The sequence below is a fragment of the Sycon ciliatum genome, chromosome 1 (genome assembly GCF_964019385.1).
Source record: "Sycon ciliatum chromosome 1, ocSycCili1.1, whole genome shotgun sequence".
In the NCBI taxonomy this organism is placed as follows: Eukaryota; Metazoa; Porifera; class Calcarea; order Leucosolenida; family Sycettidae; genus Sycon; species Sycon ciliatum.
Window position 1 is genome coordinate 72,994,456 of NC_088643.1, and position 69,616 is coordinate 73,064,071.

Sequence of the window (69,616 nt, forward strand, 5' to 3'; positions counted from 1 at the left end):
CAAATCCGCAGAGCATGCCAATGTTAAATAGGCCAACATATGAATACCGAAGGCGGTTACATGGACAGAAGGCGACATTGGTCGAGAAAAGATGGGCCTATTCTCTTCCTCAAGTAAGACGCTCTGCAACCACGGAGGCACGTGATTGACCACCTCAGCAAAACAAATGCAATTTTGCAGCGTAGCTGTGCCATCACAACAGCATACTGGAGGTCACTATGCTTGTTTACCACCAGCTGAACAATGTTCTTCAATGCACGAGAGCACTCCGTGCCACATACGCCGTTTGTCGAGAATACGAGCGGAGTGAATGACCCCCTCTCGACATCGACAACACGCTGAAGATAGGCCCGCTTCTTCTGATGTTCATTCCGGGAAATCTGTGCAAGGACTTCCTGTCGCGACAGCAAAGACGCCGAGGGGTGAGTAACCCTCACATCAAAGAATGCATCTTGCTGTGGCGACCAAAAGCCCCTTGCACGGATATCCAATCGAGCCTCTGCAGCGCGATTAGCGGTAGCGCCGTGAAGTTGTTCACCATCCAACGGCAAAAGCGGTGGCTCTGTCTGAACATCCGGGATGGCAGAAGTCATCACCTCCACCAGCACATCACGAAGCTCATTGTGTCGCAGACTTGGGTAGCCCCCTGTAGGGCATGTCAATGCATGGTCGACAGACATGTCTCTACCACACACACAAGTTGGTGGGAGGCCATCAATACCCCAGCCATAGCGCAGGGCGAGACCATCCCGGAAACATGCTTTATTTAGCGCAAAGCCGTTCACAGCCAGAGGCTCAGCCGTTAGCCAACTGGACACGCCAGCATCAGCAGCAATCTCCAACAGCACTCGCTGACATGGGCTGAGCTCTGGACGCAAAGCAACCTGAGCCTCCTTAGCCGCAGTAGCCATTCTCCGACGTTCGGCATTTCGCAACGCTATTACCTCCGCCTGCAAATCAGCCGGAGCAATGTCAGCATCAGGGCGACGAAGCAAATCAATCACCGGCCGTGCCGAGGCCATACTGGAGGTCCACTGATGCACTGCATGGGGCCCAATGGCAGGAATTGAGAGACCACCGGACTTAACAGGCAAGCCGATGAGACTCCGCTCAATGGCGGACATGTTCTTCCGACCAGTGATTGCTGGTATCAAACTGTTGTCAATCACATTATCTAGCCTGCCGAAAGCATCCGGCTCCGGCAAGCCATGTGAGGACATATGATAGCGCCAACGCGACCTCAATCCACGGGAGAAAACAGAATATGCAGCATGTGGCTGGGTTTCCGCCAGAGTGGAGAGAGTACCGACCTCCCTGCACCATACGGAAACATGACGACACAGACTCTCCTGTACAAATTCCTCCTCACCAATGGCCCCACCAAGATAACGAACACCATTGGTCAGCACACGTATACCCGTTGGGTCGAACAGCTCTCGGGCTTCTGACTCCAGGGCGGGTTTCACCAGCAGAACTGTCTTGGCTGCATTAGGGTAATATCCATACTTCGGGCCAATCTCCTCGATTGATTTCCAAAACGAATGCACGGCCGCCAATCTGCCACCAGACTCGCCATCATCCGCGTACCAGCATTGGTTCACATCAGGGTGCTGTTCACGGAGTTTACAAATTTAGTAGTACAGTCAACTTCGCTTATAACGACACTCCGCCGGGTATCAGAAAAGTGTCCTTATTCGCGAAGTGTCGTTATACCCGAAGTCTCATTATAATGTACACAGGTAGTATGGACTTTGCTCTGGGCATGGAAATTCTGTCGTTATTCGCGAATTGTCGTTATATCCGCAGTCGTTATTAGCGAAGTTGACTGTAGTAGTAGTAGTAGTAGTAGTAGTAGTAGTAGTAGTAGTAGTAGTAGTAGTAGTAGTAGTAGTAGTAGTAGTAGTAGTAGTAGTAGTAGTAGTAGTAGTAGTAGTAGTAGTAGTAGTAGTAGTAGTAGTAGTAGTAGTAGTAGTAGTAGTAGTAGTAGTAGTAGTAGTAGTAGTAGTAGTAGTAGTAGTAGTAGTAGTAGTAGTAGTAGTAGTAGTAGTAGTAGTAGTAGTAGTAGTAGTAGTAGTAGTAGTAGTAGTAGTAGTAGTAGTAGTAGTAGTAGTAGTAGTAGTAGTAGTAGTAGTAGTAGTAGTAGTAGTAGTAGTAGTAGTAGTAGTAGTAGTAGTAGTAGTAGTAGTAGTAGTAGTAGTAGTAGTAGTAGTAGTAGTAGTAGTAGTAGTAGTAGTAGTAGTAGTAGTAGTAGTAGTAGTAGTAGTAGTAGTAGTAGTAGTAGTAGTAGTAGTAGTAGTAGTAGTAGTAGTAGTAGTAGTAGTAGTAGTAGTAGTAGTAGTAGTAGTAGTAGTAGTAGTAGTAGTAGTAGTAGTAGTAGTAGTAGTAGTAGTAGTAGTAGTAGTAGTAGTAGTAGTAGTAGTAGTAGTAGTAGTAGTAGTAGTAGTAGTAGTAGTAGTAGTAGTAGTAGTAGTAGTAGTAGTAGTAGTAGTAGTAGTAGTAGTAGTAGTAGTAGTAGTAGTAGTAGTAGTAGTAGTAGTAGTAGTAGTAGTAGTAGTAGTAGTAGTAGTAGTAGTAGTAGTAGTAGTAGTAGTAGTAGTAGTAGTAGTAGTAGTAGTAGTAGTAGTAGTAGTAGTAGTAGTAGTAGTAGTAGTAGTAGTAGTAGTAGTAGTAGTAGTAGTAGTAGTAGTAGTAGTAGTAGTAGTAGTAGTAGTAGTAGTAGTAGTAGTAGTAGTAGTAGTAGTAGTAGTAGTAGTAGTAGTAGTAGTAGTAGTAGTAGTAGTAGTAGTAGTAGTAGTAGTAGTAGTAGTAGTAGTAGTAGTAGTAGTAGTAGTAGTAGTAGTAGTAGTAGTAGTAGTAGTAGTAGTAGTAGTAGTAGTAGTAGTAGTAGTAGTAGTAGTAGTAGTAGTAGTAGTAGTAGTAGTAGTAGTAGTAGTAGTAGTAGTAGTAGTAGTAGTAGTAGTAGTAGTAGTAGTAGTAGTAGTAGTAGTAGTAGTAGTAGTAGTAGTAGTAGTAGTAGTAGTAGTAGTAGTAGTAGTAGTAGTAGTAGTAGTAGTAGTAGTAGTAGTAGTAGTAGTAGTAGTAGTAGTAGTAGTAGTAGTAGTAGTAGTAGTAGTAGTAGTAGTAGTAGTAGTAGTAGTAGTAGTAGTAGTAGTAGTAGTAGTAGTAGTAGTAGTAGTAGTAGTAGTAGTAGTAGTAGTAGTAGTAGTAGTAGTAGTAGTAGTAGTAGTAGTAGTAGTAGTAGTAGTAGTAGTAGTAGTAGTAGTAGTAGTAGTAGTAGTAGTAGTAGTAGTAGTAGTAGTAGTAGTAGTAGTAGTAGTAGTAGTAGTAGTAGTAGTAGTAGTAGTAGTAGTAGTAGTAGTAGTAGTAGTAGTAGTAGTAGTAGTAGTAGTAGTAGTAGTAGTAGTAGTAGTAGTAGTAGTAGTAGTAGTAGTAGTAGTAGTAGTAGTAGTAGTAGTAGTAGTAGTAGTAGTAGTAGTAGTAGTAGTAGTAGTAGTAGTAGTAGTAGTAGTAGTAGTAGTAGTAGTAGTAGTAGTAGTAGTAGTAGTAGTAGTAGTAGTAGTAGTAGTAGTAGTAGTAGTAGTAGTAGTAGTAGTAGTAGTAGTAGTAGTAGTAGTAGTAGTAGTAGTAGTAGTAGTAGTAGTAGTAGTAGTAGTAGTAGTAGTAGTAGTAGTAGTAGTAGTAGTAGTAGTAGTAGTAGTAGTAGTAGTAGTAGTAGTAGTAGTAGTAGTAGTAGTAGTAGTAGTAGTAGTAGTAGTAGTAGTAGTAGTAGTAGTAGTAGTAGTAGTAGTAGTAGTAGTAGTAGTAGTAGTAGTAGTAGTAGTAGTAGTAGTAGTAGTAGTAGTAGTAGTAGTAGTAGTAGTAGTAGTAGTAGTAGTAGTAGTAGTAGTAGTAGTAGTAGTAGTAGTAGTAGTAGTAGTAGTAGTAGTAGTAGTAGTAGTAGTAGTAGTAGTAGTAGTAGTAGTAGTAGTAGTAGTAGTAGTAGTAGTAGTAGTAGTAGTAGTAGTAGTAGTAGTAGTAGTAGTAGTAGTAGTAGTAGTAGTAGTAGTAGTAGTAGTAGTAGTAGTAGTAGTAGTAGTAGTAGTAGTAGTAGTAGTAGTAGTAGTAGTAGTAGTAGTAGTAGTAGTAGTAGTAGTAGTAGTAGTAGTAGTAGTAGTAGTAGTAGTAGTAGTAGTAGTAGTAGTAGTAGTAGTAGTAGTAGTAGTAGTAGTAGTAGTAGTAGTAGTAGTAGTAGTAGTAGTAGTAGTAGTAGTAGTAGTAGTAGTAGTAGTAGTAGTAGTAGTAGTAGTAGTAGTAGTAGTAGTAGTAGTAGTAGTAGTAGTAGTAGTAGTAGTAGTAGTAGTAGTAGTAGTAGTAGTAGTAGTAGTAGTAGTAGTAGTAGTAGTAGTAGTAGTAGTAGTAGTAGTAGTAGTAGTAGTAGTAGTAGTAGTAGTAGTAGTAGTAGTAGTAGTAGTAGTAGTAGTAGTAGTAGTAGTAGTAGTAGTAGTAGTAGTAGTAGTAGTAGTAGTAGTAGTAGTAGTAGTAGTAGTAGTAGTAGTAGTAGTAGTAGTAGTAGTAGTAGTAGTAGTAGTAGTAGTAGTAGTAGTAGTAGTAGTAGTAGTAGTAGTAGTAGTAGTAGTAGTAGTAGTAGTAGTAGTAGTAGTAGTAGTAGTAGTAGTAGTAGTAGTAGTAGTAGTAGTAGTAGTAGTAGTAGTAGTAGTAGTAGTAGTAGTAGTAGTAGTAGTAGTAGTAGTAGTAGTAGTAGTAGTAGTAGTAGTAGTAGTAGTAGTAGTAGTAGTAGTAGTAGTAGTAGTAGTAGTAGTAGTAGTAGTAGTAGTAGTAGTAGTAGTAGTAGTAGTAGTAGTAGTAGTAGTAGTAGTAGTAGTAGTAGTAGTAGTAGTAGTAGTAGTAGTAGTAGTAGTAGTAGTAGTAGTAGTAGTAGTAGTAGTAGTAGTAGTAGTAGTAGTAGTAGTAGTAGTAGTAGTAGTAGTAGTAGTAGTAGTAGTAGTAGTAGTAGTAGTAGTAGTAGTAGTAGTAGTCACATCCTTTATTGCTGAACCCACAAATAATTGTGATACAAATTGTAAACCATCCGAGGAAGAAGAGAAAGCCATTAAAAATAAAAAATAAAACAAAAAAGGTTATTGTACCATGCCAAACGGCTATTATTAAGTCATGTACCAATTGTAATACATGACGTAGTATAGTAGTCAAGCACCTACAAAATACTTTGCAGGATAATATTTAAATTGCCTAGCATGCCTACAAATCCGCAGAGCATGCCAATTTTAAATAGGCCAACATATGAATGAATACCGAAGGCGGTTACATGGACAGAAGGCGACATTGGTCGAGAAAAGATGGGCCTATTCTCTTCCTCAAGTAAGACGCTCTGCAACCACGGAGGCACGTGATTGACCACCTCAGCAAAACAAATGCAATTTTGCAGCGTAGCTGTGCCATCACAACAGCGTACTGGAGGTCACTATGCTTGTTAACCACCAGCTGAACAATGTTCTTCAATGCACGAGAGCACTCCGTGCCACATACGCCGTTTGTCGAGAATACGAGCGGAGTGAATGACCCCCTCTCGACATCGACAACACGCTGAAGATAGGCCCGCTTCTTCTGATGTTCATTCCGGGAAATCTGTGCAAGGACTTCCTGTCGCGACAGCAAAGACGCCGAGGGGTGAGTAACCCTCACATCAAAGAATGCATCTTGCTGTGGCGACCAAAAGCCCCTTGCACGGATATCCAATCGAGCCTCTGCAGCACGATTAGCGGTAGCGCCGTGAAGTTGTTCACCATCCAACGGCAAAAGCGGTGGCTCTGTCTGAACATCCGGGATGGCAGAAGTCATCACCTCCACCAGCACATCACGAAGCTCATTGTGTCGCAGACTTGGGTAGCCTCCTGTAGGGCATGTCAATGCATGGTCGACAGACATGTCTCTACCACACACACAAGTTGGTGGGAGGCCATCAATACCCCAGCCATAGCGCAGGGCGAGACCATCCCGGAAACATGCTTTATTTAGCGCAAAGCCGTTCACAGCCAGAGGCTCAGCCGTTAGCCAACTGGACACGCCAGCATCAGCAGCAATCTCCAACAGCACTCGCTGACATGGGCTGAGCTCAGGACGCAAAGCAACCTGAGCCTCCTTAGCCGCAGTAGCCATTCTCCGACGTTCGGCATTTCGCAACGCTATTACCTCCGCCTGCAAATCAGCCGGAGCAATGTCAGCATCAGGGCGACGAAGCAAATCAATCACCGGCCGTGCCGAGGCCATACTGGAGGTCCACTGATGCACTGCATGAGGCCCAATGGCAGGAATTGAGAGACCACCGGACTTAACAGGCAAGCCGATGAGACTCCGCTCAATGGCGGACATGTTCTTCCGACCAGTGATTGCTGGTATCAAACTGTTGTCAATCACATTATCTAGCCTGCCGAAAGCATCCGGCTCCGGCAAGCCATGTGAGCACATAATAATTATGATAGCGCCAGCGCGACCTCAATCCACGGGAGAAAACAGAATATGCAGCATGTGGCTGGGTTTCCGCCAGAGTGGAGAGAGTACCGACCTCCCTGCACCATACGGAAACATGACGACACAGACTCTCCTGTACAAATTCCTCCTCACCAATGGCCCCGCCAAGATAACGAACACCATTGGTCAGCACATGTATACCCGTTGGGTCGAACATCTCTCGGGCTTCTGACTCCAGGGCGGGTTTCACCAGCAGAACTGTCTTGGCTGCATTAGGGTAATATCCATACTTCGGGCCAATCTCCTCGATTGATTTCCAAAACGAATGCACGGCCGCCAATCTGCCACCAGACTCGCCATCATCCGCGTACCAGCATTGGTTCACATCAGGGTGCTGTTCACGGAGTTTACAAATCATAGGAGCCACCGCAAGAGCAAACATGGCCATGGCCAGAGGGTCTCCCTGACAAGTTCCCTCGCGCGAGTACAATACTACGCCACCAGGAAGAAATAGTGGAATATCCGCACCATATGTATTACGACAAATTTTTTCCATCGGTGGACACACACGTGCGATATTATGCAAGGCGGCCTTCCTGTTGATTGCGTTAAAGGCATTAGATGCATCGATGAGTAAGATTGCATCAGTGTCATCGGCGAGATATTGTTCCTGGACGGCACGCACAGCCGCCTCACAAGCCGCCGGCACACCAACACACAGCTGATGAGGGATCACGGCTGTCGCGATATCAGACGATATACACTGCAACACAGCCTTAGCGATGATCCGGCGAGCGACTTCCCCCACCGCAATCGGGCGCACACCTGGTCTCTTGTCCAATGCCACGAGCCGTGCCGCAACAAAAGCCGACAGAGAAGCAGGGTCTATATCCGTCGTGCATATCCTCTTGGCAGCAGCAGCAAGAGCGGCAGCCAAATTTGAAGAAGCACCTTTAAAGGCCGAGAGCATACGCTGCCAGGCCTGCACGTCCAGGCCAGACGGACCACCGGATCCCTTCATACTGCCAGCCACCCTCTTAATGCCTGCTGCTGAAATACCTTCAAATATTATGTCATTGACCGGTGCTGCATCATTCTCCAACAAAACGGTTTCAGGTGGCTCCACAGGAGTCGGGTGCTTATCGCGAAGTACATCCAGAACCGTCGCACCAGTGGAAGGTACTGCGATTTCATTTGGCTTGAGAGGTCTACCACCACCACCCTGGGATAAACCCGCCATGGCACGATGTAAGTTGCCACGGTGAACGAGATTCGCAAACACTGTATCCGACATAACAGTAGTAGTAGTAGTAGTAGTAGTAGTAGTAGTAGTAGTAGTAGTAGTAGTAGTAGTAGTAGTAGTAGTAGTAGTAGTAGTAGTAGTAGTAGTAGTAGTAGTAGTAGTAGTAGTAGTAGTAGTAGTAGTAGTAGTAGTAGTAGTAGTAGTAGTAGTAGTAGTAGTAGTAGTAGTAGTAGTAGTAGTAGTAGTAGTAGTAGTAGTAGTAGTAGTAGTAGTAGTAGTAGTAGTAGTAGTAGTAGTAGTAGTAGTAGTAGTAGTAGTAGTAGTAGTAGTAGTAGTAGTAGTAGTAGTAGTAGTAGTAGTAGTAGTAGTAGTAGTAGTAGTAGTAGTAGTAGTAGTAGTAGTAGTAGTAGTAGTAGTAGTAGTAGTAGTAGTAGTAGTAGTAGTAGTAGTAGTAGTAGTAGTAGTAGTAGTAGTAGTAGTAGTAGTAGTAGTAGTAGTAGTAGTAGTAGTAGTAGTAGTAGTAGTAGTAGTAGTAGTAGTAGTAGTAGTAGTAGTAGTAGTAGTAGTAGTAGTAGTAGTAGTAGTAGTAGTAGTAGTAGTAGTAGTAGTAGTAGTAGTAGTAGTAGTAGTAGTAGTAGTAGTAGTAGTAGTAGTAGTAGTAGTAGTAGTAGTAGTAGTAGTAGTAGTAGTAGTAGTAGTAGTAGTAGTAGTAGTAGTAGTAGTAGTAGTAGTAGTAGTAGTAGTAGTAGTAGTAGTAGTAGTAGTAGTAGTAGTAGTAGTAGTAGTAGTAGTAGTAGTAGTAGTAGTAGTAGTAGTAGTAGTAGTAGTAGTAGTAGTAGTAGTAGTAGTAGTAGTAGTAGTAGTAGTAGTAGTAGTAGTAGTAGTAGTAGTAGTAGTAGTAGTAGTAGTAGTAGTAGTAGTAGTAGTAGTAGTAGTAGTAGTAGTAGTAGTAGTAGTAGTAGTAGTAGTAGTAGTAGTAGTAGTAGTAGTAGTAGTAGTAGTAGTAGTAGTAGTAGTAGTAGTAGTAGTAGTAGTAGTAGTAGTAGTAGTAGTAGTAGTAGTAGTAGTAGTAGTAGTAGTAGTAGTAGTAGTAGTAGTAGTAGTAGTAGTAGTAGTAGTAGTAGTAGTAGTAGTAGTAGTAGTAGTAGTAGTAGTAGTAGTAGTAGTAGTATTGCATTGCTGCTCCATCTACATGGCTGTATTTGTGTTTCACATCTCCATTTCAAGTTTCCTAATAAAGATTGTGTCAAGTAGTAGTAGTAGTAGTAGTAGTAGTAGTAGTAGTAGTAGTAGTAGTAGTAGTAGTAGTAGTAGTAGTAGTAGTAGTAGTAGTAGTAGTAGTAGTAGTAGTAGTAGTAGTAGTAGTAGTAGTAGTAGTAGTAGTAGTAGTAGTAGTAGTAGTAGTAGTAGTAGTAGTAGTAGTAGTAGTAGTAGTAGTAGTAGTAGTAGTAGTAGTAGTAGTAGTAGTAGTAGTAGTAGTAGTAGTAGTAGTAGTAGTAGTAGTAGTAGTAGTAGTAGTAGTAGTAGTAGTAGTAGTAGTAGTAGTAGTAGTAGTAGTAGTAGTAGTAGTAGTAGTAGTAGTAGTAGTAGTAGTAGTAGTAGTAGTAGTAGTAGTAGTAGTAGTAGTAGTAGTAGTAGTAGTAGTAGTAGTAGTAGTAGTAGTAGTAGTAGTAGTAGTAGTAGTAGTAGTAGTAGTAGTAGTAGTAGTAGTAGTAGTAGTAGTAGTAGTAGTAGTAGTAGTAGTAGTAGTAGTAGTAGTAGTAGTAGTAGTAGTAGTAGTAGTAGTAGTAGTAGTAGTAGTAGTAGTAGTAGTAGTAGTAGTAGTAGTAGTAGTAGTAGTAGTAGTAGTAGTAGTAGTAGTAGTAGTAGTAGTAGTAGTAGTAGTAGTAGTAGTAGTAGTAGTAGTAGTAGTAGTAGTAGTAGTAGTAGTAGTAGTAGTAGTAGTAGTAGTAGTAGTAGTAGTAGTAGTAGTAGTAGTAGTAGTAGTAGTAGTAGTAGTAGTAGTAGTAGTAGTAGTAGTAGTAGTAGTAGTAGTAGTAGTAGTAGTAGTAGTAGTAGTAGTAGTAGTAGTAGTAGTAGTAGTAGTAGTAGTAGTAGTAGTAGTAGTAGTAGTAGTAGTAGTAGTAGTAGTAGTAGTAGTAGTAGTAGTAGTAGTAGTAGTAGTAGTAGTAGTAGTAGTAGTAGTAGTAGTAGTAGTAGTAGTAGTAGTAGTAGTAGTAGTAGTAGTAGTAGTAGTAGTAGTAGTAGTAGTAGTAGTAGTAGTAGTAGTAGTAGTAGTAGTAGTAGTAGTAGTAGTAGTAGTAGTAGTAGTAGTAGTAGTAGTAGTAGTAGTAGTAGTAGTAGTAGTAGTAGTAGTAGTAGTAGTAGTAGTAGTAGTAGTAGTAGTAGTAGTAGTAGTAGTAGTAGTAGTAGTAGTAGTAGTAGTAGTAGTAGTAGTAGTAGTAGTAGTAGTAGTAGTAGTAGTAGTAGTAGTAGTAGTAGTAGTAGTAGTAGTAGTAGTAGTAGTAGTAGTAGTAGTAGTAGTAGTAGTAGTAGTAGTAGTAGTAGTAGTAGTAGTAGTAGTAGTAGTAGTAGTAGTAGTAGTAGTAGTAGTAGTAGTAGTAGTAGTAGTAGTAGTAGTAGTAGTAGTAGTAGTAGTAGTAGTAGTAGTAGTAGTAGTAGTAGTAGTAGTAGTAGTAGTAGTAGTAGTAGTAGTAGTAGTAGTAGTAGTAGTAGTAGTAGTAGTAGTAGTAGTAGTAGTAGTAGTAGTAGTAGTAGTAGTAGTAGTAGTAGTAGTAGTAGTAGTAGTAGTAGTAGTAGTAGTAGTAGTAGTAGTAGTAGTAGTAGTAGTAGTAGTAGTAGTAGTAGTAGTAGTAGTAGTAGTAGTAGTAGTAGTAGTAGTAGTAGTAGTAGTAGTAGTAGTAGTAGTAGTAGTAGTAGTAGTAGTAGTAGTAGTAGTAGTAGTAGTAGTAGTAGTAGTAGTAGTAGTAGTAGTAGTAGTAGTAGTAGTAGTAGTAGTAGTAGTAGTAGTAGTAGTAGTAGTAGTAGTAGTAGTAGTAGTAGTAGTAGTAGTAGTAGTAGTAGTAGTAGTAGTAGTAGTAGTAGTAGTAGTAGTAGTAGTAGTAGTAGTAGTAGTAGTAGTAGTAGTAGTAGTAGTAGTAGTAGTAGTAGTAGTAGTAGTAGTAGTAGTAGTAGTAGTAGTAGTAGTAGTAGTAGTAGTAGTAGTAGTAGTAGTAGTAGTAGTAGTAGTAGTAGTAGTAGTAGTAGTAGTAGTAGTAGTAGTAGTAGTAGTAGTAGTAGTAGTAGTAGTAGTAGTAGTAGTAGTAGTAGTAGTAGTAGTAGTAGTAGTAGTAGTAGTAGTAGTAGTAGTAGTAGTAGTAGTAGTAGTAGTAGTAGTAGTAGTAGTAGTAGTAGTAGTAGTAGTAGTAGTAGTAGTAGTAGTAGTAGTAGTAGTAGTAGTAGTAGTAGTAGTAGTAGTAGTAGTAGTAGTAGTAGTAGTAGTAGTAGTAGTAGTAGTAGTAGTAGTAGTAGTAGTAGTAGTAGTAGTAGTAGTAGTAGTAGTAGTAGTAGTAGTAGTAGTAGTAGTAGTAGTAGTAGTAGTAGTAGTAGTAGTAGTAGTAGTAGTAGTAGTAGTAGTAGTAGTAGTAGTAGTAGTAGTAGTAGTAGTAGTAGTAGTAGTAGTAGTAGTAGTAGTAGTAGTAGTAGTAGTAGTAGTAGTAGTAGTAGTAGTAGTAGTAGTAGTAGTAGTAGTAGTAGTAGTAGTAGTAGTAGTAGTAGTAGTAGTAGTAGTAGTAGTAGTAGTAGTAGTAGTAGTAGTAGTAGTAGTAGTAGTAGTAGTAGTAGTAGTAGTAGTAGTAGTAGTAGTAGTAGTAGTAGTAGTAGTAGTAGTAGTAGTAGTAGTAGTAGTAGTAGTAGTAGTAGTAGTAGTAGTAGTAGTAGTAGTAGTAGTAGTAGTAGTAGTAGTAGTAGTAGTAGTAGTAGTAGTAGTAGTAGTAGTAGTAGTAGTAGTAGTAGTAGTAGTAGTAGTAGTAGTAGTAGTAGTAGTAGTAGTAGTAGTAGTAGTAGTAGTAGTAGTAGTAGTAGTAGTAGTAGTAGTAGTAGTAGTAGTAGTAGTAGTAGTAGTAGTAGTAGTAGTAGTAGTAGTAGTAGTAGTAGTAGTAGTAGTAGTAGTAGTAGTAGTAGTAGTAGTAGTAGTAGTAGTAGTAGTAGTAGTAGTAGTAGTAGTAGTAGTAGTAGTAGTAGTAGTAGTAGTAGTAGTAGTAGTAGTAGTAGTAGTAGTAGTAGTAGTAGTAGTAGTAGTAGTAGTAGTAGTAGTAGTAGTAGTAGTAGTAGTAGTAGTAGTAGTAGTAGTAGTAGTAGTAGTAGTAGTAGTAGTAGTAGTAGTAGTAGTAGTAGTAGTAGTAGTAGTAGTAGTAGTAGTAGTAGTAGTAGTAGTAGTAGTAGTAGTAGTAGTAGTAGTAGTAGTAGTAGTAGTAGTAGTAGTAGTAGTAGTAGTAGTAGTAGTAGTAGTAGTAGTAGTAGTAGTAGTAGTAGTAGTAGTAGTAGTAGTAGTAGTAGTAGTAGTAGTAGTAGTAGTAGTAGTAGTAGTAGTAGTAGTAGTAGTAGTAGTAGTAGTAGTAGTAGTAGTAGTAGTAGTAGTAGTAGTAGTAGTAGTAGTAGTAGTAGTAGTAGTAGTAGTAGTAGTAGTAGTAGTAGTAGTAGTAGTAGTAGTAGTAGTAGTAGTAGTAGTAGTAGTAGTAGTAGTAGTAGTAGTAGTAGTAGTAGTAGTAGTAGTAGTAGTAGTAGTAGTAGTAGTAGTAGTAGTAGTAGTAGTAGTAGTAGTAGTAGTAGTAGTAGTAGTAGTAGTAGTAGTAGTAGTAGTAGTAGTAGTAGTAGTAGTAGTAGTAGTAGTAGTAGTAGTAGTAGTAGTAGTAGTAGTAGTAGTAGTAGTAGTAGTAGTAGTAGTAGTAGTAGTAGTAGTAGTAGTAGTAGTAGTAGTAGTAGTAGTAGTAGTAGTAGTAGTAGTAGTAGTAGTAGTAGTAGTAGTAGTAGTAGTAGTAGTAGTAGTAGTAGTAGTAGTAGTAGTAGTAGTAGTAGTAGTAGTAGTAGTAGTAGTAGTAGTAGTAGTAGTAGTAGTAGTAGTAGTAGTAGTAGTAGTAGTAGTAGTAGTAGTAGTAGTAGTAGTAGTAGTAGTAGTAGTAGTAGTAGTAGTAGTAGTAGTAGTAGTAGTAGTAGTAGTAGTAGTAGTAGTAGTAGTAGTAGTAGTAGTAGTAGTAGTAGTAGTAGTAGTAGTAGTAGTAGTAGTAGTAGTAGTAGTAGTAGTAGTAGTAGTAGTAGTAGTAGTAGTAGTAGTAGTAGTAGTAGTAGTAGTAGTAGTAGTAGTAGTAGTAGTAGTAGTAGTAGTAGTAGTAGTAGTAGTAGTAGTAGTAGTAGTAGTAGTAGTAGTAGTAGTAGTAGTAGTAGTAGTAGTAGTAGTAGTAGTAGTAGTAGTAGTAGTAGTAGTAGTAGTAGTAGTAGTAGTAGTAGTAGTAGTAGTAGTAGTAGTAGTAGTAGTAGTAGTAGTAGTAGTAGTAGTAGTAGTAGTAGTAGTAGTAGTAGTAGTAGTAGTAGTAGTAGTAGTAGTAGTAGTAGTAGTAGTAGTAGTAGTAGTAGTAGTAGTAGTAGTAGTAGTAGTAGTAGTAGTAGTAGTAGTAGTAGTAGTAGTAGTAGTAGTAGTAGTAGTAGTAGTAGTAGTAGTAGTAGTAGTAGTAGTAGTAGTAGTAGTAGTAGTAGTAGTAGTAGTAGTAGTAGTAGTAGTAGTAGTAGTAGTAGTAGTAGTAGTAGTAGTAGTAGTAGTAGTAGTAGTAGTAGTAGTAGTAGTAGTAGTAGTAGTAGTAGTAGTAGTAGTAGTAGTAGTAGTAGTAGTAGTAGTAGTAGTAGTAGTAGTAGTAGTAGTAGTAGTAGTAGTAGTAGTAGTAGTAGTAGTAGTAGTAGTAGTAGTAGTAGTAGTAGTAGTAGTAGTAGTAGTAGTAGTAGTAGTAGTAGTAGTAGTAGTAGTAGTAGTAGTAGTAGTAGTAGTAGTAGTAGTAGTAGTAGTAGTAGTAGTAGTAGTAGTAGTAGTAGTAGTAGTAGTAGTAGTAGTAGTAGTAGTAGTAGTAGTAGTAGTAGTAGTAGTAGTAGTAGTAGTAGTAGTAGTAGTAGTAGTAGTAGTAGTAGTAGTAGTAGTAGTAGTAGTAGTAGTAGTAGTAGTAGTAGTAGTAGTAGTAGTAGTAGTAGTAGTAGTAGTAGTAGTAGTAGTAGTAGTAGTAGTAGTAGTAGTAGTAGTAGTAGTAGTAGTAGTAGTAGTAGTAGTAGTAGTAGTAGTAGTAGTAGTAGTAGTAGTAGTAGTAGTAGTAGTAGTAGTAGTAGTAGTAGTAGTAGTAGTAGTAGTAGTAGTAGTAGTAGTAGTAGTAGTAGTAGTAGTAGTAGTAGTAGTAGTAGTAGTAGTAGTAGTAGTAGTAGTAGTAGTAGTAGTAGTAGTAGTAGTAGTAGTAGTAGTAGTAGTAGTAGTAGTAGTAGTAGTAGTAGTAGTCACATCCTTTATTGCTGAACCCACAAATAATTGTGATACAAATTGTAAACCATCCGAGGAAGAAGAGAAAGCCATTAAAAATAAAAAATAAAACAAAAAAGGTTATTGTACCATGCCAAACGGCTATTATTAAGTCATGTACCAATTGTAATACATGACGTAGTATAGTAGTCAAGCACCTACAAAATACTTTGCAGGATAATATTTAAATTGCCTAGCATGCCTACAAATCCGCAGAGCATGCCAATTTTAAATAGGCCAACATATGAATGAATACCGAAGGCGGTTACATGGACAGAAGGCGACATTGGTCGAGAAAAGATGGGCCTATTCTCTTCCTCAAGTAAGACGCTCTGCAACCACGGAGGCACGTGATTGACCACCTCAGCAAAACAAATGCAATTTTGCAGCGTAGCTGTGCCATCACAACAGCGTACTGGAGGTCACTATGCTTGTTAACCACCAGCTGAACAATGTTCTTCAATGCACGAGAGCACTCCGTGCCACATACGCCGTTTGTCGAGAATACGAGCGGAGTGAATGACCCCCTCTCGACATCGACAACACGCTGAAGATAGGCCCGCTTCTTCTGATGTTCATTCCGGGAAATCTGTGCAAGGACTTCCTGTCGCGACAGCAAAGACGCCGAGGGGTGAGTAACCCTCACATCAAAGAATGCATCTTGCTGTGGCGACCAAAAGCCCCTTGCACGGATATCCAATCGAGCCTCTGCAGCACGATTAGCGGTAGCGCCGTGAAGTTGTTCACCATCCAACGGCAAAAGCGGTGGCTCTGTCTGAACATCCGGGATGGCAGAAGTCATCACCTCCACCAGCACATCACGAAGCTCATTGTGTCGCAGACTTGGGTAGCCTCCTGTAGGGCATGTCAATGCATGGTCGACAGACATGTCTCTACCACACACACAAGTTGGTGGGAGGCCATCAATACCCCAGCCATAGCGCAGGGCGAGACCATCCCGGAAACATGCTTTATTTAGCGCAAAGCCGTTCACAGCCAGAGGCTCAGCCGTTAGCCAACTGGACACGCCAGCATCAGCAGCAATCTCCAACAGCACTCGCTGACATGGGCTGAGCTCAGGACGCAAAGCAACCTGAGCCTCCTTAGCCGCAGTAGCCATTCTCCGACGTTCGGCATTTCGCAACGCTATTACCTCCGCCTGCAAATCAGCCGGAGCAATGTCAGCATCAGGGCGACGAAGCAAATCAATCACCGGCCGTGCCGAGGCCATACTGGAGGTCCACTGATGCACTGCATGAGGCCCAATGGCAGGAATTGAGAGACCACCGGACTTAACAGGCAAGCCGATGAGACTCCGCTCAATGGCGGACATGTTCTTCCGACCAGTGATTGCTGGTATCAAACTGTTGTCAATCACATTATCTAGCCTGCCGAAAGCATCCGGCTCCGGCAAGCCATGTGAGCACATATGATAGCGCCAGCGCGACCTCAATCCACGGGAGAAAACAGAATATGCAGCATGTGGCTGGGTTTCCGCCAGAGTGGAGAGAGTACCGACCTCCCTGCACCATACGGAAACATGACGACACAGACTCTCCTGTACAAATTCCTCCTCACCAATGGCCCCGCCAAGATAACGAACACCATTGGTCAGCACATGTATACCCGTTGGGTCGAACATCTCTCGGGCTTCTGACTCCAGGGCGGGTTTCACCAGCAGAACTGTCTTGGCTGCATTAGGGTAATATCCATACTTCGGGCCAATCTCCTCGATTGATTTCCAAAACGAATGCACGGCCGCCAATCTGCCACCAGACTCGCCATCATCCGCGTACCAGCATTGGTTCACATCAGGGTGCTGTTCACGGAGTTTACAAATCATAGGAGCCACCGCAAGAGCAAACATGGCCATGGCCAGAGGGTCTCCCTGACAAGTTCCCTCGCGCGAGTACAATACTACGCCACCAGGAAGAAATAGTGGAATATCCGCACCATATGTATTACGACAAATTTTTTCCATCGGTGGACACACACGTGCGATATTATGCAAGGCGGCCTTCCTGTTGATTGCGTTAAAGGCATTAGATGCATCGATGAGTAAGATTGCATCAGTGTCATCGGCGAGATATTGTTCCTGGACGGCACGCACAGCCGCCTCACAAGCCGCCGGCACACCAACACACAGCTGATGAGGGATCACGGCTGTCGCGATATCAGACGATATACACTGCAACACAGCCTTAGCGATGATCCGGCGAGCGACTTCCCCCACCGCAATCGGGCGCACACCTGGTCTCTTGTCCAATGCCACGAGCCGTGCCGCAACAAAAGCCGACAGAGAAGCAGGGTCTATATCCGTCGTGCATATCCTCTTGGCAGCAGCAGCAAGAGCGGCAGCCAAATTTGAAGAAGCACCTTTAAAGGCCGAGAGCATACGCTGCCAGGCCTGCACGTCCAGGCCAGACGGACCACCGGATCCCTTCATACTGCCAGCCACCCTCTTAATGCCTGCTGCTGAAATACCTTCAAATATTATGTCATTGACCGGTGCTGCATCATTCTCCAACAAAACGGTTTCAGGTGGCTCCACAGGAGTCGGGTGCTTATCGCGAAGTACATCCAGAACCGTCGCACCAGTGGAAGGTACTGCGATTTCATTTGGCTTGAGAGGTCTACCACCACCACCCTGGGATAAACCCGCCATGGCACGATGTAAGTTGCCACGGTGAACGAGATTCGCAAACACTGTATCCGACATAACAGTAGTAGTAGTAGTAGTAGTAGTAGTAGTAGTAGTAGTAGTAGTAGTAGTAGTAGTAGTAGTAGTAGTAGTAGTAGTAGTAGTAGTAGTAGTAGTAGTAGTAGTAGTAGTAGTAGTAGTAGTAGTAGTAGTAGTAGTAGTAGTAGTAGTAGTAGTAGTAGTAGTAGTAGTAGTAGTAGTAGTAGTAGTAGTAGTAGTAGTAGTAGTAGTAGTAGTAGTAGTAGTAGTAGTAGTAGTAGTAGTAGTAGTAGTAGTAGTAGTAGTAGTAGTAGTAGTAGTAGTAGTAGTAGTAGTAGTAGTAGTAGTAGTAGTAGTAGTAGTAGTAGTAGTAGTAGTAGTAGTAGTAGTAGTAGTAGTAGTAGTAGTAGTAGTAGTAGTAGTAGTAGTAGTAGTAGTAGTAGTAGTAGTAGTAGTAGTAGTAGTAGTAGTAGTAGTAGTAGTAGTAGTAGTAGTAGTAGTAGTAGTAGTAGTAGTAGTAGTAGTAGTAGTAGTAGTAGTAGTAGTAGTAGTAGTAGTAGTAGTAGTAGTAGTAGTAGTAGTAGTAGTAGTAGTAGTAGTAGTAGTAGTAGTAGTAGTAGTAGTAGTAGTAGTAGTAGTAGTAGTAGTAGTAGTAGTAGTAGTAGTAGTAGTAGTAGTAGTAGTAGTAGTAGTAGTAGTAGTAGTAGTAGTAGTAGTAGTAGTAGTAGTAGTAGTAGTAGTAGTAGTAGTAGTAGTAGTAGTAGTAGTAGTAGTAGTAGTAGTAGTAGTAGTAGTAGTAGTAGTAGTAGTAGTAGTAGTAGTAGTAGTAGTAGTAGTAGTAGTAGTAGTAGTAGTAGTAGTAGTAGTAGTAGTAGTAGTAGTAGTAGTAGTAGTAGTAGTAGTAGTAGTAGTAGTAGTAGTAGTAGTAGTAGTAGTAGTAGTAGTAGTAGTAGTAGTAGTAGTAGTAGTAGTAGTAGTAGTAGTAGTAGTAGTAGTAGTAGTAGTAGTAGTAGTAGTAGTAGTAGTAGTAGTAGTAGTAGTAGTAGTAGTAGTAGTAGTAGTAGTAGTAGTAGTAGTCATCATCTCGTATAATGTCAAAATGTGATCTAAAGTTTGTCTTCCGGTGTCCTGAAGTTTTTTCTTCTGTATGAATCTCGGTTTCAATTCTGGCGGTGTTCAAGCAGTTCTGGTTTGGATGTTTTTCTTTCCTTTTCCTTCCCCTTTTTCATGTATAAACATTGCTGTTGCCATTAATATTTGTTATCTTTCTATTTTGTTACAATTTTGCTGTTCGCCTTTTGAATTCATTGCCCTCCTTGCATTCACATCTTCATTGCTTTGTGCTTTCAATAAAAACACATTTCAGTAGTAGTAGTAGTAGTAGTAGTAGTAGTAGTAGTAGTAGTAGTAGTAGTAGTAGTAGTAGTAGTAGTAGTAGTAGTAGTAGTAGTAGTAGTAGTAGTAGTAGTAGTAGTAGTAGTAGTAGTAGTAGTAGTAGTAGTAGTAGTAGTAGTAGTAGTAGTAGTAGTAGTAGTAGTAGTAGTAGTAGTAGTAGTAGTAGTAGTAGTAGTAGTAGTAGTAGTAGTAGTAGTAGTAGTAGTAGTAGTAGTAGTAGTAGTAGTAGTAGTAGTAGTAGTAGTAGTAGTAGTAGTAGTAGTAGTAGTAGTAGTAGTAGTAGTAGTAGTAGTAGTAGTAGTAGTAGTAGTAGTAGTAGTAGTAGTAGTAGTAGTAGTAGTAGTAGTAGTAGTAGTAGTAGTAGTAGTAGTAGTAGTAGTAGTAGTAGTAGTAGTAGTAGTAGTAGTAGTAGTAGTAGTAGTAGTAGTAGTAGTAGTAGTAGTAGTAGTAGTAGTAGTAGTAGTAGTAGTAGTAGTAGTAGTAGTAGTAGTAGTAGTAGTAGTAGTAGTAGTAGTAGTAGTAGTAGTAGTAGTAGTAGTAGTAGTAGTAGTAGTAGTAGTAGTAGTAGTAGTAGTAGTAGTAGTAGTAGTAGTAGTAGTAGTAGTAGTAGTAGTAGTAGTAGTAGTAGTAGTAGTAGTAGTAGTAGTAGTAGTAGTAGTAGTAGTAGTAGTAGTAGTAGTAGTAGTAGTAGTAGTAGTAGTAGTAGTAGTAGTAGTAGTAGTAGTAGTAGTAGTAGTAGTAGTAGTAGTAGTAGTAGTAGTAGTAGTAGTAGTAGTAGTAGTAGTAGTAGTAGTAGTAGTAGTAGTAGTAGTAGTAGTAGTAGTAGTAGTAGTAGTAGTAGTAGTAGTAGTAGTAGTAGTAGTAGTAGTAGTAGTAGTAGTAGTAGTAGTAGTAGTAGTAGTAGTAGTAGTAGTAGTAGTAGTAGTAGTAGTAGTAGTAGTAGTAGTAGTAGTAGTAGTAGTAGTAGTAGTAGTAGTAGTAGTAGTAGTAGTAGTAGTAGTAGTAGTAGTAGTAGTAGTAGTAGTAGTAGTAGTAGTAGTAGTAGTAGTAGTAGTAGTAGTAGTAGTAGTAGTAGTAGTAGTAGTAGTAGTAGTAGTAGTAGTAGTAGTAGTAGTAGTAGTAGTAGTAGTAGTAGTAGTAGTAGTAGTAGTAGTAGTAGTAGTAGTAGTAGTAGTAGTAGTAGTAGTAGTAGTAGTAGTAGTAGTAGTAGTAGTAGTAGTAGTAGTAGTAGTAGTAGTAGTAGTAGTAGTAGTAGTAGTAGTAGTAGTAGTAGTAGTAGTAGTAGTAGTAGTAGTAGTAGTAGTAGTAGTAGTAGTAGTAGTAGTAGTAGTAGTAGTAGTAGTAGTAGTAGTAGTAGTAGTAGTAGTAGTAGTAGTAGTAGTAGTAGTAGTAGTAGTAGTAGTAGTAGTAGTAGTAGTAGTAGTAGTAGTAGTAGTAGTAGTAGTAGTAGTAGTAGTAGTAGTAGTAGTAGTAGTAGTAGTAGTAGTAGTAGTAGTAGTAGTAGTAGTAGTAGTAGTAGTAGTAGTAGTAGTAGTAGTAGTAGTAGTAGTAGTAGTAGTAGTAGTAGTAGTAGTAGTAGTAGTAGTAGTAGTAGTAGTAGTAGTAGTAGTAGTAGTAGTAGTAGTAGTAGTAGTAGTAGTAGTAGTAGTAGTAGTAGTAGTAGTAGTAGTAGTAGTAGTAGTAGTAGTAGTAGTAGTAGTAGTAGTAGTAGTAGTAGTAGTAGTAGTAGTAGTAGTAGTAGTAGTAGTAGTAGTAGTAGTAGTAGTAGTAGTAGTAGTAGTAGTAGTAGTAGTAGTAGTAGTAGTAGTAGTAGTAGTAGTAGTAGTAGTAGTAGTAGTAGTAGTAGTAGTAGTAGTAGTAGTAGTAGTAGTAGTAGTAGTAGTAGTAGTAGTAGTAGTAGTAGTAGTAGTAGTAGTAGTAGTAGTAGTAGTAGTAGTAGTAGTAGTAGTAGTAGTAGTAGTAGTAGTAGTAGTAGTAGTAGTAGTAGTAGTAGTAGTAGTAGTAGTAGTAGTAGTAGTAGTAGTAGTAGTAGTAGTAGTAGTAGTAGTAGTAGTAGTAGTAGTAGTAGTAGTAGTAGTAGTAGTAGTAGTAGTAGTAGTAGTAGTAGTAGTAGTAGTAGTAGTAGTAGTAGTAGTAGTAGTAGTAGTAGTAGTAGTAGTAGTAGTAGTAGTAGTAGTAGTAGTAGTAGTAGTAGTAGTAGTAGTAGTAGTAGTAGTAGTAGTAGTAGTAGTAGTAGTAGTAGTAGTAGTAGTAGTAGTAGTAGTAGTAGTAGTAGTAGTAGTAGTAGTAGTAGTAGTAGTAGTAGTAGTAGTAGTAGTAGTAGTAGTAGTAGTAGTAGTAGTAGTAGTAGTAGTAGTAGTAGTAGTAGTAGTAGTAGTAGTAGTAGTAGTAGTAGTAGTAGTAGTAGTAGTAGTAGTAGTAGTAGTAGTAGTAGTAGTAGTAGTAGTAGTAGTAGTAGTAGTAGTAGTAGTAGTAGTAGTAGTAGTAGTAGTAGTAGTAGTAGTAGTAGTAGTAGTAGTAGTAGTAGTAGTAGTAGTAGTAGTAGTAGTAGTAGTAGTAGTAGTAGTAGTAGTAGTAGTAGTAGTAGTAGTAGTAGTAGTAGTAGTAGTAGTAGTAGTAGTAGTAGTAGTAGTAGTAGTAGTAGTAGTAGTAGTAGTAGTAGTAGTAGTAGTAGTAGTAGTAGTAGTAGTAGTAGTAGTAGTAGTAGTAGTAGTAGTAGTAGTAGTAGTAGTAGTAGTAGTAGTAGTAGTAGTAGTAGTAGTAGTAGTAGTAGTAGTAGTAGTAGTAGTAGTAGTAGTAGTAGTAGTAGTAGTAGTAGTAGTAGTAGTAGTAGTAGTAGTAGTAGTAGTAGTAGTAGTAGTAGTAGTAGTAGTAGTAGTAGTAGTAGTAGTAGTAGTAGTAGTAGTAGTAGTAGTAGTAGTAGTAGTAGTAGTAGTAGTAGTAGTAGTAGTAGTAGTAGTAGTAGTAGTAGTAGTAGTAGTAGTAGTAGTAGTAGTAGTAGTAGTAGTAGTAGTAGTAGTAGTAGTAGTAGTAGTAGTAGTAGTAGTAGTAGTAGTAGTAGTAGTAGTAGTAGTAGTAGTAGTAGTAGTAGTAGTAGTAGTAGTAGTAGTAGTAGTAGTAGTAGTAGTAGTAGTAGTAGTAGTAGTAGTAGTAGTAGTAGTAGTAGTAGTAGTAGTAGTAGTAGTAGTAGTAGTAGTAGTAGTAGTAGTAGTAGTAGTAGTAGTAGTAGTAGTAGTAGTAGTAGTAGTAGTAGTAGTAGTAGTAGTAGTAGTAGTAGTAGTAGTAGTAGTAGTAGTAGTAGTAGTAGTAGTAGTAGTAGTAGTAGTAGTAGTAGTAGTAGTAGTAGTAGTAGTAGTAGTAGTAGTAGTAGTAGTAGTAGTAGTAGTAGTAGTAGTAGTAGTAGTAGTAGTAGTAGTAGTAGTAGTAGTAGTAGTAGTAGTAGTAGTAGTAGTAGTAGTAGTAGTAGTAGTAGTAGTAGTAGTAGTAGTAGTAGTAGTAGTAGTAGTAGTAGTAGTAGTAGTAGTAGTAGTAGTAGTAGTAGTAGTAGTAGTAGTAGTAGTAGTAGTAGTAGTAGTAGTAGTAGTAGTAGTAGTAGTAGTAGTAGTAGTAGTAGTAGTAGTAGTAGTAGTAGTAGTAGTAGTAGTAGTAGTAGTAGTAGTAGTAGTAGTAGTAGTAGTAGTAGTAGTAGTAGTAGTAGTAGTAGTAGTAGTAGTAGTAGTAGTAGTAGTAGTAGTAGTAGTAGTAGTAGTAGTAGTAGTAGTAGTAGTAGTAGTAGTAGTAGTAGTAGTAGTAGTAGTAGTAGTAGTAGTAGTAGTAGTAGTAGTAGTAGTAGTAGTAGTAGTAGTAGTAGTAGTAGTAGTAGTAGTAGTAGTAGTAGTAGTAGTAGTAGTAGTAGTAGTAGTAGTAGTAGTAGTAGTAGTAGTAGTAGTAGTAGTAGTAGTAGTAGTAGTAGTAGTAGTAGTAGTAGTAGTAGTAGTAGTAGTAGTAGTAGTAGTAGTAGTAGTAGTAGTAGTAGTAGTAGTAGTAGTAGTAGTAGTAGTAGTAGTAGTAGTAGTAGTAGTAGTAGTAGTAGTAGTAGTAGTAGTAGTAGTAGTAGTAGTAGTAGTAGTAGTAGTAGTAGTAGTAGTAGTAGTAGTAGTAGTAGTAGTAGTAGTAGTAGTAGTAGTAGTAGTAGTAGTAGTAGTAGTAGTAGTAGTAGTAGTAGTAGTAGTAGTAGTAGTAGTAGTAGTAGTAGTAGTAGTAGTAGTAGTAGTAGCCCAAATTTGATAATAATAATAATAATAATAGTAGTAGTAGTAGTAGTAGTAGTAGTAGTAGTAGTAGTAGTAGTAGTAGTAGTAGTAGTAGTAGTAGTAGTAGTAGTAGTAGTAGTAGTAGTAGTAGTAGTAGTAGTAGTAGTAGTAGTAGTAGTAGTAGTAGTAGTAGTAGTAGTAGTAGTAGTAGTAGTAGTAGTAGTAGTAGTAGTAGTAGTAGTAGTAGTAGTAGTAGTAGTAGTAGTAGTAGTAGTAGTAGTAGTAGTAGTAGTAGTAGTAGTAGTAGTAGTAGTAGTAGTAGTAGTAGTAGTAGTAGTAGTAGTAGTAGTAGTAGTAGTAGTAGTAGTAGATGTGCAGGTTGCGGGCAGCCTGAGCGTGATAGTACCTCACAGACATTTGCCCAACATTGTCCCATGATAATGAATTCTTGAGTTTTTGGACATTGTATTGCATTGCATGCTGCTCCATCTACATGGCTGTATTTGTGTTTCACATCTCCATTTCAAGTTTCCTAATAAAGATTGTGTCAAGTAGTAGTAGATCTACTACTACATGTAGTACCTACTGCTACTACTACTAGTACTAGTACTACTACTAAGTAGTAGATCTACTACTAGTACTAGTAGCAAGAGTACAGTCATAAGTCATAACCCCTGGGGTTATGACTGTACTCTTGATACCAGTCAATGGCAGTCATGTACATGTACATGCATGACTGTACTGACTCTGCGCATGACGAATGACTGTACATCTTGATTGTCATTGATCTTGCACTGCATGCATGCCAGGCTGTGTGCGTTTATGTCACTTCGCGTTAGTTTCGATCTTGAACTTTTGAAGTGTGGGCTTCAAGTGGTCATGGTCACCTGTCGCTGATTCGTCGATTGTTAGTGGTGCTGGCTTCAGAAGCCAATGAAAGCCTGGCCAACGAGTGCACATACGTGTGCAGCCATAGCCTAGGTCTAGTCTACGCATCGTGGCAAAAAGTCTGCGCTGCACTGACGTCACGATGATTTTGTGTACATAGACGACTACTGCGCCAGGACAGTGTGCAGTGACATGCACAAGAAGAAAAAGGACTGAAAAAAGTTTGTTGTTGAGATGTCAGTCTGTGTTGGATTGTAGGTAAAGCCTTCGCGCTCGCCTGTATCTAGATATTATTCTGTTCATGAACGGGATATTATCCGCTTGTTGTTTGAATGTGCGTGCATAACGGTGAGGAGCGACGACTGTGAGAAGCTAAAGCATCAAGTTATCTACCACATCTGACTACAGCTCGCGAAAACTTGATCATGGAGGGAATCCAAGGTCTTACTAAAGGCGCTCCTGCTTCAGTAGCTCCTACCAATCAGCAGCAGCAGCCCGGTACAGCAGCACCTGCTCATCAGGATGTATTAGCTCTTACAGCGGGCTCTGCGCACCAGCCAGTACTAGCAGGGAGCGGCGGCGCGTACAGTGCTGCTGGTGTTGGCACATCGGCTGCATCCACCATGTTTGCAGGCGAGATAGGCACAGTTCCTGGATCGACGCAGGCTTCATCGCTTCCCGCAGCCACCCTGTCGAAACCTCCAGCAAGCAACGCATCTAATACTGGCGAGGATTCGACCCCCAGTAACAAGAAGAGGCGACAGAAGTGCGGCCAATGCGAACCATGCAAGATCACGGCTGACTGTGGACATTGCATCAATTGCGAAAACAAGACTAAGTTCAAGCAAGTGTGCAAGCAGCGCAAATGCAACAATCTTCGAAGGGTACGGGTAAGTTTAGTGCATTCTCTTTTTCTTTATCAATTCCACTAGTTGTACTGAGGTGGCGGTGGTCTCTGCTCGCCTTTGCCATCTCATTGTCGTGCGATCGTGGATCGTCGTTGGCGTTTTATATTACCGTACGGTGGAGGCAGCCTGCAGTTGCAGCAGCGCGGTGAACGTGAGCGTCACCTCGCCTTTGATCGGCACCAACATGTAGATCTAGCTAAACACGGCGCTGCTGCTGGTAGAGGTGCTGCTGGCGGAGGTTCGCTAAAGCACGGCCAGCCCTGGTAAGGCTGTTACTGGAGCAGCAGGCACATGCCCTGAGCTGCAGCGTGCGTCGAAGCGATGATGGCTTGGCCTGCGTCGGTGCAGTCTGTCTGCAGCAAGTAAGATTCGACAGCAGCTGGCCGCGCGCAAGCGCTTCCATTTTGATACGGCCCGATAAGTACAAGTACCATTGTTTAGGGGACGCAACCGTACACTGGCTCAGTAGCTGTTCGTATCTCGTACATGTATGATGTGCTCGTATCATTGCCCGCCTGCAACAATGCCAACATGCCCTCTGTACTGAAATCGCGGAGGCCGATCGAAACCTTGTGTACGTACGTGTGCGCACCCTGCGTCTTTCGCCGCTTCACGTGTACAGTCATGCAGTTCTTTGGCGTCGTTGGCTTCTGCGAAGTGCGCGCGGTTTGTCGATCGATCTGACGCGAGTGACGGTTCGGTAGATGGTTTCATTGTTGTAGGCTAGCTAGTAGCCGCTTGTGCTTTTGTCCAGAACTCGGGCGAGTAGCGGAGGTGGTGCAAGTATGTCCCTAGTCCTAGATCATAGATGTACTTGTAGCGCGTATAGGTCTACGTGATGTAGCAGGGGCCCCCGCGTAGGTAGCTGAAACTCGGCCTGGAGCCGCTTGCTCGCCCCGGCCCGTATCTACGTGAAGGGTAGGTGTCGAGTGTTTCGTTCGATTCTCGCGTTCCACCGCTAGCTGTATCTGTGAGGCTTTGTTTGATAATGTAATGCTGCATAATGCGGTTGGTACCGGTGGAGTGTGATGCTTGTCCGCAGAAGCGCAGTGACTGTACTCATGGTACTGGTGCACTCGCTGATCTTCGTCGCGTCGTTCTGAGTGGGGCCGAGTGTCTGGTGGGCCTTGTACTGCCACTGGTCGTGCAGAGCTGGCTGCATAGTGAAGGGTCGCGCGCATCGCCCGTTCCAGCCGATTACTTGCTTACGGCGAACGCGGTTTTCCAGTGCGGAGCGGGCAGGATCTTGTGGCTTTATGTCAGGCGCTAGGCGCGGTAGTGCCAGTGCATGCAGGCTGCTGATTATCATGATACAATCGTGACGATGTGCGCGAGCTTGAGGCCTGTTCGGTGTTCCGCACACTTGAGCTCCCTGACTAAAAACACGCAATGACGTTGATTGGACTACTCAGACTAGTAGTAGTACTGTAGTAGTAGTACTACTGAGTACTAGTACTGGGCAACCACCAATGACTACTACTACTACTGGTATGTACGATCAGCATACGACTACTATGTACTATGTCTTGTACTAGTAAATGCACAGTCTGTCGTCCAGTGTGGAACGGGTTTACTCTTGTTTAGGTGACAGTCAGTGCCATTCCAAGAACATAGTCATGAGTCATTCGTGTATGATACATGCCCCATGTATATTAGTATGCATAGTGCAGTCCTTCCCATCCTCTGTCATCATGGTCATACTCATAGTCATAAGCTATGATTGGATGACAGATATGCATCTCATTCTCACCTTGATCTCAATGGCAGTAGACACTGTACTAGATGTCATCCAACAATGATTGTAGTAATTAATTATTATTATTTTTGTACTTGTAGTTTCACAGTTAGTCAGCACCCTGCATCCTACACACACACACAGTCACTGGTACAGTCATGTACTTCCACTGTTCCAGTACTACTACAGCAGTCGACCTACCCTTATAACGATATTTGCGTCAGACCAAGAAATATTGTTATAAGGGTAATATTGTTATAGGGGTAACTGGTTCACTTCATACACATACGTCATAATGCATGGATTTTGTTCATTTTTTACACTCTTCATGGCATAAAAAACTGATGTACATGCACATTATGTACACAGCAAGGTGCCCACTGGTGCCCCCATTGCATTTCGTCATGTCCCAGCGACATATCAAGTGAAGCTTGCCCTACCTGGATAGTGTGCTCTACATCTTCCCTGCTAGATATTGTTATAAAATGAAAAATGTTGATTGGTCAGCCCATTTTATATCGTTATAGGGGTAATATCGTTATAGCAATATTGTTATAAGGGTAGGGCATTGTATACAAAAGTCTATGGAGTGATTTGGTTTGGCAGAAAAATATCGTTATAAGGGTAATATCGTTATAGAGGTTATCGTTATAAGGGTAGGTCGACTGTACTACTAGTATGTATGAGTTTGTAAAAGGCTGACGTGTGGTCAGTGTGTGGGAGCTCTGCTAACTCACTCTGCATGATCTCATTCTGGCCCAACTGTACTGTGCACACGTGGGCTAGCTCTATCTAAAATCATGTGACTAGTACTGTCTGTAGTGCTAGTGTAGAGGCTAGAGCCTTGCCTGTAAGTCTTGTAGATACATGATTGTACAGTACTGTTTAGTAAACTGTCTGCAGCGCAGGGTCTCCTTTGCAGTGCATGGTACCAGTACTACCACATAATCATTGCAGCGCAGACTCAGTCACACTCAGACTGTGTTCTGGCTAGTATTATTAATAAATGCCATGATATTAGTAATAAGTGTGAAGTGACATCAGTGCACTACAGCAAGATTGGGTGGGTCGTGCCAAGAACACTTAGGCTTGAAAATGGCACAATTATGAACAATCCATGCTAGATTTTCAGATTGGAGAACGAATGTACTGTTTTCTGCATGTTTTACACGTGGCGTGATCGCATCAGTGTATGATGCTCTCCATGATCGCGGAATACAATCAAAACGACTAACGTTTGAAATTTTTTAGAACATACTAGGTTGCGCATTGAGCCCCTGCGTTTTTCGGTGCAGAATACGACCAAAGCAATGCTAGGCTGCGCCTTGAGCCCCTGATCTTACTGTAGGGCAAACGGAGCTAAGAAGTTAAATCCTATGCCATACTGGAGGGCTATGCCCAAGGGACATGTTTCCACAAAAATCAAAGATGCAGTGGGGGGGGGGGGGGGGATCTCTCAAGGGGAGTGCGGCTGGTACTTGTGTACTTGCGAATTCAACTAAAGAAATGTATGCATGTACATACTCCGGAGTACGTACTTTGACATACATGTACATGTATTTATTCACAAGCTAATACTGTATAACACGTTATTTTCGGTGTAATTTTAATTTCGGTAATTTCGGTAGAGAATTCAGGCACCTAAGTTTAGATTACACCTAAAAGGCACTAGAGTATGCACTGTATGCGAAGGGTAGGTTGGTCACCTAATTCTACATTACACCTGAAACCTGGCGGGTCCCTGATACCGAAATTTAAATTCACCTAAAATTACATGATTATACAGTACTTGAAGATGAATAGGGGGGGGGGGGGGGGGGGGGGGGAGGGAATGTGACTCGTACTACTTGTAAGTACAACTTGTATTTTGAAATAAAATGATGACGTTGTTTGGACTAATGGCGTATTCGCATGTACTGGCAGAAGTGTACAACAGTTTGGTGCCCTTCCAAAGCCTGACACCTGTAGCCATGTACATGTACTTGGTAATAGCCACCATCAGTCCGTTCATGTATTTCGCTGGTTGTTGTTGACTTGTGAATGATGTACTGGTCACAAAGACCATGCTGTTGCAACCTGGGTGAGGGGTTGTGAGTGGCGACATTATACTGCATGTACTGAGTAGCATTAATTTATTTGTAAAGGCCATCGCGCCATATCAATTCAGCTGGTTCTGTTCGTTGCGATTCTTTTAAGAATTGTTTGTGTCCTTTCTTCGCTAGAATATCTGTGACCGGAATGGTAGATCTCACCTTTCCATCCGTGTAGGCAGTGATATTTAAAGGTTGCCATACACTGCCTACAATGAGCATGAGGTGCAATACCTGTAGACAGTTACATTGCAGAGGTCTTTCACAGCCACGGTACGGTGGACTTGACATGGATGCTCATAATGATGCCAGTAGTAGTGCTGCAGACAGCGCATCTTTCTTTTCTAATGCCAGTGCCAGTGCATTGCTAGTAGAATCTCAGTGGCTGGCTGACACGAGGGATAGGTGGCAAGGAGACAAGTCACTGGCTGGACTGCTGAATACTTAGTGCCCTGATTCCTGTATGATAAATTTCAGTGTGTCTTTTGCAAATGTCAATTTGCGATAGATCAGGTCATCAGGCTGATGCGCCTTACAGCACAGTTGAGCCATTACAGATGCGCTCACAGTTCACTGTGCTCAAGCAGACTGCGTCAGTGGTAACTGCAATACCACATGACATCACATTAGAAACTACTGGTAGCAATTAAATTTATTACGGGCCCAACTACATTGTAGCTCAGTAAGACTTAGTGTAGTGCATCACAGTGGTCACAGTGGTCACAGTGGTAGGTGGAGAAGGGAGGGGGCGAACCATGCCCATTGGACACCTGGTCCTGAGTGAGAGTGCACTGTGCATGGGCTGTGGAGCTATCATGCTAGGGAGATATGCCTTGGAAAGCCTCCAGGCATGCCATCATGACATTATCATTGCCAGTGACATAGCCTGAGGACTGTTGTGGTCTGTCACAGTTGACAAGGCATTGTTGCTGTGAAAAGGTTGCGCATTACCATCATTGGGCAGCCTTCAGTGCTGGTGTCACATTGTGCCTACCTGTGACAGGTCATGATTGTCTGCAATCTCTGCCATGCATTCAGGGGCTCAGTCTGCAATCTCTGCCATGCATTCAGCCTGGGCTCAGTCCCAGTACCATGGCATGAGTACTGAGGACTAGTAGCAGTAGCAGTGTTAGTAATGCCGTGGTGTACTGACCACCCTGCTGGCCCAGTTCGGACCACCCTAGGCCCTACTAACTCAGATGTATGTAGGTGTGCACTGGTGACTGACAAGTCATACTCATAGTGTCATGGGGGGGGGGGGGGGGGAGAGGAGATCTAACAGGACCGCGTGTTATTCCTGTGCACTGAACCTCCTGATTGCTGGCCAAGCAACTCAAAATATACTATTAGCAGTGTGTGGTGCTAACAAGTTACAACCCGTCATATGCGTGTGTAATAGGTGTGTTTATGCTAAGACAGTACAATACTCACTATTCGTATTTTCCCGCTCCTTCACCATAGCAATGAGATACCATCAAGTATAGAAGAGCGCATGCTCCAGTGGTTCTCTAGTTCTAGTCTTCATGTCTATTCTTCTCACTCTTGTCTACTCTCTTGTCTAAATACTTCTTCCGCATAATTAGTCAATACTACAAAACCCTGTGATCTGAAAGTGTGAGCGGACTGCGTTTAGCAGGGAGCTAACACTGGTGGCAGCGGTGGGATTCGAACCCACGCCTCCGGAGAGACTGGAGAGGTGCGTTTAGCCGGGAGCTAACACGTCTATGAAACGAAATGGGCGGCTGCGAGAAATGGATGCTTCTCCGGCAACCGAGACACCTGTTGGCTGAGCACTTCGCACCCCATCACCACTCCTCTATTTACAGGCCTTCAATGTCCTCTGTATCGTCTTCCTTATGATTTGTAGTTAACTATAATTAGTAAAAAAATCTCCGCCCCTTGGAAAGGACCTATGATCACGTGATGCGGCTGGTGATGTTGTTTGATCATGAACTTCTAGATGTGGCAAAAAGTGTTGTGTTGCACGTCACACGTGTATCCCAGAATTGGTCCATTTTATCATGAATGTCCAAAACGTAGTAAAACGCTAGCGGTACCCCCTCCCCCCCCCCCCCCCCCACACACACACAGCACATACGGGTCATTTTCTGTTCACACGCATCTAGAGGATTGAGATGACGAGTCAACTCGCTTGTCTTCATATTTGCCGTACCACTCGTGGGATTGGGTAGACAATTTTGCAGTTGGATCTACTCATGTTCCCACTCTGCATTCCTTTGATTGCACCCTGGTGAAAGGCGTGAGTTGCATTCACACCTGCATACAATCACCAGAATACAATCTATTGCAGGTTTTGTTTCCAAAATAGAGGCAAGAAATACGATCAAGTGACTTCCACGGTATATTTCAAAAGAGGGGCCAACTTTTGTGAATGCGGCTCTGTGGGAGAAACATTCCCGTGCTTAGAAACATGTTTTTTTAGAAGCCTTGCGTCATCCCAGCCTTGACTGGTAACACACATATTCGTGCATGGGCACGGAACAACTCTCGATGATGTACACAACTTTGAGTATTTGTCCCATGCGTGTGCAAGATTGTCATTTGATGGGTGTTGTGTGTATGTGTGTGTGTGCGTGCGTGCGCGAATGTGCTTACTTGCAGTCTGCATTCAGCGGTGAACAAACGGCTTCACCTTCAGAAAAAAGTAGAGAATCTAGCGAGCCCAGCGCTAAGAAGCTATACCATGGGCCGGCATCATCTACTGCCACTTCAGCCCCTTTGAATCTACAAGACCAGCCAGCCCCCGCCACAGTTACTGCCCCTGTGCCCTCATTGTCATCGGCAGCTGCACAAGCTGCGCCAGCCGCCGCAGCAGCAGTTGCAGCAGCACAAGCCGCACCAGTCCCCACTGCAGCGGCATCAACAGTGCCGACTGCTACGATACAAGGAGCCAGTAATGGCAATGGCGTCATGCAAGGAGCAGGCCAGAGTGTTCTGTTCCCCCCGATGGCGCCTTGGCAATTGGCAGCTTCAGCCGCTGGTGTTGGCTTTCCTGCGGCCTATGCAGCTGCTGGTGCTGCCTCAATTTCAAATGCCGCTGTGCCTGACAGCACTGCTAACAACCCAAGTGCAGCAGCTTCTGCTAACGACAATGAGAGCATGGTGGCGGCCATGGCGGCTGCAGCAGCTGCACCGCCTGCTTTCCCGTTCCTCAACAGTTACCTCCCACCGCCAATGCCGCCTGGTCAACCCAACATTGGTGGCGACACTAGCCAAGATGTCACTAATGCTCCAGCTTCAGGCTCGGTCACACTCAGCACGTTCGAATTAGCTGCTATGTTGTCTGCGGCCAGTCAAGCAACAAATACTCTGTCATTAAGTCCAGAGAATGTTGCTGCAGTGCTGGCCGCATTACAACAAGGTCAGAACTCGGAAATGCCAGCTGAAGCTACTAATGGCACTAAGGCCCCTGCGCCAAGCGCTCCACCAGCCGAGCCTCCGCAGGCACCTCCTGCTGCGGCAGTGGCAGCTTATGCAGCGCTGCCTGCCCCAACAGCGACCACTGCACCTCCTGCTGCAGCTGCTGCTGCGGCGGCAACAGCGTCTTCACCAACAGCAGCCGCCGCCGCTGCAGCATCATCATCATGCAATGCGAAAACAACTGTGGCGACGTCAGTGGCGGGCGCGGCCGCGGCACAGGGGACTAAGCGTCCACCAGGCATGAGTGTGGCAACAAACCGAGTCCTGATGAAGGCAGAGAAAAGAGTTTTGAAGGGCAAAAAGGTGAGAACAATCTCGTTAGCTTTCTGCTCCTTTGTGTTCTTTTTGCTGCTGCTGCTGCTGCTGTATTTAGGGTTGCAGGTTAAATTTGCAGGCAAGCCGCAGGAACAAATTGTCAGTGTAGGGGAAGGATGGAATTTTACGGAGGGGCTTGCGTGTTGACTGTCTTATCCCATAGTACGGTAGGAAACCATGGATCCAGCCAATCAGCAGCCGTTATTTCCGGGGAATATAGCACGATATTCCCTGGAGTTCCGGGAATATACATTCGTACACATTCGTACCACCTTTGACCCCAGGCGTTCTACGTACGGTGGTGCACTGCCACTGCACCAGACCCTGCCGCAAAGGCAATTATTATTTTTATTATTATTATTCCACAATCACGATGACATAGTGCCAATAAACATGTAATGTGGGCGATTTTAACCAGCATGGTGGGGAAAACTGAGAAAAAGAAGGAGAAAAAAGAACAATGAAAGCAAAACGAAAGGAGTACTAACTACCGTCGTCAATCCAACGTAGGCAATGCCTGGTACGGTGGCAGTACTCCAGCGCACGTAGAACACATGGGATCCACGCACGCACCCCCCCCCCCCCCACACACACACCACATGTCTTTGCACAATACAGAACAAGAATACTTACGTGTGCTTGCAATGCAATAGTACTGTCAATACATGAAGTTATTATTCAGTTTATTGTCCTAACACCAAAGTCGATGCACGAAAGGCCCACGATGGGAAAGAAGAATGACTGGCATCATCATTACAATGTGGCAAGAATACTAGGAAGCTGCAGAGCATCTAACGTTAGAACGAATAAACAATGTATTTCGAAATGGCATAGATCACCAGACCGGCCGTTTATCTAACGTTAGAACGAATAAACAATGTATTTCGAAATGGCATAGATCACCAGACCGGCAGTTTCCTTTGTAACTGACAACTACTTTGTAAGGTTAATGCACTTCAAAATGCACCTAAAACCTAAAAGGTGAGTTTGAATTCTCAGCTGCATGTGTAAAGCATTACAGCACCCATTAATCGCACTTACTCCTATCTCTAGTCTAAACTAGTCACCGTAGTTTGGTTCAACAGCAGCTCCAAAGCTCCACAGATTCAGCTACATGTAACGTCTGTTCCACGAGCTGACGAGCGCACAATTCAACATACCACTGCAAAACACAAGATGCATTTATCTACTTGAACTCAATAAACTGTAACTAAATGTATAAGGAAGAAAATCGTCTGTAAGATGTATGGATCAAAGGAGAAAGCTCCTTCTGATCTTGCCCGACGTTTCCTTCATATGACAGCTGAGTGATGTCTTCCTCCTCCTCTTACCTTACTTCAAGATACTTGTCTAGGACGTCCAGACCACAGTACATGTACCGGTACAACCATCCATGCCATACGATTAGCACAGTTCATACTCCAGATTGTGGGAAAAGTTTGACCTGACCTGGGATAAATGCAGTATCCCATTCGTAGTCGGGGTATACCGTATCTCTCATATTTCCCTCCGTACCTGCGGTACTCGGGAAAATATTCGGCGATATACCCCTCGGACTCATGGGATAATCCATACTTAACCATTGCTACCAGATTTGTGATAGACCTACTTCGAGTACAAGTAGTACAGGTATTTCGTGGGAGAATGTACACACGTTCACTTGCTCGGCCATCGATGACTGTCTTTTATGTGTACCGCATGTGTAATGAATCAAGGTGCAGCATTGATAATGATGTGAACGCCCACAAACCTGGTCTTGTCTTTTCTCTCGGATAAGGAGCTGCCCACGGCTATAATTGTAATTATTATCGATCATTTACATGAAACGAAAAAATTCGTTTGTGGGTGGGTTGCGAAGAGTTTCGTTTAGAAAAAATGTTAATAGTTGAAACATCAATCCATTCTAGCAGCCAAGTCATTATATTTTCCGTTCAGGGAGGTGGAGGAAGGTGATAACTAAACCTTTCACTCCTTGAAATATTTTTAAAATTACCGACAATGCCGGATGGCCCCTAACCTAGTTTTGTTTCTCTGTGTTTATGTTCAGGCGGATGCGGACGTCATTGCCAAACTGAACCAGTTGACCCGGTCGAAGAAGCCTAAAAGATCCAGTGGTGCCAACGCAGCACCATCAGTAGCTCCACCCTGTGGCTGCACAGGTAAAAAAGCACAGATACATGACGTCATACTGTTCTTTCTCTTCGTCCCTGTCGCAGGTGGGGTGAAGTAATTAGTTCTCGTTCATGTCCTACGACATAATGCTACTCGAAGTGGTGTATTTTTTTTGTGAAAGCAGGAATGCGCGTCACAAAGTAGAGCATGCACAAACCACATACACATGTCAGTTGTGGCTACATATCTTGTGTTTGTGCTTCGCATGTACGGACACCATTCAGTTCTTAGAACTTCCTACTCTGACAACGATTATGTTGTTCTGCTTTGCTGTTCTTCCCGTGTACCATGTGTGCAGCGTCTGTTGATGTAGATGGCCATTACTACACTCATTTCGGCGCTGCAGCTGATGCTCAGCAGCTTCTTGAAGTCGTGCAGAAATGGTAGGTAGTTAGTTTGCTCAGAGGCACTTCTTAGTTCTGAAAGACGGGCCCAATATTGCAAGTTTGCAGATCAGTGTATTTGTGAGCATATGGTTTGTATCGGAGGAGCTCTTGGATGCAAAGGAGCACTGCTTTTATGCTAAAGATACTTATTAGCGACGGTCGGTGCTGTGCGGACTCTGCAGAGTGTTCTAAGCGAATGTTTTCAAGATTGATTGCTATCATTCCATGGTGCGTTCTGCGCCAGTGTACACACACCTGTTATTGTGTCCAGTACTCCTCATAAGCTTCTTTTGTTTGCTGCTGTAGGTACAACGTTCCTGCTTCCGGCATACGCATGGTTGAAGTAAGTGAGCCCCCAGCCAGCAGAAACCTGAACATGTGTAATTTTTTCAAAAATTATTTTTTCCCTCGAAATTGTTTCTACACTATTAATCATTCAAGTTATCAAGTTTGGTGACAATCTGATAAGCGAAAGCATGAAAAATAGAGTTTGAAGTCACACAGGTCAAGATTCGGTACAGTTGGTGCAGCATCCATGCCTAGTGACTCCATGCAAGTTGATCCTACAGTTTCTGATTGTGATGTGGAACAGGTACATGTAAGTAAATAGAATGCAAGTCAGGCTTGCCCTCTTGGTGCTGCAGGCATGAGTAGTTCAGAAGTGTGACGATATTCCGTATACATCACTGCCTTCTTTACAACACCAGAGTGCAAAACGATGATTGGTGGCTGGCCTTCCAAATTGTGTTCAGGGACCTCTGCGCCGGCAGTTTGAGCATTGTCCCAAAGCTTGCCATACTGATAGATGTACTGACCAATACCACTGACATCCACTCCCTTGCACACTTTCACTCAGACCATGATTTCAGCATAATTGTATTTCATTGATATGAGCGAATACTCGCGTTTTGTAGCACGTGAAGATGTTGCCCCAAAGCGTTCAGCCGGTTTGAGTTTTTAGGAATCCCCTTTCTCACCACAGGCAGCAGCCAGCTTGGCGTCGTCTGGCAAGGTAGAGTACTGATAATACTACGCTCAGATTTGCGCCGTGAGAAGCCCTCCATCAGTGTCTGCAACATCATTGTTGTCGATGTAGAAATACGGATCGCTCAGCGGGTCGACATTCAGCTTCTCCTCGCAGTCGCTATTACTCCAGCACTGACTATCGTCGCCACCAGTATCCAGTGTCGATTTTATGAGGGCTCTTCGTTGCTATGCATATGAGACTCGCCACTGCTGGACAAACTCAGCGAGATCGCCACCAAAGAAATAATTCCGATCGCGAACTAACTTTCAGCGCCGCTTCGTACAGGGAGTCTCACGCAGACAACTAACTCCTAAGTCTTTGTCGCGACACCTGTCGCCATCGCTGTGTCTAAACTCAACCTCCGTGTGACGAGCTCTCACCTAGCGCTAAAATCAATTGGCCAGAGAAATTTGAAGACACTTGAAACTCCTTTGACAACAAAGACACCCACTCGATCGAAAAAGAATCTTCAAAAGCCAGCTCACTGCGCGTCCCAAACTTTGACGTCACATTTTGATGATTGATATCAAGTACACAAGTGCTGGTTTTCGCTGGCCGGGGCTCATAATTATTAGTTTTAGGCATGGTCCTCCTGGTGCCTACATGCATGCCACTCTACACATACCTTTCCTTATATTCTCCGAGCTTTCCTGGTCTTGGAATGCGTACGAAAACTGACTGGGTGAAGGTTTCAATCAGCATTAGCCGTGTGGCGTGTGCTATCCTTTCTATTAGTTGTGATCTGCACCACTCTTGTTGGTACATACTTCATTACCTGCATGTCTGTGGCGAAAAGCCCCGCTTTTGTATAGCCGAGCTTAATTGGATGATTCTTGATGACAAGGAAGTGACAGCATCACAGTACCATCACAGCTACACTTGCAGGCGGATACATGTATCGCACTGTCATCCAGGTACTGATTTTGACATCGTCTAATGCCGAGTATGTGTACGTGCACTCTCTGTGATCTTCTTCAGCTCAAGTTCACAGGGCGGGGTACGAGGTCGGACGGATGCCCGAAGCACAACTGGGTGAGTTTGTGGAGACATTGGTACTGCTACTGTTGACTAGTAGAAGCAGGAATAAAGTGAGAAGAGCAAGAGAAGGAGCGGGATATGCAGTAGTTTACGTACCCTACCTGCAATATTGTCATTCCGCTTGAATACCACGTTTCGCCAGAATATATAAGTTTTCCACGAATGTTCATAGCACAATTTCACACATCCATATGAGCAGTGAAATCTTCTCCCGGCACCCAGAGTCACCAGGATGTACAAGCATCTTGGTATGGTCAGCATCCCTGTACTTGCCACCTTGTCATTGCTAAGCGCATGAGCAATCTCGGAGTTGTGACTGTTCCATCTTGCCCACCGTTGTGCTGCTTTGTGTAGCCAAGCTTTACCACATAGCCTTAGGTACAGAGGCTGCACTCACAGCTGCCTCTTTGTAACACCTTTCATGCTATTCTAGCTGTAGGTGAACAGTTCAGCCAGCCTTGTTTGTGTGTGTGTGTGTGTGTGTGTATGTGTGTGTGTGTGTGCACGCGCGTGTGTGTTTTTTGCGCGCATGTGCGTACCAGCCATTACTCACAATATGATGTGTGTATGTATATTGTGTGTATGTGTCCGTGTCTGTGTGTATGCGTATGCGTATACAACGGGTTTTGCAGACACTGCGCCGAGAAGTGCCAACTGAAACTCACATGGTCTTGTATCGGCAACACAAGCAGCATAAATGCCAGAAGAAGTTCACTGTGATTGCCATTGTTCACTGGGACTTTCTACCAACAATATATTGCACAAACTTGTACCGCATGCTGACAGCAACACTGCCTGATCATGGACTGCCATCGAAGAGAAAGTGTTCTGCTAACGAGAGGTAAGTACTGGACACTGGTTTTCTCTGACCGAGTCCACTTGCTTCTGTGTGTGGGTGTGTGCACATGCGTGTGTGTGCATGTGTGCACGCGCATGCTATTTGGTTACTGTATTCTGCCAGCCTGCAGAATGGCTGCCTTCGTTCTAGATAATTTAGGGATTGGACTAGTTTCGACTCCACAATCCAGTGTTTAACTATTACCTTTTATGGTGAGGGTGTTGGTACTTCAAGGTAAACGGCTCTCAGTTTGCAGAGCTCAGGTGCCAGGACTGGTTGCTGAAGTAACTCCATTTTCACTTCAGGATACCAGTGCCTCTATTGTCTGCTTCTGTAAGAGCAGCATGTTGACTCTATACTGGTTGGAGCAGCAAGTGTAGGGTGTGCGTAGCTGTAAATGAACTTTCTTGGCCGTTTTATGCCCATGTACTCTGTGAGGTGTAGACCAGGTGTGCATTGGGAGGTCGATTCACATGGCTTTGTGAGTGATGTGAATCGGACAGCTATCTGGCGGAAGTCTTGATCCGCTTCATTTCGATCTTTTCCGTTATCATTGCTATAAGAGATAGTCTGTGGGTGTGCACTGTACCCCCGGTGCATTTGCAGATCGGCGTGCTTCTCCGCTTTTGACGGGCGTACATGTTTCATTGTGTTGGGTTCCTGTGTGTGGCCTGTGTTCCACTGGCTGCTGCAGCACAATGACCGCACTGCAGCACAATGACCAGTGACTGCACTGCAGCATAGTGACCAGTGACTGCACTGCAGCACAATGACCGCACTGCAGCACAATGACCAGTGACCGCACTGCAAGTCGTTTCATGTGACTTTCTCCACCTGTCCTTAGGAAAACGTGCAATTGCATGGGCGATCCGGATGATGGGGCGTGTGCATATGCCTTCGGCTGCCTGTGGAGCGTCTATTATCATGGCTGCAAGTTTGCTCGAAGCAAGATCGTGCGCAAATACAAACTCAACTCACCTGAGAAGGACAAGGTTATTCCGGTAGGTGTTGGGCAGCCATCGTTGGACAGCTGGGCGTTTTCTTTGTGGCGGGACAACATTGCTGTGAAGTTGAGCAGTGAAGTTGAGCAGTGAACTAAGAGAGATTCAGCTGAAACATGTCTGATTGTACATGTAGATAGGAGCGTGAAGTGCAGAGCAGCGGGAGTATCTGTTTCTCAGCTGTGCTTGATCTCAAATTGGAATGGCTAGAAATTCTGAGAAGAGAAATCACAGGGACAGCTGAACACCTACCAATCCAGCACGTGTGCTTCATTCTAAAAACATGTGTTGGCTGCAGTTTTTGAAATGTTGACAGCGTAGCTTACCAGGCGAAGACCACCTTCTACACGTTCTTACAATCCCGACGTTATTGTAAATGCGGCATAGTCAGTCAGAGAGTGTGCTCGCATGACACGTAAACTAATGCTTGCAGGGAACGGAAAGACGTATACCCGCTTAATAAAACAAACCCGTGCTCACCCAGAATGGTTTTGAAAAAATCGGGCAGTACGAAAAAGGTCTCTAGTGCGCCTCCTGTTCTTTTTGATTCTGTTCTATTTCTCTGTGGGCTTCTTTAGCTGTAGCCTTGTGTCTGGACATATTGAAGCAGGCCCCAGGCAAAGATAATAATAGTGTGGCAAGCGACGAAACAGTGAGAAGAGTCATAGGAAAACTGTTTTCCCGTTTCGACACTCACCCTTTTTGACCTTGCAGGGAAGACGACTTGGGCTACATCGTGCCACACCTTTCCGTAAAGGGAAGAAAGTGTGATATACATGTATATGGTGAGGCAAGGGTGAAAGAGATATGAAGACATGCTATGCAATGGTGAGGTATTTCTTGATATTGAGTTTCTGATTCTGATGCGCTTGGTTTAGGACGAGACTCGACTGGAGGAAGACTTGGATCGACTGGCCACTGTCCTGGCACCAGAATTGGAAGCCCTTGCGCCAGAAGCTTATCGAAATCAGGTGGGTCAGAGATTAGTGTTAGTGAACTTGTGGACCTATACCTTGGTAGTGGTGGTGGTGGTGTGTGTGCGTGTGTGTGTGTGGGGGGGGGGGGGGGTGTACATGTTATAGCAGCAGTGGTCTTCTTGCCATCACCACTTTGCACTACCGTTGCTGGAGGAAGAGCTTACAACATCGCTTCCGGACAGCTGTTGCCCATGCGGTTCGTTCTGAAGTGTCCATTGGTGACCTGTAGTCGGGTGGGAGGTATCTCAAGGCTCTGTTCTGGGTCGCGTTCTTTTCACAATCTACATATGACATGTAACAGACGTCCCATGAACTCATACTCTATGCCGAAGACATAGGACACTTCAACACGATCTAAAACCGACTATCAGAGAGCCTCGCAGCGTTACAATCACACCGCACGGAACTGGACCTCCTACTGAACCCCGACAAAATGCGCAACTATTAGCCGCCCATCGGAAGACGAACCGAGTTCCACCAATGTTCGCTGTCCTGTGTGGCCTTCCCAGTGTGTCCCCTTCCGAGTGCGTTCCCTTCCCAGTGTGTTCGCTACCTCGGAGTGCGAGTCGGCCAGCACCCCGCCTTCGAGGAGCAGGTCCTGAAAGCTCTTGCTGATGTCAACTGCAAGCGGGCCGCATCTCGCAGGATACGACATCACCTTACTGCTTGCTTTGGGCGCAGCAGTGTTCCTTCTACCTCAGCAGCGTTATAACATGCAAGCCACCAGGGAACACACTAGCAACTGCTATGTGTACACGTCATATTAATAATCTTGTACGACAAACTAATTCAATGATTCAAGCGTTGCCTCAGGATAACATTCGCCTAGCCACCCTGCCAGCAAACATCCCTGGTTTTCTGTTAATCATCCTGTGCTTATTCATGTGCTTGCAGATTGCCGATGAAGTCGAGGCACCGGACTGCAGAATTGGACAGCAGGGCGACAGGAAGCGACCGTTCGCCAGCGTATGTGCAGGATTCGACTTTCCCTGCCATGGACATGCAGAGCCGTCAGATCTTGACAACGGTGCCACACTGGTTAGTAGTAGTGTCAATAGATAGCAACGCCACGTCCCCCGGTCAAACAGCATTGCGTGCGGTGCAGCAGCACAGCGCATACTACACTATTTTGCTGAGTACTCAGTACTCAGTACTTGACATTTCTACCACCTACTTGGTCCGTTTCATCGCAATTGTCGCTTATCTATCGCAACTAAGAACAGGAGTTATTTTATCGCTCTGTAAAATTTCCGATACGCATAGTGAAGAAGCATGATACAGGATTCCTGTCCGCCACAAGAAAAATAATTCAGCGATGGAATCTGATGAAGCAAGTCGAAGAAAGGAAGCAAAGGTTACACAAATGTACAAAAGAAAACAGCGACGGAGCGAGTTCTTGCACTCACGCTTTAGTTTATCTGACTCTGGCTCTGTATCACTCGACCTAATGTCACTTGAGCTGACATTCGCTGGTGTGTATACATGTAGCTGCTGGCGTAGAGTATCTCTTGCTTTCTCCGCTTGGCGTATGGCAGTCGTGGGCAGCGTGACCTGTGTGTCACCACTGTGTGTTTCAACAATGTTTTTGAATCAGGCACACATCCCTCTCCAGACAGCTGTCATACGCTCTGCTGGATACACTGACCACGGCTCTTGTACTGCCGCTGCCAGGTCGGACAATGTCTTCTTTGCCACCATCTCCCCACAGTTTGCAGGCTTGCAAAGAATGCCAGGTCGTTGCACTTGCAGTTCAAACGTGGCGACTGAGCTGGCTGGCCTCCGTGACTGTCACGCTCTCCAGGTCAGGATGTCGATTTCCCCTGCTACAGTTTCGAGCTGCGCTTGGCTTTTCGCTGCAGTGAATGTGTGCATTCACTGCAGCGAAAAGTTCCCCACTTTCCCATCACAATCGTACGAATCGCGATGCCATTGGCGCTAGTCTCGATCGTTTTTTTCTTTCTGGTCTCCTTTGATCTTGCCATCACAACCTCCCAAACGAATGTGAGTTAGATATCGAGATCGGACCGGGTTTTACCTGTCAAAAGGCGTGTGGGAGATAAGCGACAATTGCGATGAAACGGACCAAGTACACAATCGTCGCCAAAACAATCCGGCCAATGCCGATACAGCCGTATGGTACGCGGACACGGTGGTGCCACACGGTAGCATGCACATGCTTTTACCAGTGTCTGCTGTAGGTGTAGCAGCACCGCATGCACTGACTATGCAGCTACGTATAGCTACGTATAACTTTAGTTATGATAGGTATAGGTGCTGTGGTAGTGCATGTGTTACACTAGCATGTACAGCGAAAGGGGAAAGGGGATTATTTTGGTGATGACTGTAGTACAGTTATGTAGTAGGTGGTCCAGCACCAGCAGCAGCAGCAGCAGCACCAGCCCTTGCTCTTCATTGTGTATCAGCAATCAGTAGGCAGTTGTGTTTGAGCGGTTTCCGCACGCTGAACTGGTGGTGTGAAGTTCCATCCCTGGCAGTATACACTACCTGAAACATGGCATGGAGAATGGATAGGGGTTGGGATTGTAGATCAATGGTATTTACGACCTCTGGTTTTGCTCATTGTCTTCCAGATGAATAACAGCCTTCGGAACACAGGGAATAAAACTTGGCAAGGCCTATGTGTATGACGTTGCCTGTCCCTGCCCCGTGTGTGTGTGTGTGTGTGTGCGCGCATGCGCATGTGTGCGTGCGTGTGGTGTGTGTGTGTGTGTGTGTGTGTGTGTGTGTGTGTGTGTATGTATATGTTTGCAGGTATGCACTCTGCTTGGTAAAGAGGTACCCAACTCTACTGCTGATCCAAGCGAGGAACAGCTGCATATCTTGACTGCCTACAGTTTGGCTGACAGCACTGAAGAAGGTGGAGGTGTCGGCTTAGCCCTGGGCAACGGTTCCATCTTGGTCAAATACTGCGTGAAGGATGTGTATGCGAACACAGCTCTTGTGAGGCCGAATCGGAAAGCTCCGGCTCGTATTTCTCTTGTCTTCCAGCATGGCCGTCAACTGAACCGCCTCAAGCATGGTACTGCTGAAATTGCAGACAAGATGAAGAAGATACAGGAGGAGCGAGAAGAAATGATGGCAGAGGCTGTCAAGCAAGCAGAGATCGATAAGGTGGAGAAGGCCGAGGAAGACAAGAAAAGCGCAGCAGTAGCAGCAGCAGCGGCAGCAGCAGCCGCTGCCGCCACTGCTGCGGCCCCTCAGCCAAATGTATTGTCAGTGTTGGAACAGTCTGGTAGCACCGGTCAAAAACTTACCGTAGAAAATGCTGCTAGTCAATTTGCCCAATGGCAGCAGCAGCAACAGCAACAACAACAGCAGCAAGGAGCTGCCGGTGGCGCTACACTAGATGGAGTCCTGACAGAGCTTGTTCTTGATAGTGGTGGCGGTGGTGGAGCACAAGCAGAGGCGACCAACGCAACTGGCCTGGGTTTGCCGCCAGAGTCTGTGTCCAGTTTCCTGATGATGAATGATCTGTTTGGTAGCTTCACTAATCAACAGGCTAGTGCAGCTGAAGGAGCTGCAAACGAGGCTCCGGGGGCTGCTGTGTTGGAAGGCGGCGGACAAGAAGGACAGGATGCTAACTGGAGTGCTCCATCTCCCGAAATGCCCAGCCTGGTGGATTTGCTGAACAAGCCTGGCGACGACAGCCTGCCCATCATACCGCCGCCCAGCTATGCACTGCCTCCAGCTCCAGCTGTCCCTGCCCAAGACAGCAGCGCGGCGGTGTCTGCCAGCACCAATCCCGCTACAGCTAACGTTCCATTGGGCGCTACGTCTACTGCTGCGCCGGTGGTTGCGGCGGAAGGTGGCTGGGCTGCTAGCCTGAATGCATTAGCAGCACCACCAGCTGCAGCAGCAGCAGCAGCAGCAACAGCAGCAGGTGGTGACCAGGAACACACCGGTGGTGGTGCTGGTACCAGCCAGGAATCCGTCTCCACACCGCAAGGTGGGGGCGCTGATGTGGCCTCTGCTGGCGACAATGAAGAATCTCCAGCACCAGCTGCCGTGGGTGGTGACGATCCGGCTCGTCTGAGCGAACTGTCGCTTGGCAGAGCCTCCGAGCCGAGTCACACTCCCCTTGCCGGTGTGTCTGGCCCCAACTCAGTCGCTGCTCAGGATGACCCTGTACAACAGGCCACCGCGCTGATGCAAGATGGCAGTGAGCAGCCAGCTTTGCAAGTTGCCAGTTCACCAGCTGAAGACCAGCAGCAATTACAGTGGCAAATGCAGCAACAGCAGCAGCAGCAACAGCAGTTTCCTGCACAATCCCCACCATTGATGGCACACAATATGCTCCAACAGCTGTATCCTGGGTTGGTACAACGACAGCAGCAACAGCAACATCAGCAGCAGCAGCAACAACAACAGCCGCAGCAACAACTACAACAACAGCACCACCAGCAACTTCAGCAGCAACTCCAACAACAACAGCACCAGCAACATCAGCAATCAAAAGAGCAGGTCCAAAAAGAGGATGAGAGTCATCAGGAGTCTGGTCAAGCCCAAAGCCAAGCAGCCGCTGCTCAGATTCAGCTGCCAACACAGCAGTATTTACAACAGCTGCAACTTCAGCAGTTCCAACAACAAATGCAGCAGCGACAGCAGCAGCTGCAACAAGTCCAGCAGCAGCAGACGCAAGCCCAGCTACAATCACAACAGCCACATCAACTTCATACACAACACCAGAGGCCACCGCAGCAGCAGCAACATGCAGTGCGACAGCCGATCAGTTCTCCTTCTCTGGCTGCTCCTAATCAGGCTGAAGAGAAAAAGGAAAGAAGTCCCACAACAGAAGAAAAGCCTGTTGTATATGCTGGCAGTCAGCAGATGGCACAAGTACAGCAGCAGCAGCAGCAGCAGCAGCAACAGCCAGATCAAAAGAGTGTACTGCAAATGCAACAGGCCCAGGTTAAACAAATGAAACGAAACGAGCAGCAGCAGCAGCAGCAACAACAGCAAACACAACAGCACCAGCAACAACAACAACAACAACAACAACAACAACAACAACGACATATGCAGCAACAGCAGCAACTGCGCCAGCACCAACAAAGGCACCAGCTGCAGCAGGAACAGGCGCTGCAGCAACAGCAGAAGGAACAGGCGCTGCAGCAACAGCAGCAGCAACAGGCCAGTAAGCAACAGACTAAACCGCGACGAGGGGCGAAACCAGTGAAGGAAAACCCAGTCGCTGCCATTGTTGGCCCGCCAAGCCATGGATCAGAGGAGCAGCAGGACCGTAGTGCCACGAATTCTCCGCAGAATATGGCAGCAGCACAGTACTTGCAGCAACGGCAGCAACAGGCAATGCAGCAAAGACAACAGCCAACTGCACAGCCAGTGCAGCAGCCGCAACATCACCATCAGCAGCAACAGAAGCAGAAAGCACAGCAAGAAGCGCATGCAGCACATCAAGCTGCACAGCAGCAAGCAAAGCTGCAGCAAGAACAGCAACTGAAGTATGAAATGCAAGCTGCACAGCATGAACAGCTGCGCCTCGTGCAAGAGCAGAGAGCACAAGCGCAACAAGCTGCACAACAGCAGCAAGCTGCACAGCAGCAGCAAGCTGCACAGCAGCAGCAAGCTGCACAGCAGCAGCAAGCTGCACAGCAGCAGCAACAGCAGCAGCAGCAAGCTGCACAGCAGCAGCAAGCCGCACAGCAGCAGCAAGCTGCACAGCAGCAACAACAGCAGCAACAACAGCAGCAGCACCGAGAAAACCTCAAATCACCTCCCAAAGCTGTGCAACGTGCCAGCAGAACACCCAGCCAACCACGCATCTCTCCAGCATCGCAATCCCCTGCAACACACCAGATTGCGCCAGCCCAGACAGTCCAGATGGTTACCTCGGCTCATCCGCAGCAGCATATGCTGGTAGCGCAGCAGCAGCAGCAACAGCAACGGTACATTCCGGCACAGCAGCAGTGGCTAACATCCACGCACCCTGGTATTCGGCCTCTGTGGCCGTCGCAATACTCCATGGTGCGGCCCGGTCACGCGCTGACGCCAGTTAGCAGCGTCGAATCGGGAGCACAGGCAGCGGCGCTCAGTAATCGACAGCCTGTTGCTCACCTCGCGAGTGGCGACCGGGCACTGCAACCAGCTGCTGCTGCTGCATTGGCTGCGGCTCAGCAGGGTCAGGCAACTCCCACAGCCATACAGTCACCGTATGGTTTCAGCACACAGGCACAGGGGGCACGCGGTGCCGCCCTGCCCATGGGAGTGCCCGCGCCACGTCCCGCTGGCATTCCGGTGGACGCAGCCCAGCAGGCGTATGCACGCATGCCCGTCCAAGTGGGCCGCGCTCTTCCGGGTCAGATGCAGCCGCGCATCCTGCCGCAAGGCTGGCAGCAGGCCATGCAAGGCATGGTGCGCACACCCAATGCTGGACAGCAGCTGGCTGGACAGTTTGCCGCTGCTCCGCCGGGCGTTGCACAGCCCAACATTGTTAGTATGATGGCGCCGCAGCAAGATCGCTGGAACTAAACACACGGCTACAAACAGTATCCGACGCTGATATTCCTGATAGTTAGGTGGTGCCGGTATTACCGACACGCCTACATATAATGTGCTCCCATTGAGGATGGTGACCAGACCTACTACATACTTTGACTGAATGAAAACGTGACTTCGGTTGTGGAACCATTGATGTAGTTCTACTGCGGATGTACTGGTCTATTGCTGAACTTTGACGAGCAACAACGGTCCTTGACATTGCACCTTTACGTAATATGATATTTGAAGCCCTTTCGAATGGGGCAGTTAGTCACATACACAGAAACTGTCTTGATCAATGCACGACAACATTGCCAGTCTTGTATTTGTTTACTGAAAGCTACCTGCGAGTACTACCATAATTATCAGATTGCCCTTCACTTGACTTCGTCCACCGCACACATGTCAATGCTTGTACACGCCAGCGGCTGAGTTCATGAGGTGAAACGAGTATCGCATCGCACGCAACAGCTTTAGCAGCGGCATGCGATCCGAATATTCAGCCAAAATATTAAATTTTCATAAAAATTCATCCAAATATTATTTGGTTGAAAATTCTCCATCTAATATAAATCGTAGTATCCGTGTCAAACGTCTGTTTGTGCGTTGTAATGCTCCGTTTTCGAATTGCCTCTTCACTTGTTTCTGGTCTATTCAAGTACGCCTTAGTTGAACTAACTGATTTTTGTACCAGCTGGCTAATTCTCAAGTTCAAGCCAATCTTGGTTTCAACCATATCTTGAATTTCACTGCACAGTGCAATTGCTACTTTCTACTGTATTTGTCTTAATGTTCACTGTACAGTATACGTGTCTTCGTGTTGTGACTGCACTTGATTTCTTGGATGGTGTTTTGCTTGCTTGGCTTTTCGGTTTGAGAATGCTTGACTTGCGTAGTACTTGTCTTGTAGAGAAGTTTTCGATTACTGTTTCCTTGAGCAAACCTCTACCTTGATTGACCCTGAAAAAAATGACTGATGTGCTGAACGCGTGTATGTGTGTGTGTATATGTGTGTGTGTGTGTGTGTGTGTGTGTGTGTGTGTGTGTGTGTGTGTGTGTGTGTGTGTGTGTGTGTGTGTGTGTGTGTGTGTGTGTGTGTGTGTGTGTGTGTGTGTGTGTGCCAGCTAGTTCGGTTGGTGGGTACACTTATGCCTGATTGTGTTGGGTCTGTTGCCAACGGGCTTGGCTGCTTGAAGGTGTAGTAGCAAGTATCACCTTCACTGGGGGCAGGGGTAACTGCAGTTGGATCCCGGGATGGATACCCTGATGCCGTCAATCCTTCTTCTGCGCCTTGTCCTCACTCACTTACTGAGGTGTGGTGAGCCCATAAGTGGGATCATTTTCAAGTCCACCCAGAGTTTTGGGGATTTCAGGGGGTATCGGTCGTTGGGCGGTTCAATAGCCAATTAAGTCATCTTTCCAAGATTCCTTTTTAGTCTCTCTCCCGTCTCCCGGGGAGACCCACGTGACCAGTTTTGGCAGTGAGCAACACGTACAAGTACAAGTGTGTGTGTGTGTGTGTGTGTGTGTGTGTGTGTGTGTGTGTGTGTGTGTGTGTGTGTGTGTGGTGTGTGTGTGTGTGTGTGTGTGTGTGTGTGTGTGTGTGCGTGTGTGTGGTGTGTGTGTGTGGTGTGTGTGTGTGTGTGTGGTGTGTGGTGTGTGTGTGTGTGTGTGTGTGTGTGTGTGCGTGCACGTGATCGTATCCCATGTAAATGTACATCGTAAGGAAAATGCCCTGCCCGTAGACCATGGCATGCTGGCTGATATCTTGAACACAAGTAAAAACGGATGTGGAAGATGGACCATCGCGGCATCGGTGCAGTGGCAGGCCTTTAGGTACTAACTGAACTAGAAATGGCATACTTGAATTGTAAAGAAAGCCCTCGTTTGCCTGTGTAAGAAATTCAAAAGGGACTTAGGGGACTTCCGTAAATACCGATATTTATTTAGAAACGAAAACTAGTCGTTTCTCTTCAACCCCCCTCCTCCCCCCTCCCCCTCCCTGAGAAACAAACATGTACAAATGGTACATGGTATCGATATTTTTGATCTTCTTTTCTGGACATGCTCACGCGGGCAAAATGTACATCGATATTTTTCGAGAAACGAACAGGCGCTCCCCCCTAAACGACTAGTTTTCGTTTCTAAATAAATATCTATATTTACGGATGGCCCCTTACTGTAACGATGCTGCCATGTAATTGTCTCTAAAAAATGAACGTCTTTTCCAGACATAGATTGACTACACCACCACTACCACCACCACCATTGTACTCTGTGGCCAACAACACACACACTTCCCACGGCAGCAAGAGATTCCTCAACTTCCTTCCCAATACCGAAATAATAATAATTAATAATTTCCTTGGTCTTTCTCGTTTGTATAATAATAATAATTATATTATTATACAACCATGTAATCCCTTTCGACAGCTGTGGCCACAGAGCCCTACTTCAGCAGAATTTCCAATGGCCGAATGCTGCTGCTGCTTACCTTCTTCTAGAAGTATGACATTGTCCTTTCCAGATGCGAAAGAAAGAAAAGGTCAATTATTCCTCAAAATAGTAAGGTAACATGCTTGCATGTATTCAACCTCAACGATGGACTGATACTCGTACGATGCAATTGTTGGCTTTCGAAAGTAAAAATCAAAGCAAGAATCTAAAATTCAGTCGAAATCAGAAGGGTTCCGTTTCAATTACTGTAGTTCGATTTTAAACCCGCATGCGTATACAGGGCTGCAGCATCGGTGGCTAGTTCGGACCAGGGAGTCGTCCTGGTTCGGACATTACATGGCCGGAACTTATTTTCGAAAAACTTCAAAAAGGTTGACCACCCAATTCATGCAAAATGGGGCGAAGGTCAATAAGATCAATTTCTGGTCAAGTATCCCATGCCGGACCACCTGAAGAGAAGCAGTGATTCTTGACCCTGTGACTGTGTTGTAAGCTTTTCGTTGGTTGTGGGTGCAATGCAAACAGTGCCAAACACGTATGGTCAGTATTACATGTACATGTACAATGTGCTTCGAAGTAGTTTTGCCGATGCGCAAGTGAAGCTGTGTCTGGACATGCAACTACATACCATGCCTTGTTGCCGTAACACTGGCACAATGTACTGGAACAGTACACGCCCACCGTGTGCAGTCCGTCAATGTCCGCACCGGCATACAGCCTACTGGACGGGGTCACAGATTCGCTGAAAATCAATGAAAAAACAAGAAAATTACAAGGTTTCGATGGGTAATGCTAAATTAGCGGAAACCTACGGAAATCGCGGCATTTGCTGCGATTTCCAAGCCAAGGACAGGGTACAGCTGTACCCTCGTTAGCGGGACGACATCGGTTACAAGACAAACCTCAATACAGTAGTAGACATGACAACCATCCAAACAATCCCCTGACGAAATGCGTTCAGCAGTCGTACATGCACGTCTGGATAAGAGATATTTTGTTTGTGGACGTTGCAACGTCACCTTCAGCTGTCGCACAGGTTCGATTCCCTCATTACAAGACTAAGCAAATGGCCATGGATAGCTCGATCGATGTTTCATGTTGTCTTGTATCGGGGTCGGGTCCGATGGAAAAATTGTCTAATAACGGGTTGTCTTGTACAGGGAGGGGTCTGGGGAAATTTTTTGCTGAGGAAACATCATTTCTGAGGTGGATACAATATGAATAATGTAAAACAGCAGAAAAATATGCAAATCCGGATAGTAGATACAACTCGTTACAACAACTTATTACAAGAGAAACATGTTGAAACCCCTATGGTTGTCTACTACCGAGGGTAGACCTCAGTGTAGAGACTGGCCTGGGCCCTCCCGACCTGGCACATACTCCTAACGCAGAAAAATTCACACCTGCGCGACACGAGGGACCTACTCACCACATACACACAATATTGTGTACATGTACGTCTACTGTACTTCGTTAGGGGCAGAGTGGATCCAATTAAATTTATTTGTTTTATCTGTTGACTTCTTATGTCATGACTTTCAAGTAGGGCTGAAACCATCGTGGATTTTCACCTATCGATTACTCTTTAGCTTACCGATCGATTAATCGATTATCATCGTTAGCAAACAGTGTCAGGATTTTGTGCAAAAATTACTCTGTTTCCACAAGCTATGCCTTCATAATACTAAAAAAATTCGTTAGTGAAAGTGTGGCTCTGAAACACGGCAGTTTTGAAGTCAATTGAAACTCAGAACATGAACCATACCCCTTGCAACTAACTGCATACTCACAGCGGAAACTGAATCGAACTTCACAAAAGAGGGGGTTTCAGTACTTTTTGGATTCAAAATCCCAAACAATTAATTAATCAGATCATCTATAATGTAACGATTAGTTGACTGTGGAGAAAATATCGATCGATTACCGAGTATTTGGTTTGTATAATCGTTTCAGCCCTACTCAAGCTCATGCACTACATCATTTTCGTGCATGTTCAAGTGCATAATTATTGTATTGTCGTTTGTTCATGGCGGTGGCTCATGAAGGCTGGGCTCGTTGCTACTAAAAAACACTCTCTTGAAGTAGCAATGGTGCTATTGCAGAGTACAGGATTAGGTTCTGCCGTGTGAGTACAGGATTAGGTTCTGCCGTGTGTGATTGCTCAATTTGTAAGTGCATTATTAATTTGTATCCCTTTATTCCCTTCTGCAGGTACCAGTAGTGCAAATATTATCAAAGTTAAAATAATTACCGGTACCCTCCCCCCCCCCCCCCCACACACACACATACCCCCTGTCCCCTCTCTCTCACCTGTCCTCAAAGCAGTGGGCATAGGCAAGTCGTGAACAGTTCTGTTGCCCCAACTGGCTTCACACTGCACTCAGCACGGGTCGGTGCACCGTTGTGTCTTCAATGTTGTTGCCAGCACGGTATTGCCCATTTCCAGAGAGAGTGGGCGAGTCCATTAGTAGGGTTTACATAGACAGAATGGTACTAGTAACCAAACACCAAAACAGTCATCATGCTACACCCCCCAGGATATAATCAGATACATACATAACTTCATAAGTCAAGCACTAGTACATTGTACAGTAGTAACAAACAGTGCTGGGAGTCGATAGTTTTGCTGCTCACTCAGTGCTCAAACTCTGGCAGGGACTTTCCCTACCTCGCTGTAAGGATTACGTCATCTTTTATGTCTATGTACTGTGACGTCGTGACTGCATACCAATAGCTAGAAAATAGTTACACAATCTGAATCCACTCGAATCATTCGAACTAGTAAAAGATCAAGAAGGCTCTTGCAGTTGTCTTGGAAGACTTGTTTGTCATCGCAGATTCGCATTGTCCATTCCGATCAGACGGAGGCCGGCTAGATTAAATCTACATACAGGTTATTTGGGGAACGTAGAGGATTGGATTCCTGTTTGCGGGCTATTTCATTTCGGGGTACACTCAGCTGTGAGCACAGTCATTGCTGTGTATTGTTGCTCGCCTCGTCAAGAATAAGAATGGTGCGTTTCTTGCCTGCTATCAGGGTTTTGAATACAACTGTTTGTACCCTAGAACACTGAAGAGGGAAAGGTGATGATAGAGTAAGAGTCTGTTTACATGAGAAAAATAAGCCCAGGCCTATTTGCATCGGGTTTATTTTTCAACCTTTAGGGCCGGGGCCCGGGGGGGGGGGGGGGGGGTCACACTGAGGGAACAATCCTCAGATTATAAACCCTAAATCATTTTTTTGACTTTTCATCATGGTCCCACTGGATAGAGCTTTTTCAAGGTTGTACCAACGGTCACTTTTTGGGGTCCCGGTGTGAGAAATTGTTTGAATCGCTGGTGAACAGGCGAAGCCCAGTTCGCGTTCACTTTGTATGGGAATGGATGCGTGTAGGTGAAAGAAGCAGTAGAATAGCGCTCCTCTTTCTAATCACACATGTACGCAGTGGCAAATATTCGTGAATGACGAATTTGGATCAAGAAGTACCTGTTCACGGCCCTACTGCCTTTCCGGTTGTCGCATATTTTCGAGAAGGCAAAGTCTCCACTCAACAAAAAGTCATATGAAAATGTGCCTAGAACAAAAACAAAAGAGGCGCACTGTCTACGACGATATCCTCTCCGGCCAGGACTTATTTTCTTGGCCGTTTACATGAGAAAAAGAAGCCCCAGGGGTTGGATAAGCTCGAGGTCTGGGGTAGTGCTAGTTGAGCTCGGGGCGAGCTGAGTAAGTCGGCCACACCATGTAAACGCCCGCACTCTGAAATGATGGGTAGCAGATCAAGAAGGGCGTACCGTAAACGCAGGGCTGAATAAGCCTGGGCGTATTTCTCTCATGTAAACGGCCCCTGATGAGCGTGAATGAATGCGAAACGTTAAGTCTCAACACAGCTCCCCCTCTCTCTCTCTCTCTCTCTCTCTCTCTCTCTCTCTCTCTCTCTCTCTTTCTCTCTCCCTCCCCCCCCCCCCCCCCGCTCCTGTGTGTAATAGAGAAGTGATGAGAGAGAGAGAGAGAGAGCTCTGCTCAGGACCCTCGTTATGCTTAGTTGCACACCGCACCTGGCCCGCCACACTCACTGCTGTCCTGTCACGTGGTTCATGCCTGCCTGTGACACACAACGCAGATACGAAATAAAGCACTGTGGACCCTGGCTAGCGCCAGACGCTACTGATATCTTTTGTATAGCGTTGGGAATAAAGCGCTGTGGACGCTGGCTAGTGCCAGGCGCTACTGATAGTTATCTTTTGCATAGCCTTGGGAATAAATTTGGCCGGGTCATGGCTGAGTTAAAAACTCATGCATTGCATGGAAGCAAAACAGAACAGGTGTGGAAAAAGCAGTCAGTTTGGTTCGAGTATGTAAACATCTAGAGTTCATCACATACATACATACATACATACATACATCCATACATCCATACATCCATCCATACATCCATACATCCATCCATCCATCCATACATACATACATACATACATACATGTACCATGTATACGCCCGTCGCAAGAGAAGCACGCAAATCTGCAAATGCACTGGATGTGCACCCACAGATTTTCTCTTTATAGCAACGATAGCGGATCTGATTCTGATTGAAACAGATCAAGACAAGCGCCAGATAACTGTCTAATCCACACAACTGGCGAAGCCATGCATACATACATACATACATACATACATACATACATACAGTTGTGGCAAGTGAAATCCAACACTTGGCATAAGGGACTGCACCATGCAGTCTGCAGCCCTGCATACGTACAGTACATGTGTTACATACAACTTTAGGCCACGCCGTTTTTTTTCTATGTTTCGCGTCACCTTATTCGATGAAATCAATGAGGGAGGGCGAAAAAAATAAAAAAGCCATCCAAAAAAAACAGTGTACGTGCATTGCATGTACAGTGAAGCGACGCGGCACTGTTCATAATATTATACTTGTACATGTACATTGACAATCGTCATGCACATGTACAAGTAACATGTACATGAATACATGAGTGTATCCCCTCTGCCATGCTTGTGGTCCAAACACAGGCGGCATGATGATTGTGTGACTTGCGGCCCAGCTTATTGCACACACATGTACTGTGTGTGAGCTGAGTTACATTTTCCGGTTTTCTGGGTTTGCATTACATTTGTATTGCATTTTCAAAAAAAAACATTTCCGTTTTTTTAATTTTTTTAAAACTCCGGCTGTGAAATACATGCGCGCGGGGGACGCGAAACATAGATAAAAAAACGGTGTGGCCTTATCTGTCTGATGACGAAACTCGTACTCATCACAGTCAAGGTTCGAAAGGTGCTGGCAAAAATGAATGGGGATTGGATACCAATACTCCTTATGTGTACCATATTTGTGAACTGCGTGTATCTATGCTGTGACCTTTCGATCTGTTTGGGATGCATACGGCTCTATAGTACAAATTAGGTGCAGTGCATTACATCATTGGTGTCCATTTGTGGCGCTGTCCCCTATGGCAAGTGTCGGATTTCACTTGCCACAACTGTACATACATACATACATACATACATACATACATACATACATACATACATACATACATACATACAATTACATACATACATACAATTACATACATACATACATACATACATATGAGTATTGGGACTGACTGTACTTGTACTTGTCCGGTACTGGTGTCACAAAGGTGAGACTAGGGAATGGAGATACCCAGTAATACCAACAGTACACTGGGCATATGCAAGATTTAATTTTGAGAACATTTTATGTGGAACAGGTCGGTTAGAAGTGTTTGAAACTTTTGTGACTTGTTTGATTTCATGCACAGGCTCTCTTCCGTGGGGCACTGCTTACGAGGAGTGCTCTCTCTGCATCTGTGCCAGCACTTTGTCGTCAGCATGCGTCGCTTGTCAGACGAACTCCTCTTTCGAAATGTAACATGGGTGCGTCGCTTTCCTCCTCCTTGAAGGTTAGCTGTTTGATTTGGATTTGGTAGTCTGGTTTTTTTGGTGATAATTTGATAACAGTACATGCTATTTTGAATATCTGCCGAAGAGAGCTACATTGCTTCTTTTTTTTTCACGATTTAGTCATGCCTGAAGTTTAATATTCACAAGTATATCTCATCTTTTTTATAATTGAAGTCCTTGTCAGCTGCTGGTTGTGGTGACATATCATTAGTTACTGTGGCAGAAGCGGTCCATCCATTACAATACAGTAGAGTCATCCATTACAATACATGTAGTGCTCGACACACGATATGGCAGAGCCTACGGTACACACACACAATCAGCAGTGGAAGACTGAACACCTAATGTATTATATCCGCTACTACTCAGAGTTCCATTCGCAGGTGACACTCATCAGCCGACGTAAACTATAATGATCAATTGTTGGCGTAGAGTAGAACCCGGGTTAAGGGTCCACCTAACTCTGCGCGGACATAGCTGGACTCAGTTGTACAGGGATGGGCAAAAAGGTGTGCAAAACGACTTCTTGTGAGTAGATGGACCTCGGAAAAATAGTTTGGAGCGAAAAAAGTTACGGCTTCCTCGGCAACCGACGGGGGACCCCCCCCCCCTTGGGCCGGAAATTAAATCCCGGTATAAGGATCACCCGTACAATGTACATGCCAAGTGACCCACGGGCCCACCCCCCCCCCCCCCCCCCCCCCCCGGGCTCCGAAGGATCACCCGCACAATGTACGTGCCAAGTGACCCCCCCCCCCCCCTCCCGGGCTCTGATCCCTAATCCGGTGTGACCCTTAACCCGGGTTCTACTCTACAGTACAGTCAGACTTCGCTTAAGGTGGCCCTCTGAGCTTTGGGGGTCAAAAACCCGACTTTCTTGGATTGCTCCCAAAGTGCAGTCAAATCCTTCCTATATCATCCAAGAACACACAAAAAAATTTGAGGGCGGTATTCAAAGCCGTTCCGGAGATATAGCCGCCTGAACATAGGTGAATACATGTGAAATTTCGAAATAATAATAGTAAATTCCAATAATTGCAAGTTGGTTTAAAAATTTCATACAGACATACACACAAACGCACACACACACACACACACACACACACACACACACACACACACACACACACACACACACACACACACACACACACAGAGGGAGGCAAACACACAGACAGACATACCTATCCAAATAAGATCATACCGTTCTCACACCACTATTTACCCTGTAAAACACATTTACATAAATCAAATTTTGGTACCCAATTTTCTCTCTTTTTCAGCCATTGCCGGACCTTGTAACCAGGCTGTGGCTTCAGTTGTTGCTTCTACACCCCCAAAAGTATATATTTTCTGAATCCGTGGACCTTTGGCTAGGTGCTAAAACTCAATGTGGCCTGTTCTCAGGTAGTATAGGCTGTAAAGAGCATCTCCAACATGTGTCGTTCTTTTGCGCATTTGGACTATGGTTTTGTGTTTTCGATATTGGAAACCTTTTCTGAGGTTTTCTTTGTATATTGTTGTTTTAGCACCTGAAGTTGGATGTAAAGAATGTACTCCATGTGAAAAATGTCATGATAAAAACATTGGTATTTCTGAGTGCTGGTTACGAGTTCTATATACGGCAATTTTCGTAAATTCACATCCACACCGACAGTGCTTGTGAAGAGGTCCATTTTTCCTGGTGAAGATCAGACTATGGGATCTCAGGAATTAGTGTTGAAAATTTGAACCAATTATATGCATTGTAACCAAAGTTACGCTGTTTTCCGGGCGGGGTGCCGTAAAGCTCAGAGGGCCACCTTAACCGCACACATCCGTTTTCCACAAATCTATCCGGATAGGCGAGAGGACCGGATAATCGAACACATGCTGTATGTATTCATGACATATGCTGTAAATCGGTAACCAACAATATTCTTCCGGATGGCGAGGGATCCGGATAAGCGAGATCTGACTGTACCGTCGGGTGCGGAAGAATGGGGGGGGGGGGGGCAGTGTCAAGGCCAAAAGGTCGTTCTTATTTTCCATGCGGTCGAGTCACTGCGTAAGTATGGGCATGTTGTGCTGGGCGAAATCCTACCGGTACCCTGTTTGTTCTGTGGCACACTGTTCTTGGGCGCCCGGCAGTACTGCATTGCGTGCTCAGTGCCCTATTTCAGAGCAGCACACCGTTCTTGGACGCCCGGCAGTACTGCATTGAGTGCTCAGTGCCCTATTTCAGAGCAGAAAGTTGGCCGGCCATGACTGATTACTCTATTCTGATGATGTGCTGCAGAACTGCCTTGGGTCGTTGCGTCGCTGCGCCACCAAGCAAGCACCACCGTCTTCGCCCGCAGCCGGCCTGCCGTCACGTACCGATCGCATTGTGGGCAAATGGCTACTAGGCTGTGCGGGTATGGTGGTGGGAGCAGTGATGCTTGGCGGTGTTACCCGCCTCACCGAGTCTGGCCTGTCCATGACCGATTGGCATTTGATTCGGGGCATGAAGCCGCCAGTGTCGCAAGAGGAGTGGGAGGCCGAGTTCAACCGTTACAAGCAATTCCCAGAGTTTGAACAGTGAGTGTTCGTGTGCCCGGCACTTTTATATTTTGTTTGGAAATACGCAGAACAACACACGGCAATTAAGGCTAGTTAGTCGCTACTCAGGGTTTCATGCTTTCGCAATCATCAGGCAAGTTTTGGAAATACATGTAAAACATTCTAGTCTCTGAGCATTATCGAAGACTACTATTCACCGCACAGCTTTCTCCAGTCCTTGCCCACACCACCAGTTCGAATAGATATCTTCTAAATTGTCACCTATGAGGCTATTATTATCAGGAATGGGGAGAAGAACATCTCGGATAATTAATACATTTCACGGTTCGCGTGAGACTCGGCTGGAAGCCAAGTTTTCCGCATCCGCCGTGGGAACGCCACCACCCTCTAGGATCAAGGCGCAGATGCAGCGCCGAAACGGTGGGAGGTGAGTAGATCAGACCCACCACCAAGTGGTCAAAGACCGAAATCCCGTTAGCTGCATCTCGGATACAGAGACTAATACCGGGTTCAAGGTAGTACTACAAATCAAGCGCCCACCATTCACACAGGTAGCGATATATCAGTAGGGCCGGTATGGTATACTATAGTGCTGTAGCACAAAGTTCAGTAGCAAACACATTATGTAACGTTGGTGACAGACTAGAGGTGATAGCTATGTGAGCGCAGAGGTGTGCTGTGTAGAAAAGGAGACAATAATGGATGCGGATAGGAATGGGTGGGTGGGTGAATGGGTATGTGTGAATATGTTGCTGTTATGTATGTCACTACCAGTATTCCTGAATATTCGCTGAATATTCTCAAGTCGGCTTTGCACCTTCTAATGGTGACTCCTCTATCCACATATTGTCATTGAGTGCGACGTCTCAGAGCATCAGTTCATCATTTTTTCCCTGTGCTATTGCCATTGCTTGTCCGTTCTTCTTTCGTAGATTTTGAGCAGCGGGTCTGTGGACCTATTTGTAACGCTAGCCCTGCAGACACTAAAAATGTACACACAAACCACTACTCTCACCGCCGTTGCACTTAGCTATTCCCGTATTCTCCGGGTTGTGTACTTGGTTTAAGTGCTCTTTGTCTTTCCTCTTTTGTTTGCTGTTATTTTGTCAGAGTTCACCATGACTTCCAGCTGGCAGACTTCAAGAAGATTTTCTACATGGAGTACATGCATCGCATGTGGGGCCGTGCCATAGGTGTGGCATTCGCTCTGCCTGCTGCCTTCTTTGCCTACAAAGGCTGGCTGAACAAGGGGATGAAGATCCGAGTGGGAATCTTTGGAAGTCTCATCCTTTTTCAGGTAGGCTGTATGTTGCGTGGTACCAGCACAGCTCATACGATAGTACCATGCACAGCCTAAACGAACTCGAACTTTGTAGTAAAACTGGCTGTAGAGTGTGTATGTGTATGTGTGTGTATGTGTATGTGCGTGTGTGCGTGTCACTGTGTGTCAGCTAGTTCGGTTGGTGGGTACACTTATGCCAAATATTGTGGGGTCTGTTGCCAACAACGGGCTTGGCTACTTGAAGGTGTAATGTTGCTTCTGGCTAGAGTAACCCTTGTGTAATCAATGGTGCTAGTGAAGCTTATATCAGATCCACTCTGATTTAGCCACACACTAGTAGCAAGTATTACCTTCACCGGGGCAGGGGTAACTGCAGTTGGATCCTGGGACGGATACCCTGATGCCGTCAATCCTTTTTCTGCACCTTGTCCTCACCCACTTACTGAGGTGTGGTGAGCCCATAAGTGGGATCATTTCCAAGTCCACCCATAGTGAGGGGGTCTCCTACTTGTAACTCTGCTCTAAGCGTCTTCAATTCGTGGGAACCAAATACCTGACTGTATAAGACATCAGGCTCAGTGACTCTTGATACATGTACTGGTACTCGGTACTCGTTTAAAATATTATTTTAATCGAGTACCAGTATCAAGAGTCATTCAGCTGGATGGTTTTAGCTGTTACTTGACATCGTCCATTTGCCTGTTGTGTCTGGTCTGGGTATGCGCCACACCACTGTGCAGGGTCTGTTGGGCTGGTTTATGGTGAAGAGTGGTCTGGAGCAGCCAAAGGAAGCCACCGACATTCCACGTGTCAGCCAGTATCGCCTCGCCTCGCACTTGGGCTCAGCTCTGCTTCTCTACATTCTCATGTTCAGCTCGGGCCTGAAGATACTGTTGCCGCACGCACAGGTATGCCTTGCACTTGTCAACTGACTACTGTGTGCAGTGTAGTAGTCGTGACGTGGCGTTAGTTTCTTTGTTGAAACGTGCACATGAAGTATTGAACTGTCCGTGTCCGAAGTCTGAACACACATTGTGTACTGCATGTAGAAGCAGGGTTGTGAGAGGCATATCTAGTTCATTGTAATTCGTAACCCAGCTCGTTGATGTGTTGACTTGCTACAGTACTGTTGTTGTGTTGTTATTCCGCTGCTGGTATACAGTGCCTACGTTTATGCTACTTTTTGTTGGCATAGTTCTTGTTTTTGTTGTGACTCTGACTGTGTGGACGTGTGTGTCTTCTTTCTACGTATGCTATAGACGGGAGGTGCACCGCCTGCTGGTTTGGGGCGTCTGCGTGGTGTTGTTCACTCTGTCAAGGGATTGACGTTCATCACTGCCTTGTCCGGTAAGTGGCGTTCAGTCAAATGGCTGTGTGTGTGTGTGTGCGTGCAGTCGTAAGCAAGAGGAAATGTGACCTTGTGCACTCAATACTGGGCTTGCTGAGTTCATTGCACGGCCCAGTGTTAGTTAGCACTACTGCTACGGACTTCTCCCGCGGCGCTGGGATGCAGCTGCAAGACAAGAACACGGACATCGGGTTATGGCTCTGCAGGCTTGGTCTCGAAACGAAACGCAGCAAGCTGAGACGACACTGCGGCAGCACATTCACGTGCCACGTGGATATCAGCCACGTAGTTGTCAGCTTCAACAAAGTCACGCAGGACCCACTTCACAATGATATCCAGAGACTTGGGAGCAATGTAGAGACCAAGCGCCATCCTTTCCATCACATAACGCTGGCCGTCAACGAGTACAACTTGAAAGGGCAGCAATGACGTTGCAACATGGACCTGGAGGTAGGCCTTCCGTATGTCAAGCAGAACATACTGAGGGGCAGCAGAACATACTCAGGGGCAGCAGAACATACTTAGGGGCAGCAGAACATACTCAGGGGCAGCAGAACAAACTCAGGGGCAGCAGAACATACTCAGGGGCAGCAGAACATACTCAGGGGCAGGTCCAGCTTGAGTGAATCTGGAATGACAAGAAACAAATTCGTCGTACATGGCAAATGAACAGCTGCGTCGTGTCGAGACACCTGCCGGGAAGCTCCACCATGTACAGGCACACTGTTACCATCAATAGCAGTCAGGGGAAGTGAACTGCCTGAAAAGAGAAGAAAAAAATGCCAGACCCACCAGGACCCGAACCCGGGACCTTTCTTGTCATGAGCGCGAGTGGTTAGAGCATTGCTCATGACAAGAAAGGTCCCGGGTTCGAGTCCTGGTGGGTCGGGCGTTTTTTTCTCTTTTCAGGCAGTTCACTTCCCCTGACTGTTAATGTTTACCTTGGATTAACTTAACCTATTCAGGGGCGTCACCGGACCCCTTCACAGGGGGGTGCACAGGAATTTTGCACAGGAAAAATTGTGCACAGGAAAACACGAAAAAGTTCGCTGATAGTGAGCTGGCCAGACGCTTTCCTTTTTCGAGAAGACGACATTTTGAGAGGAAACAGCTCCAAAGACTCTTCAAGTGTGGTGACCTGACTAACTTACTTGCGACCACACTGAAATTATTTATTTCTTCTGTTTCAAACAAACACCCAGCACGCCGCCGCGCGTGTACATGTATTGAATTTGTAGATTCTAGTACAAGGCCAAAGCCTGCAAAGGATGCAGCGCTGCGCACAAGTGCACGCGCGTAGTAGGTAAGTACTAGCATTAGTATAATCGGTCATGTACATGCACTCGCTCCACGCACTCACGCGATCGCGGCAGACAAGTACAACTACTGAACTAGTTTTTATAGTGCATGCAGTTTATTAGTAGATCTAGATTCTACCAGCACTACACTTTTCATAACCAGGAGTTCGCAAAAAACCAAGGTCGAATTTTTTAGGGGGGTGCACGTGCCCCCCGTGCCCGTCACGGGTGACGCCCCTGCTATAACATGCATGGTTGAAAGGACACAGAAGAGAACAACAACCAAGAAAAGCCACTGAAATCGCTGTCATCAGCAGAAACGTGCGCGGTACGCTGAGTTCGCTTGTGTCACCGAGTGTACACTGTCACAGGTAGGGCACATTTTGCGTGTGACAGCGATTTGAGTGGCTTTTCTTGGTTGTTTTCTCTTCTCTCTCCTTTCAACCATGCACGTAATAACTGTGTTCCTTTTTTTCTTAAAAAAAACCTGGTCTTTTGGCTTGTGTACGGGTTGCATGGTGGAGTGCATGACTGAGGAGCGAGGGGAATGATTAGAATCATTGGATATCACTACCAAGAGTCCATACCCCCTCCCCCAGAGTGTGCAACTCTGATCTCCCAGCTACGGTTGCTCTGCGCGTCGCGCTGCCTTTGTCACATAGTGAAATGACGATCAAGCTGACTGGTTTTGTCCTTCGGTTAAGTGGCAGAGTTGCACACTCTCCGAAGGCTGTGTACTCTTGGTACTACATCTCAGGATGTATGTGGCATGCTGTTACATTCATGTGGTCCGGTGTGAGTTGCAGCAACCGTACTGCATGCATTACATTTTTATCAATTTTTTACTTACAAGTATTATTTTATTATTTAGAGTTGAAGAACAAACAGGCAAATTTACCTAATTATATGATATCGACTAAAAAGGAGAATAAATTATAAAAGGCCAGTGAAGGTACATGTAATGATATTGAATAGAGTAGGTAATAAATAGGGCTGAAACGATATGCAAAAACTGCTTAACGATAACACTTATAGCTTAGCAATCGATATAACGATATAGCGATATTCGCGCTCGCTGGGTCAGTGTACGCACTAACTCAACAGTAACTGTCTACCACCAGTGTATAATGTGGTAGTGGACAAGTGCCATGCCAGTGCACAGCGCGGTTTGGACCCCGTACACACAGTAACACAGTGCACGCAGCACTCACCGCACTGTTACTCGCGTTCTGGCACCTTACACACGTACATCTACATAGTTCAGTAGTATTGTTATATCGTTAGTGACAGCTAACGATAATCGATAATTTCCTTAGCGATTAGCAAACGGTTAATCGATCATATCGTTTCAGCCCTAGTAATAAAGTATTACAAGCCAGTTAGGCCAGTAAAGGAAATGATAATAAAGCGGGGATATAATGCTTACCATCTTGATGCTTGTACAAACTGGTTGCTGTGTGTGTGTGTGTGCGCGCGCGCGTGCGTGTGTGTGCGTGCATCATCTTGCTTGGCCACTTGGTTACCTGTATACATGTACATGGTCAAATGGATCCGAATTAGGTGGTTTGCTCAATTCTTGCTCGATTCATTCTAAGACCGGTCTCTGACTCACTTGTCTTTGGTCTGGCCTGCAGGTGCATTTGTAGCCGGACTTGATGCTGGACTGGTCTACAACTCATTCCCAAAGATGGCTGACCGTTGGGTGCCAGAGGAAGTGCTTGCTATGAAGCCCCGCTGGAAGAACTTCTTTGAGAATGCTGCCACCGTGCAGCTTGATCATCGCATTCTGGTGAGCAGTTTCTGTTTGAAATAGCCCATGCTAAAGGAGTGTTAGGATTGTGCTCATATAGTACTGCTACACTAGCTTTTACATCAGTACTTCCTTGGCAGCTAACCCAGATACTGAAAACGCCTGGATGATTTGGAAGCAGACTGAAATCGGACTTGGCGATGGTAGAGTTCAGCGTATAGGCATGTGCATACGCATGCGTTTCAGGTTCATTGCTAGAAATAAAATCAGTAAGGTCAAGTGTTGGACTTGGTCGCAAGTAGGTTAATTCCACGTCTGCAGCCAGATTTCAGCTGGGGTAGCTGCTGATTGCATGACCCCAGTGGAGGGAAAGGTGGAGGGTGTGTTGCAATTAGAGATGCATTGTCAGGGAACCGGTGTGGGTGCTCATACACCCACGCTAAGGGTAAGTCCACATTGTCAACAGTGGACTGTACCATGTGATACACCGGGCTATAACCAAGTCCCGTGTCATGTGATACTCCAGGCTATAACCAAGTCACGTACCATGTGATACATTAGGCTATAACCAAGTCATGTGATACACCAGCTGGTGCACTACCTCCGTGGAACATAGAGTACCTTTTTTAGAATGCAACTGACATTACTGTAACAGTGATACACAGCATTCTAGGCCTAGGGATTATTTGACTTCAATACCGCAACACAAGTCCTTTAGTGCTTTATGACACAACTGTTGTTTCTGCTGCTGTTCTCATTATCATTGCCACTACCTTGATACTTGTTGTTGGTGTTCAGGGTAGTACTACAGCTACTTGTGCTGTGGGAGCGTGGGCACTCGCCAGGACTGTAGCCCTACCGCCACAGGCACGTCTCGCTGCGCACTGCATGGCTTTCATGGCCATTGCCCAGGTATGCCCCTCAGTGTGCGACTGTGCGTGTCTGTGTGTGACCTGGTGTGTGTGTGTGTGTGTGTGTGTGTGTGTGTGTGTGTGTGTGTGTGTGTGCACGTGTGTGTTGTGTGTGTGTCTGTGTGTGTGTGTCTGTGTCTGTGTCTGTGTCTGTGTGTGTCTGTGTCTGTGTGTGTCTGTGTGTGTCTGTATGTGTCTGTGTGTGTCTGTGTGTGTCTGACCTGGTGCTAGCTAGATGGCTAAATCTGATCTGTGTTGTGCATGTAGCTGTTTGTGGGCTCAGCAATCAATTGCTGCAGTCCAGTTTTCATGATCAGGGTTGCCCCTGAAACTACACTACAAAACTGCGTGTGACTTCACAAGATTAGATTACGCATGAGCTATAACAGACAGCATGGAAACGAGAGAGCTTGCGCTCAGGACCTTCGCTATGCTGGTCATGGTCGCACCTTATCTGAGCAGCAATAGCCTGGCTGACGGAGTGTACGAAAGCTGTTTTCAGGTCGCCGTGGGCAGGGGTATGGTGCCATCGTGTCCGTGCTCTGTTCTTTGCTGCAAGAGCATCATCACACTTTGGTGTCCACCAGCATGGGTTTGCTGCCCGGATTAAGGGCAACCAAATCCTCATTCAGGTCCCTCACCTGGGCTGCCACAGCTCCTCGATCTTGCGGCTCACCTGCACCTCTCTGTCTGTAGACTCCTCGACCAGTATGGATAGCGTCTGCACAATGCCTAGCAGCGAATGCTCTATCCCAGGAAGAGAGGAGCATAGCAATTCCATGTGGGCCTCGCCAAAAAAAAACCCGCAGAGGAGCTGCTTTCGGCCGGCTTGCCCATGCCGAGGCACTGCCTACTAGCCTGCCAAGCCACTGTCTATACTACCAGTTCTGGCCCTCCTGTGACATGTACACTTTTTTAAGTCCGAATCAACTCCGAATCACATACATTTTGATGGGGAAAAGCCGTAAATATGGCATACCGGTATGACTGTGACAAAAGTGACAAACAGCGACAAAAGAGAGTCATATTTCCACTGAAACTCGCCCCAAAGGGTGCCCGGTTGACCAAAGTGCCCGTAAGTTCGGGGTCCAGATAACCGAGGTATGAGTGTACTAACTTCTACACCACCTGACCGCCATACTACCAAGAGTACATAAGCAAGAGCGTGCATCTCCTATCGCGAGCTGTGTTGGGTTCACCATTCACGCGGAATTTTTTTATTGCGTCATTCTTTGGCAAAAGTATGATCAGGTGCGTATGCTTTCCCGCGCTTGTTTTGTAGATACGGTGAAAGTTCATAAGGCTCAGGAGACATCGATCTATCGTCCGTTGTGCTACTTAGACTACCGTGGCTGCGATGTACAACTTCTTTATAATTTGATCTCTGGCTACGCATGATGGCATCAGTGAGCCAAATAGCCGCGAAAGTCTGATGTCATAAAAAACATTCCGCTGTGGGCTGGGGTATTGTCAAGTTGCACACCCTTCGTTATGTACTCTTGCTACTACCTGAAAAACAAGGAAAAGCACGTACTTCTTGTTTTGCCGTGATGTACATGTATACTTATTTGGGACAGTGCTATCTGGGAGCTACACGCGAATCAAACAGGCCGGACCTGAACCCGTGTACACGAATCCAATCTACGAGATCGTCACGCAACTTTAACCCTTAGGTGTGGATTTTGTGTAACCGTGTAAGTAGTAAGTGCACAATTCTGCACGGTTGGTCTTGGTCTTGAGGTGTAGTGGCCACTGATGTCTAATCAATGCCCACTAAACACTACAATCAACGGCTCCTTTTCTAACTGCGTGTGTGTTGTTCATGTTCACCTTGGTGTTTATGCACTTGCGCAGGCATCTCTTGGTATCAGTACACTGCTGATGCACGTCCCCGTGTCATTGGCAGCAGCTCACCAGTCTGGCTCTCTCGCTCTCCTCTCAATTGTGTACTGGCTGTCACTGGAGCTGAAGCGCTTGGCCAAGTGATGAGTGCTGAAAGCAGACTGACCTTGCAGACAGGCAGGTGATACTGAATACTGACCATGCAGACAGGCAGGTTGACGTGGTGCTGTAGCGCTCTGTCGTGTGGATTGAAACATTCCTGAAACGCTCGTCCCGGTATCATCACACACCGTACAGTTGTGTACATCATCAGCCGATCGACCTGTGCCAGACACTGATTTACTGCATGTTTCCATCAAGGCTTTGTGCTTACGTTAAACGTGTATCAAACTGTACTAGTAGGACGTCTGGCCTGCCGTGTCTTGAGCAGAGTTGGGTGACCAGTTGCTTGGTTCATGACGGATTCTCAGTACAGGGTGCCTGTATCAACCCCAGACCTCAAGCCAGTGGTGGTACAGTACGGAGCGCAGCACACCCCCTGTTCAGACACGGTGCCTTCTGCGTGCGCGCGCGCGTGTGTGTGTTTGTGTGTGTGTGTGTGTGTGTGTGTGTGTGTTGGCCAATGCTGGTATGTCGATTGAGGAGGTAGCTGAGTGTATTGGGAAAGTGCTTCTTTTTCACAGGCCAGTAGTCAGTGATGACCAGTACTAGTATTACAGTATGACTTGCTATACTATAATATTCTGTTCAGTCACTTAGCATTGGTTTGGCCATGGCATGAACTAAAGCATGATCTACATTGTACATGTATGCCCAGCCTTTCTTCAACAACTGCTTCAGGTCCGATGCTCGTGGCGCTTGAATGTACAAGTTTTCGATTATTTTAGTGGTGCAGAAGGTTGACGAGGCTGCTTTTCACCAGCTTGCCCACTTCCAATGTGTTTCTGTGTCTTCTTTGTCTACCTGACACCTGGGCCCTTAGCCAAGGGCAATGATGGATTGCACTCATTCGTGCATTTACCACGATTGCCATGGTTACGTCATGTGTTACCGATGCACAGTTGTACGCTGGTAATGCCTAATGGTGCTTGAACTAAGCAGCTACCTTGAGGCCGAGTAAAAAAAATTACTAGATGATCGTCCTTTTTTTTGGAAAAATCGGGGAGGGCGGGAGGATTTTATTTTTATTTTTTTACTTTTTACCCTCTCATGCACACAGTGTACACAACAACATCAAGGTTTTTTTTCTCTTTTTTTCTTTTTTTTTCTTTTTTTCTTTTTCTTTCTTCAGCAGATCGATACTGACGTTGTGATATACTAGTAGTATGTGGTCCATATAGTAAAACTCACGATTTAAAAAATAAAATATTTCTTGGGGCGCTGACAAAAACTGGGGCGGACGGAGACGATCATCTAGCTTTTTTTTTTACTTGGCCTTAGTCTTTTTTTTTCTTTTTTTTTTCTGTCGACACTGCATTTATTCGCACAGCAGAAAAGCAACCAACAGAAAATCACGGAGTCATAGCAAACAAAACAAGATCATCGGATAATAAAAAGTGTGGCTAGACCGGCTACTCCGCGCAAGAGTCTCAGTCACGCAACTGACAGTCGTTGACTGCCAGCACAACAGGAGTGGCAGCATCCAAACGACTGCGGTAGGGAGAAGCACGGTGACCACGGAGGCTCATGTTGCAGGATCGAACCAAAGCAAAGGAGACAAGAGAGCGGATCCAGGACATGACGGAGGAGTAGGGTTCATGCCGCTTCTCCGAAACCATATGGCCAAGACGCTTCAGGAAAGCGTAGGCTACCTTGCCTAGAATTTACAGTCTACTGCACCTAGACTAGTACTATGCTTTGGAGTTGAGACTCTTGTGTTGACAGAAGTCCAGTACTGTACCAGGCGTTCCCGTTTACATTGTTGTGCCGAGTAACTCAAGTTCCTCTTCAGAAGAGAACTTCACCCAAAAACCAAAACTTCATGGTCCGTAGAGTTTTGGACGCTGAGTCGAATGGTGAAGGTCCCACTTCGGTCCGACCAAGCGTTTCTGAGATATCTTCGGTTGAAATTGTACTTTCGGGGGACGCGCCAAAACAACATTTACAACTTGAGCTTGATTTTACTCTAGAACTACTGTTACAGTACATTATTGCTTCGAAGGTTTATTATTTTTTATTCTTATTTAACTAGGGAATTCCCAACAGACGTCTTCGCCTTTTACAGGGAACCCTAAGAAAGTCTTCGATGGATGATCGAAATTTAGGCGAGAACGGCGGTAAGCAGGTGGCAGTGCATTCCATCTGTCCGCGCCTACGTAAGAAATTGCACTGAAACCATAGCGTGTGCTAGCGGATGGTAAACAGACCAACAAGGGCAACCGAGGCTTGTTTGTCGCTACTGCATGTAGCTGATCCGACGAGTACATTGTACAACAAGCCAGTATCCTTCCTCCTCAGTCACGAAGTAACACACTCGGCGCATCTCCCCATTCCCTCATCGCAATGTGGAATCAGCTCCCGTCTGCCCTTCTGCAGACTCTCCCCTTTCTCGCAGAGGTGCAGGTATGCAAACCTTCAAGAAAAATGTCAACGACCGCTTGCGGCGCAGCAAGTGGGAGTCACAGGGCCACAGACAGGGCTGAGGTTGTGATCCCTCGATCCCTGCCAACACACCAGCTCACTATACTGACCGCTCTCCAGCCCCCCCCCCCCCCCTTCTACCCCTCTCTGATCCCCTTCGCTCACCCTTTTAACCTTGTCTCTCCCAGCCCTCGTACCTTTGCCTTATGCAATTATCAGTTCTCTCCATCTTCGTATTTCCACTGTGCTTTTACTATTGCTCTGTTGACACTGCAAAATCGCTCTGTTGACGCTGCAGAATCGCTTATCAGACTAAATTACAGAGCAATTTGTTCTTCGCTGCTCCCCCCAACCACACGTTGATGCGCTAACCACCCTCCGATGCCCCTAACCTCACTGCTTCCCTCTCTGTGTCTCGCTATCTCTCTCCCCTTCTCTCTCTCTCTCTCTCTCTCTCTCTCTCTCTCTCTCTCTCTCTCTCTCTCTCTCTCTCTCTCTCTCTCTCTCTCTCTCTCTCTCTCTCTCTCTCTCTCTCTCTCTCTCTCTCTCCCCGTAGCTCTCTCTCTCCCCGTAGCTCTCTCCCCATTGAAATTCGCTTCCATAGAATTGGGCACCATTGCCCGTTTGGCCTTGCGAACATTGTTATGCCCTATAGACTAGTATAGTAGGCCTATGACTCCTATCTCAATCTCCACTTTTTTCTCTCTAGGATCGTTTTTAGAAGGTGGTTTCCTATCGGATGCACATGTTCCTTTCTCCTTCTTTACCGGCGCACATGAATAACAATGAATCCGAGACCCTTGGTCGGAGGAGTTACTTTTGCCTAGGCATAATTATGTGGATAATGCCGGCAGAAAATTGGCAGAATTCGGTACCTTTTCTGGTAAGTTTCATGCATGTTTGGTATGTGGATAAAGAAATGGAGCAGAATTCGAGGAATTGCCCGCCATAAGGTTTGTATGGTTCTGCCAATTTCACTGCTTTTCGAGCATAATCTGCCACCTTTTCGAGCATTATCCGCCAAAGCCTACTTCTGCCCCGCCCCCACTTCCATCCAACATGCCACCGCCCCCGCTGTGCAGCATCTGATGGTTCCGTGGTAAAAAAAGAAGGAAAAGTCCAATCTTCACGGGATATGCAGTATAGTATGGCATGGTACTAGTACAGCACCGAGAAAGGCAGCAACCACTTTTTGTTGGGTACGTACCCACGCAACTGGGTACTCATTACTCGGAGTGAGGGTAACATGGATGCAGCTAAACGAGGTTCGCCCCCTTGTCAGGAGAGTTACCACCTCACCCTCGCCGTTACTAGGCGTTTGGCGCTGCATCTGCCACCGGTGCACCCTGCTGCAGGCATGGTGGTGGCCTGGCACGAGCGAAACCGTATGTTTGTTACGTCCTAAGCTGGTTGTGGTTCTCTACACAATTGTATAGTCGGTTGTAAGGCGGACTTACTTTACTTTTACGTGCAAATGTATTGTATGACTGTACAATGACATGTAAGTCGTTGGCACTCCCAAGCATCCCGTGTATGAAACGTGTAATGTCTGGCATAATCGTAAGGACGAGGTATGAGTACTACTACTAGTACTGTTCTCTGTCAGGCTGTCATTTCGTTTCAGTCAGACTGATCAATGCATAATAATAAATAATACTTACATGACTGTATCGATTCTGTCATTACTCACTGTTAATAATAGGCTAGCTTTGCAGCTTTGTAATAGTGCATTTCTGACAACGCCTCCTGTCAGCTCAACAGCTAGCACTACT

At 45.0% G+C, this 69,616-nt stretch overlaps 4 protein-coding genes across 7 annotated transcripts; all 4 read left to right on the forward strand.

Annotated features, from left to right (window-relative positions):
• Positions 1-1,940: 1,940 nt before the first annotated feature.
• On the forward strand, positions 1,941-2,909 carry LOC135805335 (uncharacterized protein DDB_G0271670-like; the record flags this gene model as incomplete). Its single annotated transcript, XM_065319356.1, has 1 exon — positions 1,941-2,909. A coding segment is annotated over one exon (969 nt), but the record flags the coding sequence as incomplete, so codon positions are not given.
• Positions 2,910-19,787: 16,878 nt separating this feature from the next.
• On the forward strand, positions 19,788-20,891 carry LOC135807215 (uncharacterized protein DDB_G0271670-like; the record flags this gene model as incomplete). Its single annotated transcript, XM_065321225.1, has 1 exon — positions 19,788-20,891. A coding segment is annotated over one exon (1,104 nt), but the record flags the coding sequence as incomplete, so codon positions are not given.
• A 2,664-nt stretch (positions 20,892-23,555) lies between these two features.
• LOC135805336 (uncharacterized) lies at positions 23,556-46,827 on the forward strand. 4 transcript variants are annotated; one of them, XM_065319359.1, is made up of 12 exons: positions 23,556-24,325; positions 30,791-31,912; positions 33,972-34,083; positions 34,395-34,479; positions 34,789-34,825; positions 36,488-36,541; positions 37,180-37,388; positions 38,230-38,386; positions 39,265-39,357; positions 40,258-40,401; positions 42,136-44,968; positions 45,005-46,827. In XM_065319359.1, exons 1-12 carry the CDS (start codon positions 23,861-23,863, stop codon positions 45,868-45,870), a joined length of 6,177 nt encoding a protein of 2,058 aa, XP_065175431.1. In that variant the 5' UTR covers positions 23,556-23,860; the 3' UTR covers positions 45,871-46,827. The 4 variants fall into 4 exon arrangements, with proteins under 4 accessions (XP_065175431.1, XP_065175432.1, XP_065175429.1 ...); XM_065319360.1 differs by having other exon boundaries at positions 42,136-44,950; XM_065319357.1 differs by having other exon boundaries at positions 23,557-24,325; positions 42,136-46,827.
• A 4,286-nt stretch (positions 46,828-51,113) lies between these two features.
• Positions 51,114-66,185, forward strand: LOC135805340 (heme A synthase COX15-like). Its single transcript, XM_065319361.1, has 9 exons — positions 51,114-51,353; positions 54,151-54,291; positions 56,571-56,851; positions 57,944-58,130; positions 58,856-59,023; positions 59,375-59,462; positions 62,396-62,550; positions 63,310-63,423; positions 65,277-66,185. Exons 1-9 carry the CDS (start codon positions 51,351-51,353, stop codon positions 65,406-65,408), a joined length of 1,269 nt encoding a protein of 422 aa, XP_065175433.1. The 5' UTR covers positions 51,114-51,350; the 3' UTR covers positions 65,409-66,185.
• Positions 66,186-69,616: the final 3,431 nt, after the last annotated feature.

What these genes read in the sequence shown, in the direction of transcription:
- LOC135805336 (XM_065319357.1), top strand. Translation starts at nt 23,861, where the DNA reads ATGGAGGGAATCCAAGGTCTTACTAAAGGCGCTCCTGCTTCAGTAGCT. An exon ending in GAGTTTTGAAGGGCAAAAAG is followed by an intron (nt 31,913 to 33,971) that starts GTGAGAACAATC and finishes GTTTATGTTCAG; the next exon opens with GCGGATGCGGACGTCATTGC. An exon ending in CAGAAGCTTATCGAAATCAG is followed by an intron (nt 39,358 to 40,257) that starts GTGGGTCAGAGA and finishes ATGTGCTTGCAG; the next exon opens with ATTGCCGATGAAGTCGAGGC.
- LOC135805340 (XM_065319361.1), top strand. An exon ending in CAATTCCCAGAGTTTGAACA is followed by an intron (nt 56,852 to 57,943) that starts GTGAGTGTTCGT and finishes TTATTTTGTCAG; the next exon opens with AGTTCACCATGACTTCCAGC. An exon ending in TACTGTTGCCGCACGCACAG is followed by an intron (nt 59,024 to 59,374) that starts GTATGCCTTGCA and finishes CGTATGCTATAG; the next exon opens with ACGGGAGGTGCACCGCCTGC.